Raw genomic sequence first — 72089 nt, forward strand, 5'->3', positions numbered from 1 at the left:
CAGCAAACTGGAAACTCAACTGTCTCTAAAATCAATTTTCTTATTCCGCTCAGGAGAGCAGGATGAACGATGTTGAGTGTCAGCAACCTTTCGGTCTCCGCTCCTGGCAGTAGAAACCTTATTTGCACTGTGATGATCGGGTCAGTTCTGACCAGGTCCACTTCCCGGATCCTCCCGGTTCTGTGCCCCCCAGACATCTGCAACGAGGTAGGTCCAGTCGGGAGTAGAGTATCTTCTACTAGGCACTCGCACCCTCCTTGATCTTCTAAGACCCTCCTCGGCTTGATCCTGGATATCTTCTTCTGGATCTGAGTCTTCGGATATAGGAGTAAGCGTTTCTTCCTGGGCCGACCTCAAACTTAGCCTTCTTCTCCTTGTTGGCCAAGTGGCAGCTCCAAGCCTTATTCTCCTATTCCTTGTCCTCTCACTTGGTCCTTGGTCGCTCTGATACGGATCTGAGTCTGAGTCGTATTCACTTCTGCTCTCTCCTTCAGTTGCGTCTTCCGTCTCACTGCCGTCCTGCCTTCGCTCTTCTTCTGAATCCGATGCGTTCCCAACTTCTTCCGACACCCCCTCAGCTGCTTCAATCCCTTCTTGCGACTCTTCTTCCACTTCCGGGCTTTCGTCTGGGATAGGAGCTGTTTCTTCTAGAGGTGCTGGAACTCTTCGAGTATGGGATGCATGGATCCAATTTGGCAGCCCCCCGCACTTCACCGCGGTGTTCGTGATCAGGATTACCTGAAAGGGCCCACGCCAGCGAACATCTAGGCAGTTCTTCCGGACGTGTTTGTTAACCAACACCCAGTCCCCTGGGTTCAGGTCATGACACAGGTTCCTCGATGCTGGAACTTCAGCCGCATGCACCTGAAGGGACACAGAATGGATGGCGTCAGACAATCCTTTACAATAATCCAAGATCAGATCATCTGTAATATTCAATAGGGCAGCAGTTGGAACTGTGGGAAGTCTCATGGCCCTCCCCATCAGAATCTCGTGTGGAGAGAGACCTGTCCTCCTGTCAGGGGTGCTGCGCATGCTCATGAGCACTAAAGGAAGAGCATCTGGCCAACTCAAAGATGTGGATGCCACTACTTTAGCCAATCTATTCTTCAAAGTGCCATTCACTTGTTCCACAATTCCTGAAGCTTCTGGTCGATAACTACAATGCAGCTTTTGATCGATATTCAGTGTGGAGCACAACATCTTCACTATTTCGCTGTTAAAATGTTTTCCTCTGTCCGATTCCAGAGAGGCAGGCACCCCGAAGCGCGGTATCAACTCCCTGAGCAACAATTTAGCCACTGTGAGTGTATCGCACCTACGTGTAGGGTACGCTTCAACCCATCTGGAAAATACGCATACAATCACCAACACATACCGAAGGCGATTAACTCTTGGCATTTCGATGAAATCTAGTTGCATCCTATTGAAAGGCCCCCCCGACCTCCCAATGTGACTCAGGGTGACTGGTGTTCGTTTGCCTACGTTCAGTTGTTGGCAGGTAACACATCGCTTGCATACTGATTCTGCTGCTATTCTAAATTTAGGGCAATACCAAGTTTGCCTAAACACTCTCATCATAGCATCCCTTCCTAGATGTACTGGACCATGTATTTCTCTCGCCATGGGATTAGCTAATTCTTCAGGTAACACAGCCCTCCCATCTGCTGAAACCCAAAAATCCATTTCACTTCGCACGCAACCTGCTATTTCCCATGCCTTTTTCTCTGTTTCAGGTGCGTTCTCCTGCATCATTCTTAAATCCTCCCAAGTGTCTACAGTTTCTAACATCATGCTTAATTCAGTCTTTTCTTCAGCACCATCTATTTCCACTTTTGAAAAAGAATAATCTTGTTCCGCACAATAACGTGCGACCTCATCAGCGTATCTGTTGCCTTGTGACACAAAATCTGTATTCTTAGTATGAGCTACACACTTTACTATTGCGATGTCAACTGGACCTTGTAATGCTTCTAACAACAGTCTCACAAATTCTCCATTTCGAATGGGCGAACCAGAGGAGGTCATGTAACCTCTCTGAGACCACAACTGCCCGAAATCATGAACTACACCGAAACCATATTGGCTGTCAGTGTATATGGTGACTCTCTTTCCATTTCCTGCTACGCAGGCACGAGTTAGGGCAATAATTTCTGCTACCTGTGCGGAATGTACTCCTTCCAGGCAAGCGGCTTCCACAACTCCAGTAATGGTACAAACAGCATAAGCTGCTCTCAACCGACCAGTATCGTCTCTTAAACATGAGCCATCAACAAAATAAATTTCATCGGGGTCAGACAACGGCTCATCCACAATATCTGGTCTGGGTTTTGTGCATAGTTCAGTCACATCAAGGCAATCGTGGTCTTCACATCCTTCGCCTTCTATTACAGTAGGTAATGGCATCAAAGTAGCAGGATTCAAGACAGAGCATCTCCTGAGGGTCACGTTCTCTGCGGCAAGAATAACTTGCTCGTAGCGCGTGAGCCTACTATTGGTCAGATGCTGCGTCTTCGTCCTGGTCATTAGCAATTCCACTGAATGTGGTACATACACCACCACTGGATGTCCCATCACAATACTCTCGCTCCTTTCAATGCTGACACCCGTTGCAGCAACGGATTTGAGACATCCGGGCAACGCTGCGGCTACTGGATCTAATGTAGCCGAAAAATATGCAACTGGTCTACGGGCATTTCCGTGGGTCTGTGCCAAGACTGACAAAGCACATCCCTCTCTCTCACAGCAATAGAGTGAAAATGACTTCTCGTAATCGGGCATTCCCAGAGCCGGAGCACGACACAAATCGTCTCTCAGCTGCAAGAACGCCACCAAACATTCTTCATCCCATGGTACCGGATCACTCACCTCCTTGTGCGTCAGTTTCTGTAAGGGCTTTGCTTTCAGTGAAAAGTTAACTATCCACTGTCGGCAGTAACCCACCATTCCTAGGAACATTCTAACTTCTCTCTGTGTTGTAGGCGCATTCATTTTCATTATCGCCTCAATCCTCTCCGGGGACACCTTACGTTTCCCTTTTTCTAACCTGTGCCCTAGATACTGTACTTCTGTCAAACAATACTGCAACTTGCTTGGAGATACCTTATGTCCATTTTCGGCTAAATGGTTCAGTAAGGCAATTGAATCTGCTTTACCGGCTTCCTCTGTCTCTGACGCAACAAGTAGGTCATCTATGTACTGGACCAGAACCGAGTTCTGCGGCAGTACTAGATTTTCGAGATTCTTCTTCAACAACTGATTGAAGATGGATGGGCTGTCTGTGAATCCTTGTGGGATTCGACACCATGTTAAAACGCGATCTTCCATTTTAAAAGCAAAAAGATACCTGCTCTCTTCATCCAATGGGATTGAAAAGAAAGCCTGGCAAAGATCTATCACTGTAAACCATTCTGCTTGACATGGTATTTGAAACAATATCACTGAAGGATTCGGTACCACGGGACAACATGAAACGACTATGTTGTTAATTTTTCGTAAATCCTGCACTATCCTGAATTTCCCGCTAGGTTTCTGCAAACCCATAATCGGGGAGTTACAAGGACTACCCACGATTTCTTTCAGTATTCCCTGTTGTATCATTGACTCGATCACAGGTTTTATTCCCGCAATCGTTTCCTGGGACAATTTGTATTGAGGCGTTCTTGGAAACTCAACATTTGGTTTTACCAGAATTTTTACCGGTTCTACCCCTTTAATCAATCCTATATCTTCTCCTGTGAAATCCCACACCTCTGACGCCACTGCATCTCTTAAATCTTGGGGAAGATCTTCTACAGTCAGAGTAGGATATAGTTCTACACAGAATTTTGAATTGGCCACCTTAAAGGTAGCATCATCGTCGGTAGTCTGTACCTCCACTCCTTGTGGGGTGCAGTATATGGTGCAATTCAATTTGCATAACAAATCCCTTCCCAACAGACATACCGGACTCGAGTCACAAACCACAAACTGATGTTCGTTCATGTGGTTTCCAATTTTCACAGACACTGGTTCTGTCAAGGGACTAGTCATTCTTTTATTTGCGACTCCTACCACCTGAATTGTTTCCCCTGACATCGGCAAGTCTGGAACCACCGCTGATCTCAGAGTCGAACGAGTAGCCCCAGTATCCACTAAGAACGTAGTGGGACACCCTGCCACTTCTGCCTCAACAAATGGCCCTCTTTGATCCACTTCTAGGACTGCCCCGAGGGTACAGTCCTCTTCACTGCTCACACGTTGTCCTGTCAATGGATCAATGTAGTAACACTTTTCTTCCTCGATGAAGAGAGGCATCTGCTTAAAGACCTTACTCCCTGTCGCTACCTTCGGTGGCTGTGGGAACTGGGCCCGTGGAGCCGAAGTCCCCCCTTTGGCCACCTTACTGCTTGGAACTGTCACCTTTTGCGTTGGGACTTCTTGGACCTGCTCTTCTACTTCTAGCTCTCCATTTTCAGGGTTAAAGGGACACTCGCGTCGCCAATGCCCCACCTGGTGACACTGATGACACTTTGTCGTTTTCTTTAAAGTGGCAAAGTCTATCCTAGGTCTCTGCCCTTCTTCATTATCTTTGTTCTGACCGTTTGGTTTTCGTCCCATCCCCTGCTTCTGCTGGCCACCCTTCCCAGCGGACTGCATTTGCACCACCATCAATTTCTCCTTTAGATTCTTGGCTTTAGAATCTATCTCGTCACTGCAGTACCTCGCATAACGTAAAATCTCATCTAGTGGTTTGTTCTGCCAACAGATTAAATGTTGCTGTATCATCAAACAAATATCAGGTCTCAACCCCAGGACAAACTTTGACACAAACTGCCCTATGTCTTTGGGATCCATTACATCTAGTCCACTGTATTGCTTGAATGTTTTCAATAATCTTTCATAAAACTCGTGAACTGTCTCCTTGGGTTCCTGCCTCGTTCGGTCTATTTTCACCCAATCTATGTCCTGTGGTGGTACCTTATCTTTCAGCCATGCTATTACCCTTTCATACTTTCGCATGACAATCTCGGACGGTCCATTAGTCCGAGCATCCCTCACTGGTTCAGTATTTGGCCATTCAACACTAGTCTTGCACGGGGTCCATAAATCAGATGGGACCACGATGTCAAACAACGTGTTCAAATCTATCCACAGTACTTTCGAGATTTTGACAAACCTCTCTACCTGTTTATACCATTCTACTGGATTGTCCCTCAACTTCGGAAATGAGTTGGTAAATGCAGCTAAATCTCCTCTACTCCAGGGTACATGTACATAATTTCCGTTTGATATTTCTCGCAAAGGGAATGCCTCCATATGCATTACCCTTCCCTCGGGGGTCATCACATTTGCACTTCGTCTAACTGTGCCCTTTTTTGACCACCTTTCTTCCCATTTGTCCAATTCTCTCCACACTCTTATCCCTGATACCAGCTCTCTTATGTGTGTTTTTAATCCAGTAGTTCTCTTTTCATCTAGATCCTGGTCTGCGTACTGTAATCTGTGGTTACTCTGTAATGCCCTTGTCCTAGATAAATCCACGGCATACCTGTCTGCCAAATCAGTCAGTTTCTCATGAAACGCTCTAGCTTTCCTAGTAATATCCTTTGCCATGAACAATAACTCATCCTGTTCATACAATTCTATCCTTTCCAAAGGCAATGTTCCATCTATTATCTCATCAACATCTGATTTTAAACTAGTAACATCGAGCCTTTTTGCCTTAATTTCAGCTTTCAAGACACTCAATTTAGCTCCTCCATCCGCATCTCTCCCATCCCAGCTCCGAGATCTACGTTTAGGTATTGGTGAGTTATAGGGAGTCCTCCCTTGTTCCCATCTCTCTAGGTCCCATGCCTTTCCATCTTCTCGGGGTGGGTGGTGAAACACTCCTTCATGCCTCCTAGCCTCTCTCTCCCCATCCTGGCTAGTTTCACGGGATGCAGGGCAAGATGTTCCATTACTCCCTCTTTCTTCCTCATGCATCTGTGACCTCCGATCACTCGATGTATGACGTGACCTTTCACTGTTCCCTCTGTGCCAGTGCTGTACATTTTCCCCAGGTGCGTGTGAGTGATGAGTGCACCTAAACCTATCTCTGTACTCTTGCGTTCTTTGGTCTCCCTCTGTTTGCGTGAGGCGAGACACTTCCTCACACTCCATACTCCTCGTATTCTGTTCCTGCTGTTCTCTCTGATTTGTAGGACATGCATCCCCTCTATTCTCGGGACTTCGGCCTTCCCGACCCTGACTGCTTTCGCTGGCCCCACAGTGAGATACAGTCCCGTTACCCCTGCTTTCCCACTCTGGTTCCGTTCTTGTCCTGTTACTCAGGGATACTGTGGACCCGTCCCATTCCCTCAAATCAGCTCTTAATTCTGAATAGGGTCTTGGCCGCGGTCCCCTTAAATCCATTGGTCCTCTCGGACCTCCCTGTTCTGAATTGGGACCGACAGTTGTGTCTAATGGGGTATTCCATGTTACCGATCCTGGCAATTGCTTCCATGCATTTGTCACGTTATTCCTCCTTTCCATCTCGATCCTTTCTCTATCTAATTGCCTCTGTTCTTCCTCTCTATCTCTCTCTGGGTTATAGATCGATACTATAGGTCCTATGGTAACAGGCACTTGAAGAGCATCTGGCAATCCAAAGGACTCAACCCTTTCGGTGGCTGGCGTTTTCTGCACCACAAACCTTCCCACTACACTCTGTGCTGTACTAGGTAGAGGTGTCTCCCCACCTTTGATAGGTGTCCATTCCGATATAGGGAGTGGTGTATACCCCTCTATGGCATTCCCATCTTCCCTTGCAAGCCCTCTATCTTCAATTTCCTCAACTCTCGGAGGCGGTCTATCCATTAACAATCTATTTATCAGATTGTCTTCCGACTCGCTTTCCTCGTCTTCTTCCATGAGGTTTCCTCCTCCTGCCACCTCCCTCATCGGATACATTTTTTCCACCTCAATAACCTGTACCCTCCACCGCTTTGCTTCCTCATCCCATTTAGAATCTCGTACTGCCCTTACCGATCGCGTCAGCCTTTGTTGACGCCTGTTCAAATTTCGGTCGTGTGCAGCCTTAATCCATGCATTAAGGGCCTCAAACTGTGTTGGTCTGGGCGAGGGTTTCAATGAGGACATGGTTGCTTTTAGCCGATGTAACACCTCTAACTTAAACGTCCCGTACCTCGGGAACTGCATTTCCTCATTCCCTTCCGTAAACTTATTCCAAGCCCCAATCCATAATATCGTATGCAGCCCCACATTCGTTGCCATATAATGAGCTGGCGTACCCTCTGGCGGAGCCTCTTCCCCGTAATAATGTTCACTTCGTTTACGTTTAAAAATCTCTTTCAAACACTTAAAACACTTCATGATTTCTCTTTTCTCTGCGTTTGTTTACTTCCTGATGACACTCCACCAATCTCAGCGCCGTTCTCACTAACTGGCCTATCCGTACGCGACTTTCCTCCGACGTCACTCTAGCCGCCCAACCAGAGCGCGGCTCTAGCTAACGTCACATGTCCCCCTTCGCAGCAGTTCCCCTCCTTTCTCAGCTCGTCTCCTCGGTCATGCACACATCCCATTCATACTCTGAAAAATGATTACTTCCGTCCAAGCGATCACCTTTCTTGACTGTACGCCCACAGTCTTTCTGTAGTTGTCACCTTAACTTGGCGAAATGTCTTTCCGTTTACTTCCAGACAATCGCCCTCTCCGATAGGTTACTCACACACAGTAACTTTCGACCAGCGTCCGTTACTCATACATCCACTCTTACACTCCCCCTATCTTGGATCCACGGCGGTCAATGGTACCTCGTGACCTCCGTACTATGGTCGACAACTACCCTGGATGTTCGATACACCCAAAACCACTTAAGCTCTGGCCTGAACTTAAGATTTCACCAGTTCACCCGTTTACCAGGTAACCAGCTTACCAGGTTGCGCGCGCTCACAACCTTCTCTCATTCACACTACAGGCATTCAACTCCGCAAGACATTACAATACAAATACAACACAAAACACCGCAATCTGTTCACGCATGACCCTTTTTATACTCACTCTCCTCCGATACTGCTGCTTTTCTCGCACCGTCTGCACCTTTCGGCACACGATTCTTCCGCTGCTCGTCTCTCGACGTCTAGGGGCCTTGGGGTAAACTAACCTCTCTAGATTACCTTCCTCAAGAAGATAACCATCCTCACTCTGCTACCAACTGTTAACGCGGGATTACTGGTTACTAGTTACCTTACCAAATCCCAAACTATGTCGACTGAATCGTTGGTACCTGTCATTGAGTAAAAGGTAATCTTTCAATAGATCAATCAATTTAAGAACTTACACCACTCTAAATGACCACTGACCAAATTTTAAGTTTCAAAGATTTAATATAAAGTCAAAGATAACTGAAGATACAAACTTCTCAAAATGAGATTAAGAAGATAAATCGGTATCACTATGAACATGAACTTTTTGAATAGTCTGAGTCTGAAAAACAAAATAATAAGTACAAGCTCGAAAACCATAAGGGTTGCCAAAATGGATACAAGTTGCAACCTCAAAGTCATTACAGAAAAGAAAATTAAGGTTAGTCTGTCCCTACACTATCCTAAGTGACATCCCTACTTAACAAGATCTTTACCCCTCTAGGTGTCAGCCGTGGTGACTTCCTAAGAAGATCACGCACTTCTCTTTGTCTCTTCTCTGATAATGGGTCTCTCCTGATCAGCCTATCTGCCTACCCATCCGCTTCCTTAGGCTCCCAAAATCATCTGCTCTGCTCTCCTCCCGGGTCGCTTTCCCTAATACCAAATCACATTTCCAATAGAAACGCCCCTTGGGACGCCCCTCACGTGGTACATCTTTGCGCGGCAAACTCCATGATGGTACTCTTGAAGACCCTCGTTAAAGTTGACCTTGGTTCCCAGGCTTCTTCTCCAGTGCGCTGATACCCCCTGAAATTCCTGGAAACTCCTACAGGCCTGCGCCAAACGCCACAGAACAAATCCTCTTTCATTCTAGCTGATTAAGACCCTCGCACCTGCATACAGTCCGTCCTGCAGTGGGCCTCAAATTCCAAATTCCACCATATCTATAGGTCATAAAATATAAGCGAAGCTCTGTACTTGGCACCTCTCGACTTCTCCTCTAACGAGCACATGGCACATCAAAGGAGATGACATTATCAGTTCAGGCCTACTTGATTTACATGAAGCAGGTCCCTGCACTCTTAAAACATTAACTTGATTTAAACAACATTCTTAACTAGCATACGTTTCTAAAACAACACATCTATAAAGCATATATTTCAAACTTAGTTCGATAATACATTTGGAAGAACCACGTCAACCCCATCTCACATTATTTTAGCAGCACGTTTAGATTTGCTGTGAATTGCCATGAGGCCTACACATTATACTGGATTTTCAGAGTTCTATTCAACTCTAACATGATTCCTTTAACAAGAGAACATGAGGTTTTCATATTCATCCCAAATATTTCTACATTAGTCTCACACAGTTATGATTATTGTTACTCTACTTAAACATTCTATGCATTTCACCACTGAATATAAGACACTCGGTGTATTTCACTTCTAAATATAAACACTCTGGTGCAAAGTACATGTTAACTAACTACGTGCTTGTAAATATGGTACACTTATACATTTTTTTCCAAACTTGTGCTCTCTCATAATCATGTCTTGACTTGTGATCCATATTTTAAGTTGATGAAAAATCTCATGGCTGTCGGCCAAGATTTGGAGTTTAATGTAGGACAATTTGATTGGCAGTGATGTTTTACTTCTGACCTGCTTCCTGACTATTAATTGTACAGCAAATACACCCACATGCATCATTGTTGGTATTGGCGATTCCTAAAATGCGAAAATTAAGGAATCGCAATTTAGAAATCGCAAATACCTATGCATCAACAATTCGCAAATATTTTTGCAATTTCTTAATTTTCCTTAATTGCGATTCACATTTTGCTAATCGCAATTAAGGAAAACCTTCCCATTGATTCCTATGGGCCAAAAGGCCCATAGGAATCAATGGGAAGGCATTAACATTTTGCGATTTTAGTTTTGCGAATCGCAATTTGTTAATGCATTTCAAGGGTGCTGAGGGGGGTCCAAAGAACCCCCCCTGCACCCTTGAAATGTTTTTTTAGGTGCAAGTTTCACACACACATGTCCAAAGTACATGTGTGTGTGTGTAACATGACACTTTCAAAAATGCTTTTTTGAGCATTTTTGAAAGATTTCGCAAATTAACACGAGGGTCAACCTCGTGTTAATTTGCTCCTCCTACTTGCGAATTCGCATTTTTAAAATCATTCATGCATTGCATTTAAGGAATCGCAAAAATGCGATTCCTTAAATGCAATCGCATTTTTAGAAATGGCAAAAAATTGTGATTTTTAAAAAATTGTTTAATGCATCCCAAAAAGTGATTTTGGAATCGCAAACGGCCGAATTTTACGATTCGCACCGTTTGCGACTCCAAAATCGCTTGATGCATGTGGGCAATAGTCCTAGAATCGTATGTTCATCTCTTCTGCAAAGGCTTTGCTTAGGAATTAGATGGTAAAAATGGTTATGCAATTAGAAGGAACTTTTGGAACTCTAAGATACTTTTGGCAGAACGTGGCTCCGCTGGCCATTGGGCGCTCAAGCCGTGCGACCTCCATCTCTCCCATGGGGTGTGGACAAGTTAGAGGTGACTCTGGGAGGTGAAGGGATACTTTTGTGCAGAGATGTTTGTGGTATGTTTCTTATGGACTCCCGTAACTGATTTTTGACTTGGCATATGTCTGTATTGTCACGCAGTGTTGTTGAAAGTGCAAAGAAAGTTTATGAAGGCGTCTGGCTTGGTCATTTAATAGAAGATATTGACTATTTCTACCCACTGGTCTGATACCTCAGTGATGTGATTTGTGTAAAAGTATAATTTGCAGACTTCAAATGCTTTTTAGTACTTTTGTTTGTGTTTTTTTCCCAACAAGGTTTCCCTTCCTCTGTGTTTGCGTGGCCGTACTCATTTCTGTACGAATATTTTAAGGCCAGTGAACTCAACAATTATTTCGATAGTTTCCAGAATGTTGTAACACGTCAAGAGCAAAACTCATATTGAAATAAACATTATCTAGCATCTTAAATTGTCTGTTACCTTAACTAGAGAAATTGTCCCCCAGAATGACAGGTCATTTGCCTGCTAATCCATGTCCTGTGAGTACTTGTTCAAAGAGTTTCTCGTTATATAGTCCTAACCCATTAAGTACCGAAAAAATGACCGATCCGTCACAGATATTCAACATCACAAGCACGGAGTAAGTAACACAGGGTCTGCTCCTCAGAGCCGCAACCACTGGGCCAGGCTATCATGAGCTGAAATTTCCATCCCCTTCCTCTGGGTTTTGTGTTCTTAATCAGCATTCACATGCTCAACACGCCAGCTGTCAATTTTCTCTTGTCTTCCTTTTAATTTTTCTAACTAAATGACACTGTTTTGCATGTAGAGACATACCTGCCGCCCGACCCACACATAACCTCATGTCAGAGGCGACAAACGCTACTTAAAGTGCTGAAAGTAAATATAAAAAAAATAACTTAGACGACAAATAAGCATGAGTAGCGGTTTGTGAGTTTAGAAAGATAATCACTCGTAAGGTCCTCCAGACGACCACATTTCTTGTTGTTTAGTCTGGTTTTAAGAGGTCTGACTCTCCAAGCACTGCTGATCCGAGACACTGTGCACAAGCAGAGACGTGAATTTACTGTACTTAAATATACGTTACCACCTGATGTCCTGAGGCAAGCTAGCTCGTTGTTATTCTGTCTTTAAAGCGAGACCATATACTCTTTTCCGGGCACATATGAAATCTCTGGGTCCGAGGGCAGGACCCTCTTCGAACGCACAGATGAAAACAGACATGTTTAATGAGCAGCTAGATTCGCGTTTCAAGCAGCACACAACAGAAATACAACTAGGTGTAACACGTTTTGTAACCATTCACATTTAACTTACCTGTTTTATTGTATTTTTACGTTAGCCTTTACCTTCTGGAGGGAACTAAGCACATAATGCCTATTCTTTTTTAAAATTATATTATGAATATTAGTTTTGGAACTCCGGAATACCTGACTGGATTCGGATTTCACAGATCAGGGAATACCTAACCTGTACCTTTTAATCTCCTCATACTCCCCTTTTCTCTGCGCCCCCTACCCTCACCCCACCCCACAGCGCCTCGAGACCCACTTAGATGAGTAGCTGCGCTTAACAAACCTATGATTGATTGATTGTTTTCAGGAAAGTATTTGGCGTCTTCACCTCCCAAGGGAATTCAGGACAGTTTTAGATGTGTTTTTGTAGTGTTATGTATGCAGCTCAAGTTTCGCCCCAGGACATTGGAGCGCCTTACACAAGACCCACGTTACCTTCCTCACTTTTAGGCACGGGCAGATCAAGTGATTTGCCCAGAATCACATGATGTTGAGCTGAGGCCCAGACTTGAACCCGATTTCCCAGTTCGAAAGTCAGTAGAAATTACTATTTTATCTTTTTGTTTTGATGCACTTAAATAACGTTTTTATACAGCATCTGATCATAAATGCCATTGGCGCAATCGTCTCTTTATTGTGCCAGATTATCAGTTTGAGCCCGTTACTGTCAGCACATTGTTTTCCTTTCATATCTCCATCTCATTCCCGTGGTGTCGGCAGCGCATGCGCCGGCCTGCATCACTAGCCTGGCGCTGAGCCTCTGTTGTTCCCTGGAATCACTTGCTAGGCGTTTCTCCACTACCACAGGCGAAGTCGTGACTCATAATATCATTCCATTACTTGTTACTCATCATAAACGCCATTAATTACATCCTGTCATTAGTTCTTTAGTGTTTATCACTATCATCAGCACATTGATAAATTCAACACTGTGAGCTAAATGATTAATGCCAGATCTAATTGAATGCTTCAGTTTCATCCTTGATTATCTGCTTTAATACCAGCAGAATATTATTTCCTCCAAATTCCTGAGAGTAGCGCCCCCCCCTCCCCGCCACCACATCGATTGTCCCAAAAATCGCCAGCTCACTGATTGATTCAGTGTGATAAGTTCATCTATCAGTAGCTTATTCACTGCAAAATACCATCCTTCATTAATTGCCTTCAGGCTATGCAGTTAATTATTGTCAGCTAATTAGATGCAGAACAACAGCAGCGAAATCTGCCTCCAGGACATTCGTTCATTAATCAGCGGTGCATTAGCCAACTAATGGAGTCAGATCGGCCTCTATGCAATCATCTTTTTATTAATTAGCAGGTCATTAAAAAAACAATATTCTCAAGCCATTTATTTACTACTCCATGTCACCACTTAATTAATTACCAGCACTCTCAATTACTTCCGTGTGACCAGTTTCTTTATGAACTGTTCAATAATTACTCAGTATCTTGAAGTACATTAGTTGCAAGCTCACTCGAGGCTCCATTACAAGCTGTGCAGAGCAGGATTTCCTTTTGGGACTTGGCTGTGCAGTTGCAGTGGGCAGGAATTCTTGGACCTGGATTTTCTGGTTACTGAGGCACAGGACTCTTGACCCTTACTCTTACCCTTATGCGTATAAGCATGTCTTGAACCATGTTCATGTTTGGCCTGCTTATAAGGGTGACTTATTATGCCCTTTCAACTCATTTACTTTGCTTTTACATTTGGTTTTAGTGACTCATTTGCAATTTACCTTGTTGTGTCCTGAGGAGACATTAAAGACGTAGGACGAAACGCGCTGATCTTGTTTACTAAGGACCATGGCGCCAGACTTTTACTATTACAATTCACCCAAACTGGCTGAATTCCATGATCATTACTGATATTTTTGAAAACTGGCTGTAGTTGCATGTACTTTCAAAAATGTAAGAGTGGATTTGTGTAGATTATGTGTAACTATGTGTAAATATGTGGTGCCAAAGAATATTGCTTTTCCAATAACAATGAACTGTATTACTGTTGAATGAATGTTTTTTGTAAATTTTTCCCTGCTGGGAACCCATATTTTTGTATGACATATGGAGTATCATTAGCTTCCGTGGCTTCTGTGCTCAATCACCTACAATGTGCAAAGGGTTAGAATCCTTCCATACAGCCCCAATCTCAATAACCACAGAGAATATAGCTGCATATGATAAATGTTATAGCATTGCTAAGTGCACAGTTACAGATTAGATAGAAATGCATGAAGAAACGAAAACCTTATCAAAGGGACCTACAGAGAATATACTTTTTTTAAAGCTTGAAACATCCGTCAAACTCCATGATTTAGAATTGAAAGTTTGGTTTCGCAGCAATGTTTATTCATAAGGAAATGCTTGCCTAGATCAATACCATGTGAAGAGAGCCCATCAAATTTTGCTAAATTTTAGGGGTTTGCCTTGCACTCCTCATTGCCGGCCTATTAAAGGATGATTCCAGTTCTAATCCCTAAAGAGGCAATTGTTCTACATGTATACTTTATTTAAAGTTCATCACTGCATTGCCTGCTTGTAAAGGGGACTCCATCCCCCACCCAAATACGCAGCAGGAGCCACTCCCCGTTCGAATGCGCCAGGAGGCACTTTAAAAATTGCTCAGGGCTCCCGCGGTGCGGGAGTCCATCACCACATTGCCTGCTTGTCACGGGACTCCATCCCCCAGCCAACCACGCGGCAGGAGCTGTGCCCGCATTCTGACGTGCCAGGAGGCACTTCAAAAGTTGCTCAGGGCTCTCGCAGTGCAGGATCCCATCACTGCATTGCCTGCTTGTCATGGGGAGTCCCATCCCCCAGCCAACCACGCGGCAGGAACCGCACCCGCATTCTGACATGCCAGGAGGCACTTTAGTAGTTGCCCAGGGCTCCCACGGCGTGGGATGCACGCGTGGCTGGGCCAAGAGCGGGCCAGTCCACGCCCGTCGGAGCCCAGAGGTGGCTGGGCTGGGCCAACCCTCTTGGTTTTTACTTGTACTTGCCTTTTTCTACTTCCTGGATATAGGACTACCTAGCACTTGAGTCAGTCCAACAAAGCCTCCCAGAGATCTGCCAAGTAAGTTTGTCTGGACAACAATTATTGACCCAGGTTCTATCTAGTGTGAGGGTCTCTTCCCCTCCCAGGTGGCGAAACGGAAGCAAATGGAAGAGAGGGAGAGTGCTTCTAAAACCCTCCAGAACTCTACCCTAGACTGCTTTCTATTACAAGCGGCTAGAGCCTTAGACAAAGAAATCTTAGTAACAGAACGTCGTCTATCTGTGGAGGGGCGATCTGTTATAGCTGTAAATTCAGTCACAACTCTAAATGGGCAGTTAAGGGTTATGGAACGTGGGAGTGCTATTACTGATCAACCCACATTGGAACCATCTTTCCCTGTGATGTCTCCGCCACAACCCCTTGTATCCTAGATGTCTGGCCCTCCGGTTAAAAGGAAGAAGAAACTGAAACATTATGAACCCTCACCGGTAGTAAACACCAAATCTAAGAAAAAATCTCGGGATATACTTATTGAGGTGCCCAACATCATTAAGCAAGCACCCCCAATTGAGTCACACCCTCACACTATGTTACCCGTTTCCACAGGTTTATCCTCCAAAGACATTAAGACCTTAATGAATTGTTTCTAAAAAACAACAGCAAATAATCTCTCAAAGAGTTAATGCTGCAAACACAAATTTAAAGTTCTCCAGGTGCAGGTTGCCAGGAACATGGTTCAAAAGGTTCAAAATAAGCTTTATTCGATATTCAGAAAGAAATATCATATAAGCATACATAGTTATAACTGTTATAAAAATAGACATAAAATTTCGGTTTAAAATCATCAATTACACAGTTAAAAAGTTTAAAATTCAGAAGTAAGAGAGGACAAAAGGCAATATTAAAAAAACAGCATCAATATCACACAGACCATTCTAAAGATCTCCTAAACTTAATCAATAGTTTTAGAAACTGTTCCATTTTATGATGGAACATAAACTGTTCTGGGGTAAAAGTCACTTAAAGACCAAACTGATATGGGACCATCCCCTATTTGTGGCTGCCGGGATTGGAGGTATGGTACGACATAATTATGTTTAAACTTCACAAGTACCAAATCGCCCGCAATGTTCTTTGTGAGAGGACCCAACCAGCCCACCCTTCGGACACTTAATATGGTCCCATCTAAATAGGAGGGCAGGGGTCTATTTTTGGTGAGCCAATACACAACCTTATTCCTTAGGTCCTGCTGTCTCTCAAGTTTTCCCCTCGGAAGTTCAGGTATTCCTGAGAGAACACTCACAATCGGTACTGCGTCAGGTGGCAAGTCTAAGTGGTTAGTTTTGTGGGGAAAAGTGTCTTGGTTAGACTTGTGTTTACTCCGCCCTGCCCTAAGGTGCAAAGATTGAGATGGCCTAACGGCTTTAGCAGCATTTGGGATATTTATGTCTTTAGAGATTGGCATATCTCTAGGGACTGGATGCTGAGATCGTACAGGTCCTGCCATAGATTTAGTAACTGGAGAGTTGGTAACAAATAAATTGACTTTTGTAGCTTTTATAGCTTCCTCCACACCCCTAAGCCTGTCCTCTAGACTAGTTATTTTATCAGTCAACGGAGTTATGATTGATTTCATCATTGTTTCAAGCTCCAACAATGTGAAGGCCTGTGTAGGTATTCTCACATTAGAAGTTGAGGAAGTTGGAGCTTTTTCTGGAACCAGAGGAATATAAGAGGTATTACATAATAGATTAAGATCATCCAGTAGTGATATTACCGGGGCTATGTTAGTTGACTGAGGCGGAGAACCCAAAGCAAAAGAGCTATCTAGAAGCGGGGATCGTTCTATTCTGTCTATGTCTTTTGCAATGGGCGGTATAACGCGCTTAAAGTACGTGTCCAGTGTTCCCATAAGCAGATCACCCTGGGGGGTGAGATTTATAAGGTCCGCTTTGCCAGGCATATCGTTGGGGAGGAAGTATTGTACAATATCAAAAACCCAGGGAGGAGCTTCTTAATGTGTCCAGAAAAAGTCAATGGGTAACAGTACCTTAGAATCTAGAACTGAAGGGGGGGTGACCCGACCCGGCCTCCGACGGCCGCAGACGGCCCCGCCCTTGTCCCGGGCTTAGCCCGGCGCGTCCTCGCGGGACGAGAGGCGTTCCGCTGTTTAGTAGCGCCCCCGGGCGCAGGCTGTGGTGTCACCGGTGCGCCGGTGAACTCCGGGGCACCTGGGAAATGAAGTCCCTGGCCGTTGCCCTCACGGCGCTGCTGGGAGAGCTGGTGTCGGTGAGTGTCTTTAGCCGTTCCCCTCACGGCGCGGTCTGTAGCCTCTGCTGTCGGGCTTGCCTTGCCAGGAACATGAAATGAAGGTAGAAAGGGTTGCAGAGTCTATCTGGGCACTATCCATATTTGATGTGTTGAGAGCTACACAGCAAAACAAAACAGGAACTCCAATAATGTAAATGAAGCGGCTTACTTTCCTTGAATGCGCAGTTTTTGTCGAAATGTGCAATGAACAGAGTACAGCACGCGTGGGCTGGGACTGTCCGCTGTAATGGACTCTGGTGAGGCTGCAAGGCGTGCTGGTCCGTTTTCCTTTGTTTACTTTGTGGCTTCTTTTGTTCCTGTATTGCCTCCTCTGATTCAGACTTTGTTTGAATTTCTCCTTAGTTTGTCTGATCTTGTACATCTTGAAGCGTTGTCATCTCCAGGTGGCCTCAGGCCAACTTAACACGTGGGAAGGTCTCTAACTCATCGCCAAAATAAATGTAGTAATGTAGTCCACACTGGTAGATTTAGTTTAAGTAGGTTTATTCAAGATGATAACAAGGAGCTTAGATCTTGTATAGCAGCCCCACCAGGAGCAGCCTTCTAGCTGCTAAGCCCTTCCACCAACTGTCACCACTCATATCCAGTCACTCAAGCATTCCACTCATGGCCCACACACCAACATCTCACAAAGTACATTCACACTTGCTGAGCAGCTAGGAACAAGATAACACAGTACATAATAACACAATGTGGGAACATTACAGATAGGCTTGACAAACTTGAGACAATTGTGGGGAAAATAAAAAAAATCCATTACTTGCTCAACGATGGGTGTGGGCAATCACGGGCCAGTACTATCGGAATGCCCTGATCCAGGGGGAGTATCGAATTCTGAAAGGTACAACATCATGGTGGGAAGCCACCATTGCAACCCAACAAACCCCTTACCTGTGCCCACCTCCCTAAAAAAGGCTATGATACGCGAGAAGTCCCATTTAAATCTAGAGCAATAACGCATATCATCCATTCAGCTGAGGAGGGGCAATTTGGTAATATCTCTGGGTCTAATACGTGTAATCCCTCACTCAAAGGAGAAGGAATTGAATCCACTAGGCAGGTCACCTCTCAAACAGATAATCTCACTGCTAGGGATGACCCCCAAAATGAGGTGATACTACATCTTCCCCCAGAGTACTGTCCATATGTGGTGATTGTAACTAATGTCCCTATGCTCCAGGTCAATACCAAGGAAAGCACTGGCCAACTGAAAAACAAAGTCTGCTATTGGCTATCACAAAATTCAGATTTTTCAAACTCTAGCTATCATGATATTGTGTTCGTCTGCAGAGTGAGCTGGGTTGGTCCATTACAGAAGTCAATAAAAGGAGATTGCATAGTGATTAACTGTAGGTCCCCAGATCTTGCAGGGCAATTGATCAAAAGTAGGAGGTCACCATCTGGGTGGGTTTTCGCACATGGGATTGATACTGTGCCACTTGTTTTTTTTATAAACATTGTAAACCTACTGGGCCAATTGCCCCAATGAAAGCCTGCACCACCCTGAATCTATTGAAGAGAAAGGAGAAATTTCCCCTTGACATTAATAACAGAAATAAAGCACTCACTGATCTGGATTGCCCAGATTGACTAATCACAGGGAATGCTAAATCAATGTTGGATTATGCCCTAGTCACAACCCCTCAATCTAAGGGGGACACTAGCACTAGCAACAACATCCTAAATGGCACAGCAAATCATACCTCGCTTATTCTGCCCATTTCTCACACACCCCCACTCGAGGCCAAATGTCTGCAAAATTCATATCTAGTCACCAGCAACAGGGTTGCACAAATGTTGTCCAGCAACTGCAGATTAGCTCATGGAATATTGTGGGAATAAGATTTAAACGAAACAATCTAGAGTGGGCATGTTAGTGGACAGCTGTCAAATATGTCTATTCCAGGAAACCTGGGCAACGAAGCAAGTGCCTAGGGTGGGGTTTACCACGTTTAGTATTGAGGCCAGGTGCTCAGCAGCTGGCCGACCGGCTGGTGGGTTACTAATTTGGGTCAAGACCACCTTGGTTTGTAAAATTAACCACCTGAGGTAGGATCCGAGGAGATCCTTGGTTTAGATCTGATATCACTTAAAGTGACCATTTGTGTCAGATTAATTAATATATATAATAGGTTTAGCAGTCATCACAAGCCCTCAGAAACCATGGTAACACTTTCTAATTTCCCTGATATCTCCAGGGAAGAGTACTATCTTATTGTAGCTGACGACCTTAACACAACTTATGAGCCAGTAGACTTTGTACAGGAATTGATACAGGAGGAAGAGCAAGTTAGGAGTGTAAGCAAGCTCCAGATACCTGCCATAAAAAAATGTACCAAGGTTGGGCAGAAAGTATTGTCTTTTACTTTAGCCTATGGGGTGCACGCGTATAATTGGCAGACACCATCAGATGAGGAAGCAAAGTTTACGTTGAAGAGGGGTATTGTCAGAAGTAGGATCGATTGTGTTATGGTAGACCTCGTTTTTTGGCCTCATGTCAAGGACATGACTGTCCTAAACCGTGAGGACAGCGATCATATTGCTCTCCTATTAAAGTTATTTGGCCTCCCTATCTTGTATAGCCAAACCCATGAAGCAATGGCCCCTGTTGTAACTACTAATAACAACAGGAGAGCTAAATGGTCCCAGGTCAGGGCTGATGGGAAATTGCTCCCCAAGATCTATAAAGAAGTGGCTCAGATCCTCACGGTACTGAGTGATCAGGATAAAAGTGAAGGATTTATTGTGTCTGGTTTCCGGGCAATTAACGGATCGTATACACCCTATTTTAGTGGACAGTGTAACTCTAACATGCCTAAATGGAACATCGCCCCATGGTATAACGAGGAATGTAGACTGGCCAGGATTGACGTTATGGCGGCAGTAAAGCAAGGGATATGAAATTACAATACAATGAGAAGAAGGATGTATAAAAAGTCACAGTATGCGGCAAAAAGGAGCTGGTAGGTTGAGAATTGGCGAACATTAGCCGAGGCTTCAAAATTGAAGGATTGCCAACTTTTCTGGCACTTTCTGTCAAAAGGGTCAACTAAGCAGGTCAGTGAAGATGATTTTCACATACAACCACATGTCTCGGAACAGTACTTTCAGAAACTTTATACTGGTACGGTTTCTGAACCCAAAGGGAATGCAGCAGTAGCATCAAGGGGATTTAATTTAGCACCTGTACAGGAAGGCACTATTGGCTTTTCCTAAGAGGAAACTTTACAAGCAATCAGTTTACTCCAGACTGGGAAAGCCCCAGGGTTAGATAAACTCTCTGGAGATCTGTTTAAAGCAGAGCCCTATATGTGGGGACGTCTGCTTCAAACAATCTTTAATGCCATCCTGTGAGGTGGGGTATCTCTCCGACCTGGAAAGGAGACCCCTCTAATTATAGGCCAATAAGCCTTATAGATGTCTCCCAGAAAATGTTCAGCAAAGTAATCCTGTCACGTCTCCGAAACTGGATAGAGGATAATAACATTCTTTCTCATCTGCATGCAGGCTTTTATGGCCTCCACAAGCTCACTAGACCAGATGTTCCGATTTCTTTTGCTCATTTGGAAAGAAGTGAAGATCAGGAGGGGCCACTTATATGTCGTTTTTGTCGACCTTAAAACGGCATTTGACTCCATAGATCGCAATAATCTTTGGGCTGTTCTTAGGAATCTAGGACTCCCCTATGACCTACTTCAATTATTTGTTCGCTTACACCAAGACAGCTATGTCAAAGTCAGGTGGAATTGTGATGGCAGTGTCACTAATAATTTATCAGTCACCAAGGGGGTGCGCCAGGGCTGTGTGCTTGCCACAACCCTGTTCACCCTGTATATGAATGGGCTTATAAGCTAACTTTATGATTGTGGAGGTGACCTGCCAAGATGAGCTGGTAGAATTTGTGCTAAATAGCTTGGACTCCTAAAATTCAGAAGAGTGTATTGACACTCCAGCACGCAGATTGTGAATTAGCAAAGAGGGTAAAACGCTCAGCTTTCCAGCCAACTTCTACTATCCTTGAAATCCACTGAGCTAAAGGCCTAAGAGCAGCCCTTTATGGGGCAGAACTGTAGGGGCTGGAGTATCTGAAACAGCTAGAGGTTACTGAAAATACATTTCTAAGGGCGATTCTCAACCTCCCATTGAATACACCCCTATTACCCCTACGCCTTGACCTTGGTTTAAAGCCTATCACCCATTTTGCTGTCCTCAAGGTCCTTTTGTTCTGGGTCAGACTCGGGACTAGTTGCACCCAGATTCCTTTAAAGGACGCAGTGGAGAAATTATTAATCCTCCAAAGACACACAGGGCGACTGCTTTGGTTTAACAAGGTTAAGGAGTGTTTTTTTAGATTGGGCTTGGGAATAATGTGGAGGGCTCTGCAGTCCATTACAAAAAATGGTCCCTTTGCTGAAAAAGAGGTATTGGGATTTTGTTGATTCTTCTTACACTGTTGTGAAGCCGCCCAGCACTTTAATTTCCACTTTTTTAAATGTTAAAAGCTGTTTGAAGTTAGATTTGTATATGGATGAATTTGAACCCCCTCAGGCACGAGCACTTTATATACAATTTAGGAATGGGTTGCAATGAAAATCAGTTGGGCAAATGCCACCATATCTCCTTTGTCCCCTTCCTGTCATTCCACCCTAGAGACCATAGAACATTTAATTTTTTTTGTCCCGCTTATGTAAATTTGAAGAAAGCTTGGATTATCCCGGCCTGCCGACTGCTTTCTTTTTCACGTCCCTTTGATGCTTTACGCATATTCAGGTCAGACACGACAAGGTGGCTTGTTTTCACAATATCAAGATATTTGCTTTACGCCTGGTGGCAGAGGCCTAAAGTAGCAAAATAATATTCTGATTTAGGCTTATTGAATAAGTAGGGAAAGCCATCTACAATGTAATTCAATATTACAGTAGGGGAATGATGGGGTTGAATTGTTTCAGTGAAGGTATTTTTAATTGATATCTTGATTTTACGGTAAAATCACATACTACAATTTTGTTTTAAACACTGTATAGGACCGGGAAGTCAACGTTTTTTAAACTATTGGTTTTTAACATTTTATGAATACTGTATGCTAAGTAATTTTATGTTGAGTATGATCATGCTATTGATTATAAAGATCGAAGTTAGCAATGCTCAAAGATATTCAACAAGCTAAAGATTGGTAGACCTGTCAGCCTCAGGGTGATCTTCCCCCAAACATTTTGCCTACTTACCTTCATTTTTGGTGCTGATATTTGATTATGTTGACCATAGGGCTCTGTGCACTTTACCACTGCTAACCAGCTAAAGTGCTTATGCTCACTCCCATAAACATTGTTTGATTGGCTTAAACCCGACTGGCATATTTAATTTTCTTGTAAGTCTCTTGTAGAGTGGTATACCATAGACCGAGGCCCTGTACATTACATGTGACAAATGGGCCTGCAGCATTCTTGGTGCCTTCCACTTAAGTAGCAATTAAAAACATGTCCCAGGCCTGCCATTGCAGCCTGAATGCAAACTGCCAATTCGACTTGGCAATATAACCCCCTTGCCAAGCGTTAAACTCCCCTTTTATTCCAAATAAGTCACCCCTAAGGTGGGCCCTAGATAGCCCATTGGGCAGGATGTGTTGTAATTAAAAGGTTGGACATTCACTTTTAAGTTTTATATGCCCTGGTAGTGAAAAACTCCTAAATTAATTTTTCACTACTGTGAGGCCTACCTGTACCATAGGATAACATTGGGTTGCTTTTGATTGGAGCCAGGTAACCAGTGCATGTTTGGTATCTATGAAATTGTAATAAAAAATCGTTTTTAATGGTAATGTCAGAATTTTAATTACAATTTTGAAAATGCCACTTTTATAAAGTTGGTATTTTCCTGCCCTTAGCCCTTTTGTGCATGCAGCCTGTCTTGGGTCACCTGACTAGGTATAACTGACATACTTTGTGAATTCTTCCCAGACAGTCACACAATGGAGGGATAAGGTGTCCATGAATGGGCCCTCTGTTGGCAGGATGGGGGTGGGGGGAGCTTAGCACAGCCCCACTTGCAACTGAATAGGGTGTGCATTGCCTTCACACAAAGGACCTATCACCTCCACATTGTCACTGTAGCCAGCTTCGCGCCAAGGCAGGAGAGTTAGGAAATTCCAAGCACTTCAAAGAACCTTTCTAAAAGCTTCTTCCTTCTCTAGAAGAAGGGGAACCAGGGTATAAAAATAAGAACTTAAGACTCACTTTTCTGTTTACTCCTGGACCTGAGGACTACCTGCTGCTGCGACCTGCTGTGTACTCTGTAAGACTTCTTTGCTGTACCTGAAAGAACTGCTTTGCTGCTTGGAGCTTGCCTTGAACCCCCAGAGGCCAGCCCTGCTGTTGAGCCTTGTACCTTCACCTGAATCTAGGACTACCAGAGTGACCTTGGAGTCACTATGGCAGTCCTGGGTTCAGGTGAAAGTCCACAGGGACATAAAGGCTCCCTTCATCTTGAACTCGCACCTGGACCCAGCCCAAGTGAGTCCTGCATTCCCAAGTGGTGTCCCACCAAACCTGGTCCCTTGGATGAGATGCTAAAGGTGCCCAGATGGCCAAATCTCAAACCAAAGGACTTGGAAATCTTTTGGCCAGAAAGTGCTCTGTGAACCTGGTAGAGATAGGGACCAACCTGCTCGCCTACCCGTCCGAGGTGCATCGGGTGCATCGGCCGGATTTACTTTGCGGCTTCACCACTATGTTCTTCTCCGCAGCAGCAAATCCTGTTCAGTAGTCCCTCATCAAAGAAGTATCTCATGGAGCTTTCTTTGGCTGCAAATCTCTGCCTCATCCCGCTGGAGATTTTTGACTTCCAAAAACAGACTAAGTCCGAACGTAGAAATCCTCACCCCGGCCTTGACCCTATGCTCCTAGACGACAACGTTCCCTCCTCGGACACCTCCTGCAGCATTGCCGCGCTGAACTTCATCTTCTCACCTTATGTTTCTGAAAATATCTTCTAAGTCTAAGTATTTGAACCACCCCCCATTGTGGTTGGCCATATTTTTTCGACTTTGACCCAGTCTCTTGTGACCAGATGTCCGCAGTTGGTGCTTTGATTGTCTAGGTGCTAGTTTTTACTAAAAAACTAAAAAATTCACAACTCTGTTTTTGTCGTTTTGATGTAAAGGGCCCACTATTGGTGGAAACAGAGGACGAGGCGGGGGTCAGGCACTTTACACAGGAGAAGAGCAACAAAGTCTTCACCAGCTACTATGCACAACTGTACAGGAGGTCGAGGAAGGGGTACCACGTAGATGCAAGGGAATACCTTGCAGGCCTGCAGATGAAACGACTGAATCCTGAGGAGGCAAAAGAGCTAGGAGCAGACATAACGCAGCAGGAGATACGAGCTGCCATCAAGGGCACGGCAAGAAACAAAACCCCGGGCAAAAACGGCCTACCGGCCGAGTTCTATGCAGCGTACGTGGAGGAGCTGGCCCCCAGGCTGGTCACCATGAATCAGGAGGTCCTGAGAGCGGAAATAATGCCGGAGAGTACTAGAGAGGCCCTTATTGTCCAAGGACCAAGTCTGGGAAGAAACCCCGCGATTACAAAATCCTGAGCAAAATTCTAGCGACGCCTGATACCACAACCCTAGCAGAGATCTTCCTACTACACCATGGAAACCAGGGTGATGAAACGATGCTGGGCTGGATGTATGACGTTACCACGCATCCTTTTACAACGCCTACCTTTACCACGCAATTTTTACAACGCAGGATCCATTACAACGAAGTACTATTACAACACATTTTTTTACATCGCATATACCTTTACAACGCATCCCATTACAACGTAAGTATTGGTAAGTATATAATATATTTTTTAAAATGTAATTAATTAAAAATAATATAATTTATTTTATTTTAATTTTAATTTTAATTTATTTTTACCCTGTACCCCTTAATTAAAAATATTAAAATTTATTTTAATGTCATTTTAATTTATTTTTACCCTGTACCCCTGTACCCCAAAACCCAAACCTAGCCCTGAAACCTTAAAAATACCCTTTTACCCAAAAACCCAAAAACCCAAACCTAGCCCTAAACCCTAAAAATACCCCTTTACCCAAAAACCCAAACCTAGCCCTGAATCCTAAAAATACCCCTTTACCCAAAAACCCAAACCTAGCCCTGAACCCTAAAAATACCCCTTTACCCAAACACCCAAACTTAGCCCTGAACCCTTAAAATACCCCTTTACCCAAAAACCCAAACCTAGCCCTGAACCCTAAAAATACCCCTTTACTCAAAAACCCAAACCTAGCCCTGAACCCTAAAAATACCCCTGTACCCAACAACCCAAACCTAACCCTGAACCCTAAAAATACCCCTGTACCCAAAAACCCAAACCTAACCCTGAACCCTAAAAATACCCCTTTACCCAAAAACCCAAACCTAGCCCTGAACCCTAAAAATACCCCTTTACTCAAAAACCCAAACCTAGTCCTGAACCCTAAAAATACCCTTTTACCCAAAAACCCAAACCTAGCCCTGAACCCTAAAAATACCCCTTTACCCAAAAACCCAAACCTAGCCCTGAACCCTAAAAATACCCTTTTACCCAAAAACCCAAACCTAACCCCGAACCCTAAAAATACCCCTTTACCCAAAAACCCAAACCTAGCCCTGAACCCTAAAAATACCCCTTTACCCAAAAACCCAAACCTAGCCCCAAACCCTAAAAATACCCCTTTACCCAAAAACCCAAACCTAGCCCTGAACCCTAAAAATACCCCTTTACCCAAAAACCCAAACCTAGCCCTGAACCCTAAAAATACCCCTTTACCCAAAAACCCAAACCTAGCCCTTAAAACTTAAAATACCCCTGTACCCAAAAACCCAAACCAGGCCCTTAAAACTTAAAATACCCCTGTACCCAAAAAATGCGTTGTAAAGTACATGCGTTGTAAAAGTTCTTGCGTTGTAATAGTATCCGTTGTAAAAGTATGCTTTGTAAAAGTTTTTGCGTTGTAAAAAAGTCTGTGGTAATGGTATTGCGTTGTAAAAAATGCGTGGTAAAGGTTACATACCTGCTGGGCTAGATACTTAAGAAGGGTGGATGTCAGGATCCCCTACTCCACAGACGTACTGATCACAATGCTGCGATGGTTGCCACAGGGGGCCCACAGGGCGGAGTTAGAGGACTGGGAAGTGGCAGGACTGACAACAATGGGGGACCTTTACCAGGACTCCAAACTGCTCCTGTTTGAAGAACTGCAGGCAGCATGCGATTTGGCGGGAGGCCACTTTCTTAGGCATAGGGCCCTACCAGAAAGATTAGGCAACAGTCGGGTGGGGGAGGCACGGTACCGCGGGCACTAGCAGGATGTAGGTATGTAGCACTATCAGCGGGGAGAATGAAGACAGTTTCTTGCCATTACAAGGCAATGAGACAAGATATGCAGAAGCCACTAGAGCGCCTGCGATTACAGTGGGAAGAAGATTTGGGTAAACAGATCCCAGAGGCAGAGTGGGATAGGATCTTAGAGCGGACCCCGAAGGCATCTAGGAATGCGCGATTCAAATTGATTAATTTCTACATATTGCACAGAGCAAATCTAACCCCGTCCCGCATTAGAAGATACTTTGGAATAGATACAGCAGCGTGCCTGAGGTGTGGAGACAGAGAGGTGCATATAATCCACATGTTCTGGAGTTGCCCCACGCTACAAACCTTCTGGGAAGAGATCAGACAAGTTATGTTATGTTATGTTAATAACTTTTATTCAGCGCACAGCTGCCCCAGCGAAGGGGCGTCCTGGCGCCTGATCAGGTACAGTAACATAACAGGTCAGAGCTGAAAAGGGAAAGAATCAAATAACCGAAGCGATAGGAGATCTCGTAGACAAGGAACTTCCGCATACCCCAGAGCATTTCCTGCTAGGGTGGTTCCCCTACACGGCCAAAAATAAAACAACAGGGAAGTTACAAGATCTGGCCTATGTCCTGGCCAAAAGAGAGATAGCCAGGAACTGGAAGGCATCGAGAGGGCCTAGGATTGTTTCCTGGAAGAAGGAGCTAGGGAAATGGGCGGGCGGAAGGCATACTGCTGCTTAGGGAGGCTAGCAGAGGGATAGGAAAGATAGACAGGGCAAGAGCCTGGGAAAGTTTGGTAAGCGAATTGACAGCGGATAGGCAAGACAATAGTGGGGCAGGTTCCCCACCTCCAGTGGCTCGAGAACAAGAGAATGACGGGCAGGGACACCTGGATCAGGGACAGTAGGTGCCGCAGTATGATAGAAGTGACGCTTGACACACAGGAACCCAACAGTATTTGGAGATTAGATTATATCCACCTAAGCACAACTCAAGGGGGCGAGGGGGGATAGTTCTGTTGGGGGAGAGTTTCAGTCAAATGCACCAGGAAATGTTAACAGTGTGTACTATGTACTAGACTGAAGATGCACAACACCTATGGTTGTACATGATGTCTTTGAAAACCAATAAAATCTGGCTGTAAAAAAAAAAAAATCATGTATTCAAATTTACTGTTTTTTAGGTCGAGCAGACCTGCATTCAATACGAAGCATTGATTGCTGTTGTCTGCTTCTAGACCTATTGTCAGCCGTATTTGGGAATGTGGACAAGAGATGGGCACAAGCACAGATTGCACCTGGTGGGCGCGCACAGCGCCGTGCCCATCTCCTGCCTCAGAAGCTCCAACACGCATGCGCATACCCAGAGACACACACACACGAGCACCCATGCACGCACCCATACATACAGAGAACGCACCCCCGCCGTCGCATACACACACGCGCACACACACACACACACTGCATACACACACGCTCCCCCCTTACCTCACCAGAGACACACACACGAGCGCACATACACACACGCACGCATACAGAGACACCCCCGCCGTCGCACACATACACACACACACACACACGCGCACACATACACACACGCGCCCCCGCCGCTCCCGAATACAGTCCCACTTACCGCCAATCCGGTGTTCTGTAGCCTCTGCGGGGCTCTCCCTCGGGCATGGGAGCCCCGTGTCACCACTGCTACTCGGGCCAGGAACTCCGTGGGCGCTGATTCGCGCACAAGACGGAAGTCCCGCCCCCACGCTAGGTTTCGTTTTCATGAGTGCGCGCGCACATCTTGTTAGCATTGTAGTCCATAAGACCTTGCAAACAGGAATTCAGAAGGAAGTATTCTGACTTGTCATTCTATATTAGAGTAAATTAGACTTTTGAAAGCCCATTAGACTTGCTCCACAATTCTATTTGCAAATTGATGCCTCGAAACACTCTGACTGCTCAGTCGGACTTCTAGCAATGAATGTCAAAAAATATTCTGACTATTAAGAATTTCAAATTTGGATTTTCTCATGCATAACTATTGCAATCAGCAGAATCCCCGAATTACTTTTCACCCTCAACGAAAGTGTTTTCCAGAAGGTTCCATGGATTACGGCTGGTTAGAATAGTTTGTCACAATGTCAGTAAGTTGAAAGGCTATTAGTTTTCCGATGCAGCTGACATTTCAGAGCTCAAGTGCAGAAACCTGATTTCAGAAAGCCTGACGTCGGCTCTTTCAGCCATGTTCTTCTGACAGGAGTAAAGGGTTCTGAAGACTTGAGGATTCACCCCAGCGAATGAGGACATAGCATCGCCTCACGTTTCCCACGTATTGGCTCCTGCAGAGAATCATAAAGCAGCATTTGAGGTATGAGCATGCACTCAAGGAATTTGGGAAAGTTGTTGACACCTTTATTTCAATAGGGGCCAGATGCATGAATTGTTTGAGCGTCCGCAGACCATACACCCTGGTAAATCAGAGAGTTTGCAAAAGCTGAAATCTTTTCCTTATGAACTAAACACATGAAGTGATTCAGAAAAGCTTTTCCAAATCACTCAATGTGTTTAAAAATGGATATCAAATCGGTTTTCCTAAGGGATGTATTTTAGGCGTCTGTTCCAGATACCAATTCCGTACCCTGTGTATCAATGTTTTGGGACTGTAATACGGTCACAAAACATAAACAAGCATTTGCAATGCAATAGGTCTCGGGTTAATTAAGTTTGAGCTATTGGCATTGCTAAATATTGCAACACCAACTGCAACAAAAGCTATTGGTGTTGTATTATTTAGCAATGCCAATAGCTCAAACTTTAATAATGCGAGACCTATTGCATTGCAAATGCTTGTCTTAATTAGAGTGGGATTGTTCTTGTGTTGTGTTTTCACTATATTCCTGTTTGTGTGCTGCATAAATACTTTATTCATTGCCAAGCTACCCAGGGTTAAGCGCAGATTAATTTGGTGACTTTTTGTGGTTCACCCTACAAGGGATTGTGGCTGTTGCTTGAGCAGGGCTCAAACCTCAGTCAACCAAAAACCCAATTTCTCACAATGATCAATGCAAGACGCAAGTATGCAAGGCAGCATAGTGGCAAACTTATTTGCTGAAATAATTTTTAAAGCTGTGTTGTTCGAAAGAAAATTCAGTAAGTCTTTGGAAATTAAAGCATATTTATATTGAAAATAATGCAATAGGAAAAAATGAAGCATGGATGGTTCCTTAATAGTTTGACTGGAAAGGCATGAGCAAATCATCTTCAGACAAGGAGTGAAGACACAGGAGTTCAGAGTAGTGATGTTCTCATCGTCCTCGATGTCCACTAAAGGCCAAAAGCCTTGCAAGGCTATTGACCTCAGGTGGCATCACCTACTTCCATGCCTTTTAGATTCTGTCATGTTTGGGTTTGACAAAGAGAGAGAAGAAAAGGAAATGTTACTACAGCTCATCGGTAAGGGAAGAGTGCTAAAAATGGAAGCCGACTCGCATCCCAACACCGTTCTCTTATTTGCAGCTCTAAGACCCTCCCCACTCGATTTAACAGTATTGGACTGAGGATATTGAACACTACATGAATGCTTGGGGAGTCCAGCAGCGGTGCCAAAGAAAGAGTAGAATGCCAGAACCTCCTATGTTTACTTATAATTGGTTTATCTGAGATCTCTGGATTACGCATTCATTCTTGACTGTTGGTAAACCAACACTTGCTAAAGGAACAGCTATTGGCACCCTCCCCAGAAAAGTTATAAAAACTCTTGTCTTTAGACAGCCAAAAATCATGAAATTGGCATAAAATGATCTTTAGTATTTCCTGTCCTGATTTGGATTGAAACATTATTAACAATCACTTAAGAATTTGACAAATACTGTGTAGTGAGTGCTAAACCTCTATAGCTTTAACACCTATGAACTGGCAATATTGAGTACTACAAGAACCAGAATGATTGGAGAAGCCAACAGCTTGCCAAAGAAGGAACACGTGCTATGCGGAGAAGTGTAGCCAGAAACCCTCTTAATCTGCATGCTTTCTTCAAAGAAGAGTCTCTAAATCTACAGGCCCCATAGAGGTCATCCTCTGGGAGAGAGGCAAGTAATGCCCTAGAATGGCAAATACACTCATAGGGGCAGATAGTGGGGGCCAAAGAGAGCAATGGTTCACCCAGGCACTGACCAGCAAACTAGAATTCCCCTTGAGGTTTCATTAATCCTTATAAAACATTACTATATTGAGCACTGTCTGAGTCTGCTAATCGTTCAACGTGTGGCACTCAATACCAGCCCCTTTCTCTTGTTTCCTGACTACTGAATCAGATGTTTATTTTATTTTTGTAATGTGATAAACACTACCACAATCATTGATCTCGGGAAGAAACTGAGCCCACGCTGCTCATCATGACCTCTACATGCGACAACATGGGGTGTGCTAATCTGCAAGAAGCCACACAAGGGTTAATTCTCTCTGGCCTTGCATTTTATCATTGTCTGGTGTCTTACCGGAGTGGGGTAACTTTCTGCTCTTCCTTTTCTTCGAGGATTTATTTCAACTGTAGTAGTGCAGCATCCTTTCTGCAAGCCGTACCACTATTGGAGTACAAAGGAATACATTGCATTTGGCTGAACATGCACAGTTTAAGAAAGTAGAACAGAGCCCATGTCTGAGTTTGAACTCGTATTCGACTCACCTGAGCCAGGTGTTAATCAGAACCAAGCTTTAACTTGTTATGTGAAATTGAATGGGTCGCACAGGTGGCCAGTGGTTGTGTTTGCATTTCACATGAGTCACTTTGGCTAGTCGCCTATCACTCTACATTTCATGGCCCTTTCTGAATAAAAAAAAAGGTGTGCTCATGTACCGGTGATTCATTATCATGGCTATAGGTTGCTAAAAGCAATTGTACATATCTTAATAGCATGACCCGTCCTCCTCCTCATTAATTTGATTGAGAAACAATAGCAGGATTTTAAAGATATAAAACTATTATCCGCAGGCACAAGGTAATCTTAAAGGTAAGGACAGGATATTCCAGGCTAGGAAAGATTGCCAAAATATTACAATGCAGAACATGCTTACTCAGCTAGCTGAAAGTATTGTAGCCATTGCTGTAAGTGTTGGCTCAATAAACAGCTCAAAATGACTGGGCCATTATCTCTTATTTGAAGGGGCACTGCTGCTAATGCTAACATCAAAATGATTTTTTCTGAACCCAAACTTTGGATGCTGCCTCATGTGCTCTGATGTGGGTGTTTGAGCATGAATGTTTCTGTGCGGATCCAGTAAAATGACACTCAATTAAAGGTTATTACTTGCACTTGCAAGAAATAATGGCTGTAAAATTCCTAAACCTGTAATTTTGGGGGTTATTATCAGATAAAGGGAAAAAGGCTTTTAACAACTCCCCTCCTTGCTAAAACAAGATCCAATACTGCAGAGCTAGACGACACAAGCATTGGCAATGTCAATAGGTCACCCCATGTGAGGTATTGGATTAGTCATTGTTTTAGCCATGTTTTACAGCAGCATGGCTGGGAGGGGGCAAGCACCATGGGAAACAATGCTGGGGGGTGGGGGGGTTTAGGCAGCACAGAGGGAGGGGGCGGTAGCACGAAGGGAGGGGCAGGCAGCACGGAGGGAGGGGCAGGCAACACGGAGGGAGGGGCAGGCAACACGGAGGGATGGGGAGGCAACACATAGGGAGGGTGGGGAGACAAAGGGCTAAGACACGGCCAGGGGTGAACGCTTCATAGCGCTTATTTTTGTTATACAAATAGAGAGAAGTGGTTACTAGTGGGATAATCAATTTTTTCACATATTTCCACAACTAATCAGCACTAGAATTAACTGTCTGAGATAAAAAGAGCTGAACCCATTCATACAATCTGAAATGTGTAGTTTAGATATCTAAAAGAATCTCAAACAAAAGCTCTGTGCTCATGTGAACAGTTGTGCTATATAAACTCCTGACCCTGAGAATTGTTCAGGCATCTAAAACTGTTTCTTTTGTTCTATTGCCTTTTATATTACATATGCGTCTTCACTGGCTTGGCATTACTCATTGGGTGATCGCATGAGCATAGAGCTTATATTAACTGAATCTGATTAGGAAATTATCCACTATTCGCCCTGTGGAAGCATTGAAAATTGTAGCTATGATCACTGCTGTGTCACGTTTGGACTATGCTAACTCTATCTACAAAGGCTTCCCTAATAATGCTGTCCATAGGCTTCAAGAGGCCCAAAATGAGGCGGCGCACATCATTTATAGACTACCCAGGAACTCTAATGTAGCCCCCTTGCTTAAACACTTCCATTTGCTTTCAGTCAAGGAGAGGTTACATTTTAAGATCTGCAGTGCTACCTTTAAAGTAACAAAGGGCAGAGCTCCCTCATTTTTAACCGAGAATATTATGAATACACCCCTTAAGATATTCGAGTCCCAGTTTTCTAAGGGTTCCTAGATACTCAAAGAAATGTGTGGAGAGGGTGGGTTGGAGTTTCTCTATTTAGGCACCCACTCTGTGGAATTCTCTTCCAGATTATTTTAGATGAGATACAGAGTTCTAAACCTAAAAACTCGGCTGTTTGGACATACCTACTGTTTTTAGACAGGTCTACTCAGCTGATTCTCTCTTCTCCCCTTAGTTTTATAGTGCCAAGAAACCGGTGGTGAACGTGCGCTCAACCAAGTATTATTACCTTAACAAAACAGAAGTCTCTTTCTTCTCATGCTGCGAAAGAATTACTCATCTACAATGACCTCCAAATTTGCTTTGCTCTATATCTACGTATTGTGTAAAATTGCGAATGGTTGTACGTGTAATACTTCTGTTTCACCCACTTATCTCCAATCACACCTACACATCACTAATGACTAACAAAGTTCACTGATGCTGCCAGGAACACGTTTGGTGCTACAGAATCAAGATTTGTTTTCTTTCGAGTAATGTCCAGAATTTCTGAAAAACATAAAGCTTAGGAAGAAAGGTTGTTTGCCATAAGTCAGCAAAAGACCCTGTGCCATATGTTTTCGACAGCAATAATAACAGAAATGTCTGGAGGCTGTGTTTTCACTGCTGCTTTTCTCCAGGTTTTAGATCGCACCTCACTACACTTTTGCGGTGTGCTACAGAATGGGGCTTTTTACACACTGGGCAGGCTCAATTCAAACAGCAACCATGACATCCAATGGTAAGCAGTGTAGGATAAAGGCGCCCTCTCATTGTCCCACCTTTACAATGTACATAATCCATATTATTATATAAAGGTAAAAATGCCACTCCCTGCATCACCAAAGCTTTTAGTTAGGCACCTTTATGTATCCATGAGTATTTCCCCAAAATGTCCATCCACATATTGAAGCTCTGTTTGCAGAAGCTTTGTACTTGGGGGGGAAAACATGACCTTTCAGATATCTGGAGCCCCAGCAGAATGCTGGATTGCTTTTTTCCAAATTCCTTTTATTGCAAGGTTGGAGAAAAAAGCCATTCCTAATATTCCTACTGTAACAGGTGCGCTTTCTGCTTCAAACCCCTGGTGCTGACATAAACAAAAACAAGAATTGCTAAAACAGTAGATCTCACCTACAAGAGCAGTTGGCTTTCTCAATGTTTTTTAGTCATATTGAACAGCAGGGCAGCTACTGAGCAGAATGGTTGCAAGTTTAAAAAAATGTGTTTTGACATGGCCAGCGTTGGTCTCATCATAGCACTTTAAAAACAATTGTTAGCAGAAGGTTGTGAGTAAGGGCATTATGACACGGCCAGCACTGGCCATGTCATATAACTTTTTTATTGGGTTGGGAGAGGGGTGAAGGGCCACACAGACAATGGAAGGAGGGGCTGGAAGCAAGCAGAAGCAGATAGACAATGGAGAAATGGAGGGAGGGGCTGAGTGCAAGCAGATGGACAATGGAAAGTGAGAGGGAGGTGCTGGAGAGGGAAAGATGGGGGCAAGCAGATGGATGCTGGATGGTGGGATGGAGAAGGTGGGAGCAAGCAGGCAGACAATGGCGGGAGGAAGAGGCTGGGGGCAAGCAGATAGAAGGGGAAGAACACGAGGAAGACAGCTGGAAAGCAAACATTCTTATAGAGTGCTTAAACACAAAGAAAAAGTAGGGTCCAAAAAAAGAGTGGAAGGTCACAAGCAGGACATCGATGCGCAAATGGATGGACAAAAACATAAGGAGGAAGGAAGCGTAAGGCAGCTGACCAATAAGAATTAAGCAAATGAACCGGACATGCAAGGGTAAGCAATGGGTGGGCTCTAAGCCCATGCTTAGGAAGCAAAAGGTCTTGAAGGGACAGCATGTGCACTGTCTAGATGAGAACCAAAATACTTATTCGTTTTCATAATTTTAGGATTTCTTTCACAGAAACCTTCTGTCCTATGCATTTTGTACTAGAGATAGCAACATTGTTGTATATATCAGAGTAAAAGAAATACCAGACTACAGATCAGTTATAGCATTACTTAATTTGTTTAAGTATTATAAACAGGGTGACCATTTCCTAAAAGTTAGTCTCCACAGTGTATTTGTGAATTTGTAAGATCCTCATTGGCTTGACCCATAGGTACATACCTTCTTTACTCTTCAGAGTCTGTGTATTCATATTTCCAATAATTGACAAGAACCCACTCTTGAACAGACGTGTGTCAAAGGTCTTGTGTGGTTTATTATTGATTTAGTGATGTTCTTCCTTATCTTAATGATTCTGAGAGACAATGCTCCTTGTGAGGGCATCGTTTCCCAATGGATCTATAATAGTTTGGCAACTCCCGTGGCAAGACATCTTGAATATAAATCTATGAACGTGACATTTGTCTCAAACTTATTTTCTTTACTTAGGGCCTGATAACCAATTTGGCTGTGTGGGGTTGACCGCCATGCTGGCGGCCAACTCCCCATTTCCAAACCCGTGTGCCCACCGCCCCAGACTAACTTCCTCATGTCGGGCGGCTTTCTTTGGTGGTCCCACTACGGTGCCTTGGAAAATAAGGACCACAATGGGAACGCCCCAAAAAGTTCCTGAACGGCATGGACTGTGAAGTCCATGCCGTCCAGGAACTGGGTTGCATGCACAAAGAGGGGCGCATGTTGTGCCCCCTGCATGCATTCTCATGCAAATGAACAACAGAGGCCCTGTAGGCCTCCCTTTGTTTCAACTCGAAATATGCATGGTTGTACCACAGAGGCCCCACCAGCATACTACTGAGGCCCTCATCGCCACACCACTGCCAGAGAATGGCGGTCCAACTGCCAAAGTTGTCAGATGGCGGTTAGACAGCCTGTGCGGCAGTGGCTGTACCTCCAGTGCCGCACCCCCCACAAATCTGGCGGGCACCTTCCAACTGTAGATGAAAAAGAAATAGCAACTTCCAGAACTCAGATCAAAACAGTTGTAGCGTCAAGAACCATTTGGAACCATAGAGAGAATGGCATGAATGACTGCACAAAGAATACTTGTGCCTATTTGAGCTCAGAACAAAGAGCACATTCCAAACACAAAGCATAAATTCAGCGATTGAGCAGATCAAACAAAAGTATATTTCTGATAGTGGATGATGCACAGCAGGCAAATACATACCAGAATACCAAGTAAATTGCAATACCTTTTAAAAACACAGTTGCTGGAACTACAATGACTTTATTTTGAAATTAATATACAAAAATATACTTTAATTTGCAATTAATGAAAAATATTATAACTTCTATCTAATAGAATATTTAACCTAAAAACCATAAATCAATTAAAAAAATTAAAACAATCTTGATAAAGTTACATTTTCCTGGAACAAAAGTTACAAATAAATATCTTTTCTAATGCATTTGTTTTTAGCTGTTAACAATTTAAATGAATAGCATGTAAATCTGAAAGAATATAATACCATTATTAAATATACATAAATGTTAAAATTCTAACATATTTGGTGGGGAGAGTTATATTTCCTACTCCCACTGAAAGCTAAACAACATTGAGGAATGCATTGGGCTCTGCGTGGTCAGATGGATAATTAAGACTCCAAACTAAGCAACAGTAAAGAAAGGGAAGTTCTCCAAATGTGGTCATGGTGGGGCAGGGGGAAGGGGCAGATTTGCTATTTCCATCTCAAGCAAAGCCACACTTGGGAATGTTTGACTCTGAACGAGGGAAGATTTACTATTCCTACTAAAACATTGGACAATGGAGGGTGAAATTTTCTTCACCAATTTCAAACCAAGCAACATTGGGGAAAAGATTAGACTTTAGGAGGTAAGATTTATTGTTCACACTCTCTAAACGAATCAACATGAAGCAAAAAAAGGATAACATTCACATAAATAAAAAAAATATATATCAGATAATATTATTTAAAAAACTAACAACTAAAAAAGTAATATAGATTTAAAATATTTAATGGAGGTAATAATATCTAACATATACATTTAAATAACACCATAATTTAATTAAAAAAATTAATATTTAATTTGAAACAATTGAAAAGGTATTTTCATTAAGTTAAAAAAATAAATAGAAATCAGGAACAAATATCTTAAACAAAAAGGATTTTTAGTTACATCAATGGAAATAATTTTGATACCTTTTGTAACAAACAAATGTAAAAAGATATTGAAATTCAAAAACACAAAATTGTTAATTTTAAAACACTATCTACCCAAACCGCTAAAAAAGCTAACAACTACAAACACATAATTACTTATTTAAATAAAATAAAAAATATTACACTAAAAATAATTTAAAACACCCCAATGAAATTAAGTTAAAAAAAATAAAACAATCATTAAAAAATAATAAAATACATTTCACATAATTAACAAAAAAATAAAATCAATATTAAAAATCTACAATAAGGCAAAATACCAGATATATAATACTTCAGTAGTATTTTAAAAAAAGGAATACAACATACTTATTATTGATATTCAGAACTTTTGAACATTGATAATCTGTTATTGATATTAAGGATCCACATCTCAGAATATTATTACACATAGGTCACAAGAGGTACAAGTATTGGCGTTGCCAATAATAAAAAGCAGGAGGGCTGTGCTGGCTTTTCTTAAAAGCATCACAGCCCCTCTGCCTGCTGTGTTTATATTTGGACTTTGGGTATGCTAACAAAATATTAAGTTTTAAATATTGTACTACAAAAACAACAAACCGGAAAATTGATAGCGAAGGTATGAATAGACAGGTAATTATTGATTAATTATGTTTAGCTCCTATATCTATCTATGAATCAAAATAAAAATATGGCTTTAAAATACATAGATACAGGGTGCATGGTCTAGACGCCAAACAAGATGGCTGTGTAGTTGCAGAGCTCTGCACCAACGGTATCTTAACAAACTCTTCACAGAAGTAGAGTTGAATTTCTGCAACAAGGAATCACAGGATATCGCTTTGAGATTCTCATGGTGAGCAGCTGGGACTCTTTCCTTACCATTTCTTTGCAATTTTTGAGTCATTTTGCTCATCATACTCTCTTATCACCTAACAGCCGCCATCTATTTTTTCAGTGTGAAAATGAACTCCTAAAAATGTATATTCCACCTTCAAACTCTTCCACGTCAACATGCATCTCAAGCTTTCCTTCATCGCCAAAGCCATTACTGGGGCTTATTATATGGAGTTTGACTGGAATTGGACATCTATCCACATCTGCATTATTTGTGACTGCAATTTTAATTCTCCTGAGCATGGAACTAACGTTTTCGCATCAGTTGCCTTGTGAGGTACTTTATGTTATATAACATAGATTCTTCCTCACATCACAGTATACAATTTGTGTCACTACATTCATTATTACCTATGTCGTGATAACATATATTGCTTTATGTTAGAGAATTTGTTCCATATCTTCTCTCCTCTCATCATTTTACTTATTTGAGGATCACTTTTTCAAGTACTCTTGGATATCCATAACTTTATAGGGAGAATATGTAAATGGAAACTGCAACATGTCACTACCTCTACGTCCTCACGTGGTTGTAACCTCTTCTCAATTTCCAATAATAAATCTACAGTACCCATGGCGAAGAGACTGGTCCTACAAGTGGAACCATCTCCTTCAGTTATTTCTAAGGTGCAATTGTCAGCCAAATCCTTGCCTTTATCATCACATAAATGTCCAAAGAAAGATCCTTCCTCTTCACTAAAGCCTTCTCCCATATCTATGAATCTGATACTACAGATAAAATGAGCATTGAAGCCCTTTATGAAAGATACAAGAAATACACTCCACAGTCTTGAAGACAAATGGTCAAACATGGACAAATGTGTTTCTGAATTAAATCAACGAGATGGGGACATCAAGACTCTACAACAAAATACTTTTTTATGGGTCAGATGGGGATTTAACGACCAGGCTCTGACATGCCCCAAATATATACACTTAACAACAAAGAATATCAGAGGGTCTACAAATATCCAAAGGAGTGAACGCCTAAGAAAACCAACAGGAAACTACAACCCCATGTCTAGTGTAGAATCTAAATAAGGTCACCCCTAAAACCAACCCTCAGAGTGGTTAGGTAAGGATGCCCATCAGTCACCACACGGAACCGCCCTTCATCATTTGGGTTTCCTTTTCAGACCACCATTAAGGGTGCCACTTGTCATTCACAGGGAAGGTATAGATGGTAAGAACCTTCACCTGATCGGACAGATCTCCCGTGGTCTTACTTCTCAATTGAGAAGCTGTTAGAGAAATTTGAGGGGACTGATGTCGCAGTGCAGAAAAAAGTGTAAAGAATAAGAAAAATGTGAGCTAAAATTGGATGAGGGGGTGCTGATAATAATTTTATTCTGGCGCTACCCACTCTGCCAAGATTAAAAAGCAGTTAATGACAATCACAATGTTCTTGAATTGTCGAGATGTACTACGAGGTTTGGATATTTGTAGACCCTCTGATATTCTTTGTTGTTAAGGACATCAAGACTCTGCCATTACTATTCACAAGATGCAAATGAAAATTGATGACTGAAAGAGGCACACTGTAGGAATGATTTGAGAATTTATGGCTTACCTGAAAATGTAGAAGGCACTGACCCCCTCAAATTCTGCAAAGAAGTTATTCTGAAAGTTCTAGATCGTCCTCCTTCTACTTGTCTCAACATCCAGTGTACCCATGGAGTGGGTCCTAGAAATACTTCTAAACCTGGAATTCATCATCTTTTTTGGGAGCATACTGATCTCATCATTGTATTTAACACAGCAAAACTGAAGAAGCAAACAATATGATCTGTGCACAAGCTTTATTTTTCTAAAGATGTAACAAAGATTACAGCTGATAGACGCAAACAATTTCTAGACCTTTGACCGCAGCTGAGAGCTATTAATGCTAGATTTGGCCTTCATTCGCCCTTGTTACTTCAGACATTTCTTCACCAATATAGAGAATATTTAAGAATAGCTGATATTATAAGTGCTATTCTTAACCTTTATTCAGTAATGTTTATAATTTGTTCTCATGCTTGCCTATCCTGGTTAATACTATGTTTTCTTCACAGCATCTCTCCATACTTTGATGTATTAACCTGATGTTTTGACCGTCTGGAGTTTCCCCATGTCCGTCTAGTCTCTTCTGGTTTTCCCGCACCCTGTGCTCATGGATACCCTTCCCTTAGATATGCCTTCAGTTAAATGACCTGGACTGTATTTTTCTTCATGTTTATCATCTTTTTTGTCTACCCTTCTTTCTTTTCTTCTATTTCTCTAGGCACTTTTTCTTTCTCTATTTACAATTTCTCTTTTTCTCTTTCTTCTTTTCAAATTCTCCATTCTATTCACCAATTTAATGCTCATATCATTGTAAGCACTGTTGTATTCTAGCATTTTCTTACCGTCATCATTCAGAGAAATCTCGTGGAATGTTAAAGGTCTAAATAATTCAATTAAATGACAAAGAGTTCTCTCACACTTATCCAAACTGCATGCTGACATTGCCCTCCTTCAAGAAACACGCATAAGTGATATTAAAGCTATACAAATGAAGAATTGGGTAGGTCATGTATTTTCTCCTCTTGCTCTTCAGAAGAAACATGCCACTATAATTCTCATTCACAAAAAATTGAATGAGACAACTTTATCACAAACCACTGACAAGGAGGGTAAATGGTTTACAGTTGATCTATTAATAAATTAAAATCCTCTTTCAATCTTTGATGTATATGGACCTCCAACAGTAAATAATTGCTTTTGGTCTGCTATAACTAAGCACATTTTGAACATTATTAGTGAATATTTTATTATGGGAGGCAACTGCAATCAGACTGCTAATTCAATTTCAGACAGACGTTCTAAAGTCAAATTTATCTCCTCTAAAATGCATAAATCTTTCTGTTAAACCATTGCACAAAAATCACTGATGGACATGTGGAGAATTGTTAATCTCACTGCAAGAGAATATACTTTGTTCTCCCCAGTGCTAGGAACCCGAATCTGAATTGATTATATCTTCACTTCCCAATCTTTAATTCACAAACCTTCTCCATGAAGAAATTGGTCCGATACAAATTTCTGATCATGCTCACACTATTGCTGATTTTGAACTTTTACCAATTCGATCTCATTCAAAGAGATGGAGGTTCAATATCTCCCTCCATTTGGACCCTCCTTTAACGCACAATTCACAAATTTCATCAAGGAATTCTTTACATTGAATACTCCTCAGGACACTTCACTACACATTTTATGTGATGTATCTGATCTACACGATGTCCGTCCAAATTCTACAACAGTTCTTTAAAAGAATAGACTCTGTTCTTGTCCACTCTTTATAGAATAATAAACAGACTTGCATGTTTCTCTCACGGCTGAAACTTGTTAAGCTGCATGGTGGTGTGAATATTTTCAATGTTCAAAAGTTTCATGAATTTTTTTGCCATAAACAATCCACTCACTGGCTCAACAATAATATTGATTTGCCAAAACCGTTATGTTTTTTTATTAAATATTCACTTATTGGTCCATTTTCTTTAGATGATTTTTTATCTCTTCATTCAAAACGAGTTTTCTCTCTCACCCATCAATTTCATATATACACTCCTGAAACCACTTCTTTCCCCAAAACAATTATGTTACACTCATTTTAAAAGCTCCTGGCATAATAAAAATTTCAAATGAACAATAGAACTCTATTTTGGAAAACATGGAAGGATAAAGGCATTCATTTGATTAACCAACTAATTGCTAATGATACCCATTTCCCTTTTTCTACAGCCCACACTCTTTTCCACCTACCACAAACTTTCAGTCATAAATATACACAACTAACCCAAAACGTCCAACATTCTATGATGTTATTACACAATTATAAAATACCATGTACATATGAAAATAATGCAATTACTTTGCAAAAACATAACTTCAAACCTTCCCTCATTTATAAATACCTTGTCTTTTCCTCTACTGTTAGAACAAAATCTAACCTTAACTTGTAATTAGAAAATGATTTACAAAAAGAATGGTCTACTCAATGATGGGCTACGATTTGGACTAAATTACATAAAGGTTCTAGAGCTGCAAATGTTATGTAAACAATTTTTTTATATACAACTTATCAGCCCTATGTTGTTATTTAAAATGAAAGTTGCTTCATAGGATTACTGCTGGTTTTGTCATGCATCTCACTGTGATCTGTTGCACATGTTGTTCCTGTGTCCTCATATTCATGTTTTTTGGTTGTAAGTTTGGAATCAAGCTACTAGAGTTTTTGATGTTAGCATTCCATATACTAAACATAATATATTCTTAGGAAGCCTCACCCCTGTTTGGGCTCGCCTCCCATACTCACCTTGCTTATTGGACATTTTACTTGCTGTGGCTTTTCAACAGATAAATTCAAATTGGAAAAATAGCATATGTGTTTCCTATGAGGCATGGTGGTACACAGTTTGTTTTAGTCATAAATTGGATAGAGCCTATGTACATCCTATTACATTAGCTCTTAAAGACAAAACTATATGACCATCTTTAACATTAATCCTTGAAACTTCACGTTATCAAAGTAAGTCAATAGATATTGTTGCTGAAGAAGTTTCAAAACCTCCCTGAAATGTATTTCTGTTACTCTTATAATTATATGACGGTTTAAGGCTTGTAATGCTTATCTTTAGTGCTCACAAATTTCAACATTATACATTTTTTCTTCTTTTTGGACAGCAATATATTATTAATCTCTTTTTCCTTCTCGTTCTTTTTCTTACATCAATGTAATGTTTTATCGAAATATTAGCCTATCTACACTTCTTTTTGTTTATTCCTTATTGTTATTATATACACTTGAATGTGTATGTGATCATTTCTATTGATGCAATACTTTTCCCTTGATACTCAGCATCCTATTACTTTGTTATTCATCCAATAAACATGTTTAAACTATTAAAAAAGTACATAGATGATTAGTTAAGTTAAGCATAGTAAATCTATGTTTATTAATGTATACTTACCTTCAAGATATTTTGATAGTCAATATTCTGGCTATTATATTTTAGCAGCACAATATGTGTGTGCTTCATATCATGACCTATTTTTCTATGATTTTATTTCTGGTGGCACAGACTGGGCATAGGACGGTCTTCAAGTTTACTTATGTAAAGATTTATAACAACCATCAACTTTATGGAATTAATCAACCACAGACCTTGAACATTGACAACCTTGTTTTCAGAAAAAATCTAAGTAGTGTAATTTTCATAGACAATTTGAATGGCTAAATGTTGACATAGCAAAGGGGGTGTAATATCAATTTGCAAATCGTACCTACCCTTCAGATCATTGCTTGTGTGAAGTTTGAGCAGAGCTCATGTAATATTGTGCCCTGATATGCTTGTTAAAAATGCAAAGAGACTTGAAGTGGATACTGGAAACTTTTAAGAAATTGAATGGTTACACTCGGTGGTAGAGAGGTCTAAGGGCCTGACTTAGACAGATTAAGTAATGTTGCCATGGTGGCGTACTTGTCTGTCAGACCAATGGACAACTTTTGCATTTTTCGGAATCATTGTTGCAGCGATTCCTGTTAATGCTTTGAAAGTTTGATTGACAGGTCCTTCAACATGATGGAGCTACATGTCAAACATTTAACCTTTATTTTAATTTTCAAAAACGAAATCTCAAAGCTGGATATTGTTTTTGAAAATAAACAAAAAAGCGATTATTCCTTCACAATGGGAGTTTTGTCCTACGACATGGGGTCACATTGTAGTTTTTACTAGCCCTTAACACCAAGTTTTACTTGGCAGTGATGGACTGTGAAAACTTGCTATTCGTCCACCAACTCAAAATAGGGCGGGCAGGACAAACAGCAAAGCCTCCTATAGCCATCACTCTGTTGTGCTGCTGGAGGTCTATGTCGGCAGTGGATACAGAGTAGTCCCGACACCAAATGAGGTGGGCGAACCTACAGTTTGGCGGAGAGGGTACTCAGTCTCCATTGTGATGGAGTACTCTCTGCGTCAAACTGTAAGTCGGCCCTCAGTCTTGAAGTAAATTTTGATGGGCATTCCGACCTGAAATGATAAACTGGTTTCTTTGGAAAATCCATGACCACTGTAAGCAGCTGGGCTATAGCACCAAGCCTTTCCCCAGAGAAATCCCTGTGAATCCTGTGTAAAAACCAATATAAATCAACACAAAAAGTAAAAGAATATAAAAGATTTAAACTACATTGACCAAAGAAAGACGACTATAATAAGTGCAATGCCAAATAATGAAAGAAATAAAATATAAGGATGAAAGTTCGATCAAAATTGAATTGTGGTTCAAGTTCCTTCACACCTACTCCTTTCTCATTCTACAATAATTCATATATCATTGTTTATAGGACCGTTCGAGTACATTTTTCTATCCTACTCCTCGAGTTCCATGGAATTATATACTTTCTGTTGAATGCGTGTAATGTTTTGTAACAGGTTATTGTGAAGTTGCCATGCTTCTTCTCAAGTATTCTAAGTTTTTAAATAAAATGGCCACCAGTGAATGTATTTATGACACTACAAGAAAGCAATACACTGATCAGCTTATTTAGGAGAGAATACATGTATTTAGAAATGTTTTGCTTTTTAGGTTTCGGCTGCACAGCTCACGTGTTGTGCTTAAGAAATCCTTGTACATAATAAAGAAATCTTAACAGGGGCTTGGAACCAACCTAATACTTACCTGAACTTATCATTTGTTCATTTGAACGTGGCTCTAATTTCTATGCTTCTGAGTGGTCAACACGTTGTTACTTCTCATTTCCTGCTCTGCTTGCCTGTCCATGCCATGGAGCTTGGCCCATGTACAGCTTCCGGTCACTAGCAACTGGCCAGTGTCCTAACACTGGCTACACACACAAAAGGTTGTTTTTTTAATCATTTCTTTTATCAACACTCCATATGAGTGCATCTGCAAGCCATCTTCTCTCCTCCCAGCTTGTTGTCGCCCTCCTCCCTCAAATGCCATGTGCCTACAGAGGTTTATGTTTAATTAAATTGCATCGTATGAAATGCCTCATTCTGGACGTAGACTCAACATCTTGAAATGACAGACAAATCACTTAATCTCTCTGTGCCTGCCCGCATTTGTTGTTGGTTGCTCATCCTCCCTCCACCACCTCCCGCTTGTCGCTGCTTGCCCCCACTAAACTCCCATTGCAATCCACAGATCCACTCCTGCCCCGACCTTGTCTGTCCCATTTTTCTTTATTGCAGTTCTATATAGTGCAAACAACACCCGAAGATATTGGAGCACTTCACATTAGCACCAGTTAGTTTACACAAGGACACATTCATTTTTGTAGGCACAGGGAGATTACGTGATTTGCCCAGAATCACAGGATGTTGAGCCGACGCTGAATATCGAACCTGGGTTCCAAGCTCCCTAGTCGGAAGCTCTCCCCAATAGGATGTCACATCCTCTCCCTAGCATCGACCTCAGTTCAATATCTTGTGATTACGTGCCAATTACTTATCCTCCCCGTGCCTAAACATAACAAGCAATGGAAAAGCCAATAGGTTTCACCTTTGCGAAATCTATTGGTTTTTGCAATTTTTTACAACGTGTCACGTGGACTGCTTTGACTGTGTCACAGTCCTTATTTTTTAACTTTAAAAGATGCTGCACAGCAGCAAGCCCTGCAGTGTAACATGTCGAAAAAACATGACCAAAACCAATAGATTTCACAGAGGCTTTGCCAAAACTTGTCTAAACAACTGTGCCTACTTGTAGCAGAAAAAATGATGTAAAGTGTCAAAATCGTTATGACTGGTTTATCAGCAGACACCATGTTACGATTTTCTCAGGTGTCAGGGCCACAGCAAAATATTCCATAACCAACAGTAAGAAATTCTGACCATAAGTGTTCTGCATCCAAGTGCTGTAAATAAAAAGGATCTTCTATGGAAATTGCAAATCCTTGAAGACATGGCTCTTTAACAATTAACCGGCTACCATGACTCCATCCACACACTGGATCTGCGGTTTGTGCCGGGAAACCCATTTTGGGTAGCTGCTGCGCATTATAAATTCAAATAATAATAATAATAATCAAGTTATCGACATAAAATAGGTGGCCCGCCAGCATTTGATCTTGTGACCTGGACAGCATAGCAGAGAGTAACTTACTACACATCCTTATTGCTAGAGCAGCTACAGCAGCACATTCATACACCCTGTTTAACCATCAAAGCTTACACTGAACATTGTCATATTCAGCGGGTAGGGTATCCTTTAAAATCTTACATTAATAAATCTTAAAGAACAACGTTTAAAAACCCTAACTGTTCAACCACCAACACTTGCTGATCACATTCCATCTGGACACACATATATTACGGCCTCTGCTCCCTCAGCAAGTCAGAGCTCAGGGCTCCTCTGTTAAGGCAAAGTAAAAAATAAGTTTACAGAAACAGGGCCCTGAAGCCCTGCTATATTCCCTACAAACCAATATCATCAATACTATTGCACCGTTTTTAAATCTTACAATAATACTCACTTTGCCAATTGCAAAGTATATTAGAATGTACCACTGATGATGTTCAGTGATATCAAAGAGCACATTATCTTGTTTACACAGTTATAAAAACATAAAACAGCCGTCCTCATAACTCCCCATTCTAAGTTTAAACCCTTTAATACAGGGTCCTGTCTGCCTGGAAATTCAGCGGTATACAACCTTTACAACGAAACTGTTACAACGAACTACCATTACAACGAAACTTTTACAACGCAAACTATTACAACGCATTGCTCTGGGGGGCGCTCTAGGATAGGGAATAGGTTAATTTACTATCCAATAACCTTCCCTACTATCCACGGGGACTGGAGTTGGAATAGTAAATTAAACTATTCACTATCCAGCACCCCAAAGCGCTATGCGTTGTAATGGTATGCGTTGTAAAAACCGCGTTGTAAAGGTAGGTGTTGTAAAAGTATGCGTTGTAACGTCATACATCCAATTCAGCACCACATGAGCAACTGATTCCAATGAACCTTTTTATAGGTATAAGGCCATTCCCCTTAAACTCCTGAATTTCTGTTAAGAAATAGTACTTGCTGCACTTACAGAGGAGAAGTTGTCCCTTTCATCCATTGCAAAAAACTAATTTGCTTAGCATCATTAAAAGCAGACACGTGATAAAAGGTATTTAGGTGGCAATCTCCAATATATACCTGACCGTTATCTAGCAATCGGCTCTCAGCACAGCCTTTATGTGTGATTTGGAACCTGAACAAAATCTTTGTCCTGGTTTTTGTTCACAAATCAGCTAGCATATAATTCTGAATAGGCTCGCTGATAATGTGTCCCACTCCGTGATCAACTTATAGCAAGCAGGTTCTGTTTTGATAACAGTTTATGCTAGAATTACAACACCCTGAAATGTCCAATTTTGTTTGCAGAATCAAATTTAATTCCCTGTGAACCTCAAATTCCAATATTAGACACTGCAGTTCAACAGAAGTATGAAGAGCAAGCAGTACCCCTAAAAGTAGTCTTACTTGGGTTTGATTCTTCAATCCCTATAGAACCACAATGTGGGTGTGGCATGCTTCGGTTGTGGTATCTGTGTTGAACTAGAATCTTATAACTATCACACACCAGGTCAGCATTACAAAGGAGTGATAACCCGCACATTTGGACAAATAGGAAAAAAAGTGTGTCTAGTCTTTTAAATGAAAAATGTTGCTGAGTGTTTATGCCTGGAGCAAATTCGTGTATAGTCCTGCAAAGGCATGCACATTACCTGTGGTGAGTTATATGCTACTCAAAATTGGTTCTGAATGTAGAATTTCCTTTCATTTACTTTAAAAGAACACTAATGCCCTAGTCCCAAAACAGTATCCTTTCTAATGAAGGAAGCATAGAAAACAAAGGAGAATTTAGAAATGAAACTGACGTACTTAAAAGATTACATGTTGTTCCTAACATTTGCTAGCACATACTGTTCTATGGCAGCAGAATTCAATGTTCGTATTTGGGTTTTATATGTCTAAACTCTATTTCTTTTGAGATTTCCAAACTGCAGAGGGCATAGTCCTCTTTCTATTTCTATACTCCGCACCACAACGTGCATGTGCAGGCTTCCCTGTGACGCTCTAAAAAGCACAACAGAGAACAGAGCATTTCTTGTTCGCTCTGCATGCAGCAAGTTCCATTCTATTTGTGTGGTGGCCATAGACTTCCTCCCCTTCTGCCCTGACTGCTAAAAATAGCGCAGTGCTGTTAAAATGGACGCAGGCTTGGCCTAGAGTGTTTCCAGGCTGCTCCCTCAACATTTTATTTGAAGCTCTGTTTTTGCCTGGCTGGGCTCAATACTTCCACCTCTCTCTTGAATTGCCAATTGACCAACAAAGATATCAAGAGAATGGCACAGTGGGAACCTTATGAGGCTGATGTGGAGGTGTTCCCTGATGATACCGATGACCCGTTGGAGCTGGTCTTAGTGGATGCATCAGTGGCGTAACGAAACATGAGGGGGCCCCCCTGCAAACTACATGGAGGGGGCCCCCCTCTCATTCTCCGTGCCAGTCTAGAGCTCTCAGGCCAGTGACCCGCCATACTGCAGGGGATGCAGGGTTATTGTTACGCCACTGTCCCCAATACAGCCGTAAGTAAGTAACACTGGATGGTGGAGTCAAAGGTTGGGTTTAGTCTGCCCGCAGGCTATCATAGGTGGTGGTCCATTCATTACAGGGTCCCTGCCATCGGTACGCCGGGGAAGTTTGCCCAATTTTAGGTGGGTTTCCTGATGCAGACTCCTGTCATGATATACAACATCGGGCTCACTCGTTCAGTTTTGACAAAAGTGCATCCACTGCTCCTTCTCGTTTCCGTTTTAAAACATTAGACAAAGCGACAATGCAGTATTTCAATAGCAGATGTAACTACAAAGAGCACATTTTGATAATAAATTTTTATTAGACAATAGCAATCTTAAGAGGCATTGCATAGCTTCATACACACTTTGACCCCAATTCCATCACAGTCTCTCTCTCTCTCTCTGTCAGTCAGTATCTCTCTTTCAGTCAGTCAGTCTATCTCTGTCTGTCATTCAGTCTCTCTTAGTCAGTCACTCTCTCTGTCAGTCAGTCAGTCTCTCTCTCTCTCTCTCTGTCAGTCAGTCAGTCTCTCTCTGTCAGCCAGTCTCTCTCTCTGTCAGTCAGTCTATCACTCTCTGTCATTCAGTCTCTCTCTCTGTCAGTCAGTCTATCACTCTCTGTCATTCAGTCTCTCTCAGCCAGTCTCTCTTAGTCAGTCAGTCTCTTGCTCTCTCTCTGTCAGTCAGTCTCTCTCTGTCAGTCTCTCTCAGTCAGTCTCTCTCAGTCAGTCTCTCTCAGTCAGTCTCTCAGTCAGTCTCTCTCTCTGTCAGTCAGTCTCTCTCTCTCTGTCAGAGTCTCAGTCTCTCTCTCTTTCAGTCAGTCTCTCCGATGCATTTGACTGCAGTGTGCAGCAATCAGTTAATAAAGCTCTAGTTAGGGCCATGGGTCCCTCTACTCATCATTTGCGTGACTATGAGCGTCAGCAGGGCTGGAAGCCCTTGATCTTTGCTGCAAAACGTAATGGCTAACCTTCACAAAAGATCAAGGTCAAAGCTAAGAACCTGGTTGAGGTGCATGTGGAAGCATTGAAGAGACTGCAATGTAAAAGGAACACTGAGCATGAATATAGCTACTGCCCTCTGGGAAAGACCGCACACAGCTCCTCATTTGCTGAACCCCGTAAGTTTGAATCTGCTTCCTCTCACTTGGAGGACAGCGAAGAGGAAGATGCACCTGGGCCTAGCAAGAAGAAACACGCTTCTTCCTCCAAGAACCTTTGAGTACTTACCTTTGATCCCAGAGAGATTATCAGAGAGCTTCAAATTGAGCTCCGCCGCAGGAGGTCTTGGATTATGTCCAATCACACCACTGCCAGGACTTCGATAAGGATGTCTATGGTCGTCTTCGAGTAAAATGCCCTCGTCCAGACATGATAGGTAAGGTTGCAGATGCCCTGGAGGTTGACCCTACCATGATCACATTTATGATTAAGAATGCAAAGGACCCTAAGAAGGACCTAAATCGAGCATGGCATAATTGCAAGGGCACGCTCCTGGACATGTCTACCCCACTGACAAAGGTAGTTGAGTTGGCTGTCCATGCCAAATAATCTAACTCCCCAGTGGGTCCGGTTGTCGTAGAGGGTTGACCACAGAGGGCCTATTGCCAACTGGGAAACACCAGCTTTGTTATTTCCACAAACGACAGAGATCTATTCTCATGCAAATAGAGCCAAAGCTTAATGATTTGGCCACCGCTAAAGCTGGTCCAGTGATCGAGGGACAGTTTTTTGGGGGTCAATTTGTTAAAGAACTCACCATATTTTGCTCCACATATCCCACACTGAATATGGCCCAAATGCCACTTATAAATTGTTTAAAAGAAGCCTTTTGGGCAGGGCCGGGCACTTTGAAGGGTGTGCGTCAGGCCAGGGATCCTTTCAAGGCTCTCAACAAGGATTCTATCTCTGAGGCAGGGGAGGATGGTATGGGGAACCAGCAAACCCCACATCTATCCCACTGTACCCAAAGAGGTTGCCACCGCTTCCACTGTGGCAATCGCAGAGGGGCACAAGGAGTAATTCAAGACGCTGGGTATAACAGTAAGAATGATCCCTTTTTCAGAGGTAATATTGGGGGGCAGAGTGGCATTGTTCTCAAACAATTGGAGGCAGATTACCCAGGATCAGTGGGTCCTAGAGCAAATTCTAGGCTTCAAACTAGAATTCTAAGACACGCCAGTCCAATCACGTCCTCCAAAACAAATGTATTTGTGAGATGCCAGACCCCTTTGATCCTCCCTTTAAATGCAGCCTGCCAAGCTGACCTCGTTGTGAACCACCATTGATGGTTGGAATCCTGTCAAAAGAAGAAAGAAAGAGTTAAAACATTGAACTCAGATTCAGTGGGTGCATTTAAAGAAACATGTTTGTTTAAACAGGCAGGTGGGCCAAAGCATGGAGGGACCAATCAGACAGAAATCTGCAGGGTGAAAAAGAGGCTTCCAATCCATAAGAACGAGCAAGTAGGAAGGAAGAGAACACGGGGGGTGAGAGAGTGGATCAGACCACATGGGGAGAAGTTCCATCCCGGACATTTTGTAGCAAAGTAAGGAATCAGCAGAGCAGTATGCAGTGGGAGGATACTTTCCTTATGAAGAAGGCACTGGATGGAGAAGCAGAAGCCGACCTGCCCCGTAACACGAGAAAGAGGAGGTGAGTCCCGAGAACTTATTGAGGAGTGGTGGTCTGCCCCAGAGGATGCTGGAGAGTGGCTGCAGCTCAGGAGAGTTGCGGCGCAGCGGGTGAGTCCGGGGGGGCACAAGAGTCAGAGGTTGTTGTGGGGTAGGGGTGGGGGGATTTGTATGGGTATTTAAGAAGTTTGATTATTTCAGGGCTTTGCAGAATACTTGTCTCTCATATGGTATTTGGATTTGCACTACAAATCCTAGAAGTCACTGTTTCACAGGAATAAAAAAAGAGTGAATCTCATGAAATCATTCTCAGGTTAATGACCTGAAATTCATTGTTTTTGAGAGAGCGCGGGGAAGACAATACAGCTATACCCGTTGAAGACAGAAATCAATGGTACAGCATCCCACCCCTGGAGAAGTACAGTCTGTGGGAAGAGGTGGAGAGATTATCTGTCCTTCCTCTTATTTTCTTTTGTTTCTCTTTGCACATCCCTTCCCCATCTTGAGCACAACTGGATATGGTGACAGGTTGTCATTATCGTGTATACATACTTACTGCTGTTTTATTTCTCCGAGATCCTGGGTTCCACACCACTCCCAAACGACTTATGGAAGAGGAAAACAATAATATTAACCGTAATCAGCCCCTGGAGAAGCAATATCCAAAGCATTTATTTTCTATATGTCAAGATTGAAATAAAAGACACCATTGCTAAGAAAACCCAGTCTCCTCATTTATACATTCAACCTAGTCTCTTTCAGTATTTATCCCAGAAAGAGCAGTCTTTTATAGACTCAGAAATTTAAACATTGTTGGACTAAGGGGCAGTATCCTTTTCAGTAACTCACCCCAAGCGGTTCATAAGTCCCATTTTCCTGGTCGTAAAGAAGGGAGGTAGCTACCATTTAGTTCTAAATCCGAAAGATTTCCACATCTGGATTTTATACAGACATTTCAAATGGAGGGTATTAATTTGGTACAAGATATCCTTCAGGAAGGCATTTAGATAGTTTGACTGGATCTGAAGGATTCCTACCTTTCGATTCCCATCTGCCCGCCTCACGGGAGATTTCTACAATTCCTGTGGTGGGGTCAATGCCTGGAATTCAAGTCGTTTCCTTTCTGAAACTCGTCAGCCCCCTGGTACTTCACCAAACTGATGAGACTGGTGGTGGAGTCTCTGAGAGCTTGTGGAGTCCGTCTGATCGTGTAGCTAGGCGACCTTCTCTTGACACACGATACTCATATGCTCAGTAATCATCTTTCAGAGACCCATTCAGCTTCTGCAGAGTTTGGGTTTCATAGTCAACTTGCATAAGTCACTGATGTTCCCTGCACAACAGATGGAATTTTTGGGATTCAGCTACATTTGAACCGGACAGAATTGATCCTGCCCTCCCAGAAGATTTGCAACATCATAAGATTTTGAGGGCGGCATTGCGCAGACAGACTGTATCATTAAGGTTGAATGCCGGGATTGTGAGTCCGCTATCCTCCTCTATCCAGGCCATTTTTCTGGGCCCCCTCCACTACAGAGCCCTTCAGAGATAAAAAATTCAACATTTGAGAAAAGGTCTTACTTATTTAGAACAGGTTCCTTTTTCGGAGAAAGCCATGATAGAGATAACAGGGTGGTTGGAACACGTGGAATTCTGGAATAGCAAGGCTATTTTCAGTACCTCCCCAGAAGTGGTGATAGAATTGGATGTCAGTCATTGGGGTTGGGTAGCAAGGTGCTGATCCCTCTCAAAAAGGGGTTGTTGGTCAGAAGTGGAGCTGAGTCCCCATATAAATTGCCTGGAACCCCTGGCAGGGTTCTACACCATCAGGAGTCTCTCTCCCTCAAAGGCAGATTGTTGCATTTTGCTTAGGATGGAGAACATCTCAGCTGTTCAATACATCGACAAACTGGAGGGAGAAAGTCCTGTCTACTAGCAGTGAATTTCAGCGACTGGAACCTGCATCCAACTCTATTCAAGGGCCTTCGCAACTTGTGGGGTCCATGCAGGGTAAACTTGTTTGCATCTCCACGTAATCGCCAGTTACCGAAATTCTTCAGTTGGTGCCTGGATCTGGAACTCCAGACTATGGATGCCTTTCTCCAGGACTGGTCTCAGTTTCCCCATTTACTCATGATACCCAGAGTCCCGGCACAAGTCATAGGTCAGAGATTAGAGATCATTCTCTTGACTCCATTCTGGAGGGCTCAACCTTGGGTCCCAGTAGCCCTAGGTCTAGCATGCACCCCTCCAGTTCAACTCCCTTACGATCCAGATCAGCTATTGGAACCAGAGGGTCATCCTCATTCCTTAGCATAGCATAGCCATCATTTGTTTGCATAGCACTTTTCGCCCTATTTGGGATGTGGGATGGCCAAACGTGGGCCCTTGCTCACTGTGCCACTGGATTCAAGCTAGCCTGGCTGAAAAAGGGTGACATATTCTGAAACCGGTCCCAGGATACTTCAGGGAGGACCTGGCTTGGCAGTTCGGTCTGGACTGTTCCCATGAGGCACAGGGTCAAGACTGATTTGCATATGTCTGGGTCTAAACTGGTGTGGCATGGTGGGCAAAAGAACACTGGATTTAACTCAGATCTCTTGACTGGGAGAGAATGTATGATTTATTCAGCATTCTGTCCATCATTTGTTTGCGTAGCACTTTTCGCCCTATGTGGGATGGGTATGCCCAGACACGGGTCCTTTGCTCACTGCCCCACTGTGCCACTGGATTCAAGCTAGCCTGGCTGAATAAGGGTGACGTACCCGGAAACCGGTTCCAGGATGCTTGTTTCCGGTCCAGGGAGGACCTGGCTTGGCAGTTCGGTCTGGACTGTTCCCATGAGGCACAGGGTCAAGACTGATTTGCATGTGGCTGGGTCTAAACTGGGGTGGCATGGTGAGCAAAAAAAAAATGCATTTAACTCAGATCTCTTGACTGGGGGTGAATGTATGATTCATTCAGCATTCTTCCATCATTTTTTTGCGTAGCAGTTTTCATCAGGAAGGCGTGGACAGACAGGACAGCACTCACAAATGTTATGCCTCAGCTTGAAGGGGATGGTGTGCTTGGTGCAACGAGCAAGTTGTTGATCCCGTGGGGGTAGAGTGCTGCATGGTAATACATTTCCTTTCCAACCTGGCATCTTCTGGTTTTGGCATACAGACTGTGAATAACTGCTATTTCTGCTGTATATGTACCTTTTAAAGGTAAACTGGTTCGTGAACACCCCTCGATCTGCAAACTAATGAGGGACATTCGTATGTTCAATCCTCCGATGCCTAAGTACTCATCTCTATGAGATGTGAATATTATTCTCAGGTTCCTGGAGCAATGGCCGGTGAGCAGATATTTCTTGTGCAAGCAACTTTTGGCTAAACTAGATATTTCTTGTGCAAGCAACTTTTGGCTAAACTCACTAGCTGTTAAGCCTAATTTCATGTAAAAGTGTACATCTTCGAGCACTGGATTTGGCAGGTAGGGTATTTTCCCCAGAGGGAGTTACTTTCAATATCACCCATCGTACAAGAACAAATTTCAGGTTGGTATCCTACCCGGCCTTTCCAGGTAAATCTCAGTTGTGTGTTGTTCAATGTTTGAAACAATATGAGGTGTTTACTTGTGAAGTGAGACAGGAGTCTGGTTGCTTTACAAAAGCTTTTTAGACCGGTGTTTTTGGCTACGTTAGCCAGGTGAATGAGATGGTTGCTGGCGGAAGCGGGTATTGGCATCTCCGCTTTTGGAGTGCATTTGGCTATGGGAGCGATGGCATCAAAATCGAATGCTTTAGGTTCCTACACAGATATTATGAGGGCAGCAGCTTGGTTAACTAAATCTACGTTTCAAACGTTTACTATAAGCCTATTGTGAATGTTGTGTTTCTTGTGGTAATGCAGCTTTGAACAAGTATATTTGGAGCCTTCAGTCCTGCCATAGAATGAAAAATTTTCTAGGTTACACGGTTCAAGAATTTTCAATACTATTAAGGACACGGAACCGAGGATTATGTTATGTTATGTTATGTTAATAACTTTTATTGGGCGCACAGCTGCCCCAGCGAAGGGGCGTCCTGGCGCCTGATCAAGTACCACAACACAACAAGTCGATGCTGAGAAAAAAGAGAATCAGTCAGCGGAGGCAAACAGGTGGGTTTTTATAGCGCGTCTAAAGAGAGTCAGGCTATTTAGGGCACGAATGTGGACAGGGAGGGAGTTCCATAGTCCAGCTGCCAAAACACAAAAGGAGTGACCTCCCATCCTGCTCAGTCTGAACCTAGGTTTAATTGCCAGAAAAAGAGATTCCGACCTGAGAGACCGCGTGGGGACATAGAAAGAGACAAGGCCCACAAGGGCAGGAGGCGAACAGAGTTTCAGAATCTTAAATGTCAGACAGAGAGCCTTAAATTTGATTCTCTGTCTGACTGGCAGCCAATGAAGAGATGTCAGGACTGCAGAGACAGACCAACGTCTCGGGAGACCAACAATGGCCCGCGCAGCGGTATTTTGCACCCTCTGTAGCCTAGTAGCCTCAGCCTGATTTACTCCAAGCAGCAGAGCACTCCCGTAATCCAGCCGAGAGAGGATGAAAGCCTGGACCACCAGTTGCCGAGTAGGAGGGTCGAAGAATTTGAGGACTGGACGCAGTCCTCGCAGAATACCATAACAGGTGGCTGCGATCTTCTTTGTATGGCTGGTAAAAGAGAGGTTAGAATCCAGCCAGACCCCCAAGTTCTTAACTTCGGCCGCTGGAACGGGGGAAACCCCCAGCTCTGGAGGCCACCACTGATCTCCCCAAAGTTCCGCATGCTTCCCTAGGATCAGGACCTCGGTTTTCTTGGCATTTAGCTGTAAGCAGTTACTACACATCCAGTTTGCCACAGCTATAAGTCCTGTACGGAATCTGGGCGCCGTCACCTCAGGGTCCCCACTGAGTGTCACCGCCAGCTGCATGTCGTCGGCATACGATGTCATGGTTAAGCCACATTGTCTGACGACAGCAGCCAGCGGTTTCACATACAGGTTGAACAAAGTGGGGCTCAACGCAGAGCCCTGAGGGACTCCCAGTCCCAAAGGATGGAAAGAGGACTGACCAGGTGGAATAGCCACTTTGAAAAACCGGTCCGAGAGGAAAGAGCGGAACCATTGAAGAGCCTTCCCCTCAATACCCACTTCCTCTAAGCGCCGCAACAGAATGTCATGAGACACCGTGTCGAACGCGGCGCTCAGATCTAACAAGAGGAGCGCCGCTGTCTGCCCCGCATCCAGCACTGAACGCAAATGCTCGGTCATAAAGAGCAGAGCAGTTTCAGTGCTGTGTTGTGCGCGAAAACCATTCTGGCTCTCGTCAAGAATATTATTACGAGAGAGGTGGGCAGACAAGATGGAATTCACGTGTGCCTCAGTAACCTTGGCGGTCCAGGGCAAGAGAGAGATGGGCCGATAATTCTCAGGAAGCAGGGGGTCAAGGTTGGGCTTCTTCAAGATGGGGCTGACCACTGCCTGCTTCCAGGGGGAAGGAACCACACCCTCGCTGAGCGAAAGATTAATCAAGTCCAATATGGGCTCGTGGCAGAGGGGCGAGAGAAGAGCAATAAGCTCCGGCTTCAGCGGATCTAGGGGAGAGCCAGATTTAACTTTGAGGCTCAGAGTGTCAAAAACCTCAACCGACATGACAGGCAAGGAGGATAGAGTTTCGGAAACTGAAACCTTCACATCACTAGATTCATCCCTGAGTACAGATGGTATAAATCCTCGATAGATTGCCTGCACCTTCTCCACGAAAAAGGATGCCAAACTTTCGCAGTGGGAGTCCGTGCAGATTTCCAGCAAGGTTGCCCGTTTCCCCATCAAATCTTTAAGCACCTTAAAGATTAGTTTAGATGGGTTAGGGCTGTTAGAAAACTCCCACCCAACATATGCTATTATTGTATTCATTCATATTTCATTTAATACATTTTTCCGAACAAAGTTTTAAAATTGTGGTGATTTCTTCTACCACCCTGTTATTTTTGAAGCATTTTGTATTGCCAATATCCACTTACAAGTTTTACAGTTGCTATTTTGCATTTCAGGAAATGAACGAAGAATGGTTGAGAATGTGATTCCGGCCTAATTGCTGTTCACTCATGAGAAGGCGTTGAGTATGGCTTGTTGCCTTCTACACTCCTGGGGTCCATGTCCAGTTTCGGTTGCTCAAAGTCCTGTTGGATCCTCTGGAAGCTGTTGGATCCGTTTGAATTTATTTTGACTTTTGGTGACTATTATTATGTTTGCACATTGGAGACTTCTGTACTTATGACGTTATCTTACAAAGAAAGAGGGCAGAAAATTGAGTCCTCAGTACTTATATGGGTTGCCAATAGTGATTAGGGCATGTGGTTTGTGGCATATATGTGTTACATGGGTAATGTCGTTTTTAGGTCTCGCGTGGTGTACTGCGCACATGCGCAGTCGAGTTCGCGAGATTTTATGTCTTAAAGTGAGTTTCAATAGCGAGGGTTAAGCCCCGCCCCTCTTCTCCATTGGCTGGCCTCCTAAACGGTGGCCAGCCATTGGAGAAGAGGTTGCCATGACGTATTTATTTCTCTTTAAGCCCTGTCCTTTTCAGTCTGGCTGACTTGACTTCCTGCTGGCGTAAAAGCTTTCTTATCTTCTTTATGGGGCCAACAGATGGCCCCATAAAGAAGATAAGAAAGCTTTTACGCCAGCAGGAAGTCAAGAGAGAAAAGTGTGCATCATGGCGTCTACGATACTTGTTTTTCCTGGCATTGATTTTTTGTTCTTTCTTTGCCTTTTGCTTTCTGTATTTCCTTTTATTTGTTCGTCTTCCGTTTTCTTCCCCCACTTTTTTCATTCAAGATTTTTTCCTTTCGTTTCTCCCCTACTATAATTTCTTATTCCCCTTTTTGGATCAACATTATGTATTTTCTGTCTTTCTCTTGTAGCTTATTTACTTTCTTTTTCTAGTCTTGTTTTCTCTCAGTTTTATCTTTCTATTGTTTTCTGTTTCCTGGTTACTTGTCCGGGCTGGATTTGCATTTTCGTCTAGTTGGCGTGATCCTTTGAGAGCGCTGCAAAGGTTGTCGGTGCTTTCAGTCTACTCGGCGCTTGGCTGGTCTTCATGCCGAGGATGGAAGGCAGGTCGGAGGGCTCCCTGAAGAGCGCGGACCGCAAGGTGAAGAGGAAGGAAGGCTCGGCGCTGGAGAGAGCCCGGAACAGCCTGTTCCATCAGATACTGAGCAAGAGAACTTTCCTGATGGCCGAGGAGGACACGGTCAGTGCTGGCCCCCTTGTAGAAACTCTGAGAGGCCGTGCTAAGACTCCTAAAGCGCTGCTTGCTTTGTCGACACTGACCCCTTAGTCGTCTGTGCCCTTTCATGAGCATAGAAGGGGCACATCAACTTTGTTAGCCTGGGAATCTGCCCGAGCTCGGCCAGCTCATCCCCCTTTGTTCTTACTGAAAGTCCTTCCTTCTCTCTTTGGCGGTGCTTGTCTGCACCCTCTTTGAGCGTTGTTGCCATACATTGTCACAATATTATATTCCACAGTTGCATAGTGTTTAAGTTGTGTGCAGCTCCGAGCTCATGTTGCTGCATTTTAAGTGACAACAGTTCACCCCGTCAAGTTGTTTACCATACTTCTCTGCTGCTGGTGCAGGTTGTACACTACAAGTACCAGCAGACCTTGGGGCAGGATGATAGCTTGACATATCTTCTTATTGTGTTTCTTACCCAGCGCACGTTGACCTAGCTGATGTGAGCCAGGGAGGCTACGTTGTTTGAAGAACTCGAATTCATGTGCTTATTTCCTGTGTTCAGGTCTCTGTTTCCAGTGCTAGAGATTATTTTTAGAAGGCATCATCTTTACTGTGCTAGTCCACTTGACGCTATTATGAACTGAAATTCCCAGAATGCACTTACTTTTAAATGAAGGGTAGTACTGAAATCATGACTGCTGATCTTTCATTTGTTCAGCAGAAGATCGATCAGAAAAGGTGGACAACTATTGGAACATTTTCTGTAACTTTTGGCTATTTTCAGTCGAACTGATTTGCACATTGTAAATGGTAAATGTCGTGGGAAACTGCTTTTCAGAATATAGCAATGCAACAGACTGCGATGGTAAAGTAGTTCTGCATTTACTAGTTGATCAAATATTGCATTTTAAAATAGCTTACGGGGATAAAACACCAGTTGCTGAAATATTCATTGGTAATCAACAAATCAAAGGGTAAAGCAATGGTAAGGTAAATCAGGATGTCAATGCACTTGCTGGAGATGTGTGTGGCTCTGTCTGTGTGTGTGGCTCTGTGTGTGTGTGGCTCTGTGTGTGTTTTTGTGTGTGGCTCTGTGGCTCTGTGTGTGTGGGTGGCTCTGTGTGTGTCTGTGTGGCTCTGTGTGTGTGTGTGTGTGGCTCTGTGTGTGTGTGTGGGGGGCTCTGTGTGTGTGTGGCTCTGTGTGTGTGTGTAGGGCTCTGTGTGTGTGGGGGGGGCTCTGTGTGGGGCTCTGTGTGTTTGTGTGTGGCATTAGCAAGAGATTAAGCTATTGGCATTGTAAATGACAATGCCATTTATTTATCTGTTTTCAAAACCAACGCATAAATGAAAATGTTGTCATTTACAATGCCAATTGCTCTAACTTTTGCAAAGGCGAGACCGTTGCACTGTAAATGCTTGATTGTTTATTTAATTTTGATTGGCTGCTAAACTTTTATAGTAAAGAAAAGAGATGCATAATCCTCACCTCCGTGTCCTTAATTCTTGGCGTGTAAGCTAGTAAATGTTTCATCCTACTAACAGGTCAACAAGTCAACAAGCTGGAGGAAAACATGGAAAGCGTTTGCCTACTACAGTCCAAATGAGAACAAGGGAACCACCCCACCTCCCTCCAGGGGCATATTTAGGGGGGGAGGTGGGGAGGGGGTCTGCCCCAGGCGGCACCATTCTCGAGACGGCAGCTCGGCACTGGAGGCCCGTTTTGCAGCCACGGCGGCCTTTATAATTTATTTGGAAGTGGGCAGTGGCCGGCCGATTTCACAGAGTGTCGCCCAAATCAAAAATAAATTATTAAGGTGGCCGCCGCCGCAACACGGGGCTTCCAGTGCTGCACCCGTGCCCCGCGGGCCTCGGCCCAGTGGCCTAAGTCCCGCCGCCACATTAGTAACACACTGGTCCTGCCTCGCTCCGACCATTGTTGGCACCACGCCCCCCCACGGCTCAGAGAAGTGACGTCCTCCAGGTCAGGGCCATCAATCAGTTGTAGCGTGCCGTGCGCGGTCTGCACGAGTGCTACCAATGACGGCCCTGTATGGAGATTTGGGCCAGTCGTCGCCGAGTCACGAGCAAAAGAACATAGCAGTGATGACGCATTACGCGCTCATTGCTACGCTCTCGTTGTGGTCGTGTGACTCGTGTGTCCGTTTAATTAATTCTGGCCTGGGGGCGCTAGCGGGCACTGGGCAGTGCTTTATTAGGCAGAGAGTGGCATTGCCAGCTAGAGACAGACGACTGAAGAGGTGAGTAAGAGTCAGACATCTAGAGATCATTTTCGTTCATCGTCAATGGCATTGGTTGCATTTCAAGCTTGGATCGGACGCATTGCTTGCTCTTGAGTGACCTTACAGGTGCATATGTTAAATATTCCCGCATGACATGACTGTACGGCCCCACCAGTCCTTCTCACTCGAGAAGCTTCTACACAGTGCTTAACATGTAAAAAACGAAGTACCAGGGCCCTAGTCAGGTGACCATAGCAGCCAGCATTGCCCATTACCCTTGCCATCTGTACTGTGGGCCTATTTGAGTGCTGGTATTTCATGTAGATGGACAAGCTAAGATAGGCACGACACGAGACTGGCACGAGACTTTGAGTATGGAGATTTTGGCCAGCCCTCGCCGAGTCACGGGCAGAAGAACGTTTAATTAATTCTGGCCTGGGGGTGCCGGCGGGCACTGGGCAGTGCTTTATTCAGGCAGAGCAGAGAGTGGCATTGGCAGCTAGAGACAGACTAGACTAATTGAAGAGGTGAGTGAGAGGCTAGAGATCATTTTCCTTCATCGGCATTGGCTGCATTGATTTCAAGCTTGCATTGCTCTTGAGCGACCTTGGGGTGCACATTTATGTTGGTGTGATCCATCTGTGGGCCTATTTGAGTGCTGGTATTTCATGTTGATGGGCAAGCTAAGGTAGGCACGAGACTGGCACGAGACTTTGAGTAGTGCTGGGATATTGATAGTGATAATAAATAAAATATGATTCCATGTGTGAAGTCTTCCTTGACCTTGCTCAAACACTTTCAGTTCCCAAATCAGCGTATACCTCACTTTTGGGACGCATCGTAACAATGTTTTGACTGCTGTTTCCCATATTCGGCCCACCTTTCGTATTATAAAGTGCATCCTTTTTCTAATATTAAAGCAGGGCCTTCAGTGGTCATATCACTGAAAATACAAGATTACAAAAAATATTATAGTCTACGGGTGCTCATGGAAGACAATTTCTATGGAATGGAATCTAGAGAATGCTAAAGATATTCTGGTATTTTTCTGACCTCTGCAGGTCGTTTTCTATCAAGACATTTAAATAGAGGCAGCAATTTCTTACATATACACAAGATCTAATGACAAGCAGTACCTCCTGTCTCCCATTTTTTTCATGGCGAGCGTGGTCCAAGTGCACATCACATAGGCACTGTGAGGACAAAACTGGCATAGCTTGGTGGTCAAAAACAGATATGCACCCAAAAAAAAACACATAACATATCAGCATCCCTGTGGTGTATCAACTGTGTCAGGGGCCCTTGTGCAAACTAAGAAACGTGTCTCTTTGACAGGGGATTGGGTAGTAAACTACAGCAACAATCAGAATTCAGTGGAACCCTCAAGCCCCTGTTCCCCGGTGCCACTGCCCCTGCTGCACCATTGATAGTGTCACTGAAGAAACTGAAATAATTCAGTTCTTCCAGAATGAAATCCTTGAAGCGTGAAACAAACTGGAAGAAAATGAGTGCAGAAGCCTAAAGGCAGGGAGGGTGGCTGCTGCCATCACAGGGGTAATTTGAGTGTTAATTGTGAACAGGTGGGGGCGAATAAAACATTCAAGTTCCGCAGTTGCTTTTAAAAATGCAGTACAACAATCTTGGCAGTCAGGCTCTTCAAAGAGCCTACAAAGAAAATTCAGTTTTTCTCTTTAATCATGAAGGTAGAGCACGTAGTATGCGTTGTGACTTACATCCACCGCCTGGTTGTAACTAATTCTCGCCTGGATCATCTCGGGGGTGTCTTTAATGCTGGTGAACTTCAAAGAGTACGGGTGCTGCTGGTGTTTATTCTGTTCAATGGAGGAACAGGAAGAGATGAAAGCTTACAAGGTAGCGCCCATATTTCATGCCATTTGAAAACACAAAAAAACTCCCTGTTGTTTTCTGACCATTCGAGTGAATTTGTGAACGTAATAATTAAGATGTTTTCATTCCTGTTCCGTACTGTGCGTATGCTGGTTATACGTGTTGTTTGTTTTCAGCGGTCATCTGCAAAATGTAATTAAACATTAATGCATCTTTTCAGGCTTCAAGACTTGTGGAAAGGTAGAAGAAACTCAGCCATCAAAACTGGAAGACTGGATTAAATATAAGGGGCCTTATTTATGAAGGCCCTGCGCCGCCGGTGCGTTACTTTTTCCCATTTTAAAAGTGGCGCACCGGCGTCGCAAGGCCTTCATAAATAAGGCCCAAGATGTCTGTGTACCTCCATCCCCATCTGTAGAGAGCCTTCCCTCCCTTCCGTACTGTGTGTTTGTCCATCAGTTCAAACGGCCTTCCACTAGAATACCACATTTCTGCCTGGTTAGTCACTCCAGCCATCTATTTATTCATCCATTTATCTATCCAGTTATTCATCCATCCATTAGTCCGTCAATCCATCCATGAGCCATCCACCGCTCTATAAGTCCAGCCACCTGTGATCCAGCAATCATCCATTTGGCCATTCATCCATCCATTCAAGTATCCATACGAAGCCTTCCACACAGCTAAAACCAGTCAACCATCCATTGACAGATCTATCCATCCAACAATTCATGATCTCATCTACACATGGCCTCCGTTTTTCCTGCTTTCTTTCTCTTCACCCACCACATTTGCTGTTTTATTGCACCACCTATTTGCTCTTCTGGAGCACAATCCATCTATTCATCTGTCCCTTCGTTCTTTCATCGATCCATCCATCCATTCAGCTATTCACCCGTCCATACTCTACCTGTTTGCCGATCCATATTTCTTTGTTTGCATGGCTGTTTGCCTAGCTGCTTTGAATGTGTGTATATATTTCGGATTGTGTGTTTGTACGGGCAGCATGAAGATGACCTGTCCTGCAGCAGCGAGTCTGAAGAACACTACGGACAGTAGTAATTACAGTTTGAAGGGGAGTCAGAAAAAGAAGACATAGTGAGTAACTAAACCTCCTTCCAACTCCCATAGCAGATATGCACCTCATACGGAGCCTGGTGGTACATTCCTTCCCACCAACAACACACATGCTATAGATGTTCATGACGCATACCTGAAGATGTCTTGGAAGTACGACATTTTGAAACACAAGGAATTGTGAAGGTAGCACTGCTTAACATGCCTCGAATTACAACCAGAAAAAGCAGTGGCTTGCAAAAGGAAACTCACGCAAAGGCAAGCAGACAGACAAAGAAACGTGAATTCTGGAGGTTGGAGGGCCTGCTGTTCTAAGGAGAGCCGAGGCTCAGAGCTGCCGACTTTGGAGCAAGCCCTGATCTTTGGACTGGGTAAGAGTGGTCTGCTTAATTCAGGCACTCTGTTCATCACCACCCCCTTTTCTGAATCATGACTTTGGAGCGGGGGCGTGAAGTTTGAATCTCGGCATGGCTCAACAGCCTGTGAGCCTGGGCAGATTATTTAATCTGCCAGAGCACCGCAAAGAAGGTATTTGTCCAGGGGTGAAGGAGCGGGGGGAGCATTAAAACACTTTTTACAATTTTTAAACCATTTCAGAAACATGCAACTGTTGTTAAATGAAAACATACTTGCTTAGTATGCAGCAAGAAGGGTTATTTTAGGGTGGGGTGGGAAACAAAAAGAAGAGTAACGCCACTTCGCTCCTAGACTTCTGCAGTTGCTGCAAAAACATCAAGCCAAATAAGAAAATTAGCTGGGCGGTAGCAGAAGCAAAGAAAAAGAAAACATTACAACAGAGCCGTCTCGAGTAAAAGGCCTGACCTTACCAAAAGAGCTGAGGTTCTATATAGTGGACATGCAATAGTATTAACAGAACACGGCAGCAATGAAATAGAGCAGCGCTGGGTCTCTGAACACGGCAGCAATGAAATAGAGCAGCGCTGGGTCTCTGAAGCTCGCGCAATAACCACTCCACGCTGTCATTTTAGTGTAAAAGGCCATTTATTAGGACAGGGTTGACAACCAGTTCAACTTAACACAAATAAACAGTTAACAATCCCCAACCTCATCTCTTCCAACCATCATCCCCTCTCGTATTCCAATTACTCAACTTCCAATTCACACCACGACCTCTTCACTTATATCATTCACTTCCACACTTCTCATTCAACCTCCTCCAGCATCTCCGGCCATTGCACTCCTGCCTGCCACACCCCCATCCTGCACCTGTATCCCCTTCCCCAGAAGGGTGATTATGCCCGTCATGAACTCCCCACCCCTCCCAAGTACTGCCAAAAACACCCCTTTCAACCCGTCCTAAACTGGCACGCTTATGATCGAGCTAAACACCCCCTTCCTCACTCCAAAAACTGTAGGGTGGGAGGGTGGTCAAAACTTTCCTGACCTAAACCCTAAGGCGCTGGGAACAGGAAGAGGAAGGACTTCCTCTCCTGTCCCCTTTTAAACTCTAGCCCTAACCCCCACCCCCTAACCCACTCCCTACACTACCTCACACCCTGTCCTCACTATCGCGCGAACACCCCAGGGGAAGACTGGTCTGCTGACCTCACTTCCCCTGGGGTCCGCATCGCGCAATAATCACTCCACGCTGTCATTTTAGCGTAAAAGGCCATTTATTAGGACAGGGTTGACAACCAATTCAACTTAACACAAATAAACAGTTAACAATCCCCAACCATCATCCACTCTCGTACTCCAATTACTCAACTCCCAATTCACACCACGACCTCTTCACTTATATCATTCACTTCCACACTTCTCATTCAACCTCCTCCAGCATCTCCAGCCATCGCACTCCTGCCTGCCACACCCCCATCCTGCACCTGTATCCCCCTCCCCGGAAGGGGGATTATGCCCGTCATGGACTCCCCACCCCTCCCATGTACTGCCAAGCAGGGAACCCCCAGAGGGCGGTTACCTGCCCTACCCCAACCAGTGCACCTTCGTGCTCAATCACGCCGGCACCAGAACGACTCGTTCCACAACATACTGATAGCATCCCGCATTTCCATCAAATAATACGCATTTCCCATGTACGAAAGTTGCACTCCATCATCTCGAAAAAGAAGGGGGTCCTCCAGCCGCAATCCGACGTGAGCAATCACTTTGATCCCATGTTCAGCACAAAAGAGTCTCATCGCCCTATTCAGCTTGCGCCGCGCCCTTTCAATGGCTGCCGGCTTCAATGCTCCCCTCCAAATACGGTGTGGCACAAACTCAGTCCATGATGAAAGTATTCTCTGGTTAGGGGATAACCCTCTGGGCAAAGCTTTGAGTCCGCTGTGTAGCGTTCTATTCTTAAAATAAAGTAATCCAGTAAGATTCACATCTTTAGATTCCTTATTTGTATTTATTTAGAAGAAAATTGCAATCATTAACTTCTTTTAATTTCCATTGGTAACATTATCGATAAGTTTTAGCATTTTTAAATAATAATTTCCAATATGGCATTCCCAATGCATTTCGTGCACATGGTGCACTTCGTCAGGGGAAATCTAAACAAAAGAATAAATGGACTCATATGAGGATACTGTCATATTGAAAATGATTATTCGAAAATGCTAAAACTTATTGATAATGTTACCAATGGAAACTAAAAGAAGTTAATGATTGCAATTTTCTTCTAAATAAATACGAATAAGGAATCTAAAGATGTGAATCTTACTGGATTACTTTATTTTAAGAATAGAACGCTACACAGAGGACTGAAAGCTGTGCCCAGAGGGTTATCCCCTAACCAGAGGATACTTTCATCATTTGTTCACAACACTCTAAGAGGTAGAGAGTGATACCTCTGGAGCAAGCCACAAAAATCAACCTATTTGTACCTCAAGCCTGTGCGCCAACATTATAATTTTATACAAACTCAGTCCAAACAATACAGGCGCCAGCCAGATTGCTTCTTATGGCCTCCAAGTCCTGTTGCATCAAAAGTAAAAGTGCCACTCCAGACTGCTTTACCAAGTCATTTTCCCCCAAATGGATAACGATCATGTCCAGGCAGTCCAGCTGAGCCACCTTCTATGTCAACCAGGGCAGCAGAGCGCCCCATCGCATACCACTCTTACCCCACCACTGGACCTCATGATGGCTGCTCCGCAGTCCCAGGCTACGGCTGTATACCTGTCTGTCCGCATACTTAGAGGCCCAGTGAACAAAGGAATGACCAACAATCCAGGTAACCGTCTTGGCCCCCGGCCCCCGAACGCAACCTACGAAGAGAAAGATATTAACACAACAGCAAAAAAACATAACCGCGTACATAACTGCAGCCCTTTCTACCCCCCTCAGGCAGCCACACCCTCCCAGCATTATTTACGCACATAGCGTTCGCAGCATCGAGACCGCCAGCGCCCGATCCTCCTAATGGCTTCCCAGGACCAACCTAACCTAGCCGCTGCCTTGGCCGCACCTATCCGTAATGAATGCGTCCCGTACTGAGATGGATCCCTGCCCAATCGTCGCAACGCAATTTGCAACACCGCCAACAGCTGGAAGGAAGTCACACGCTTCTGAGAGGCATGCCAGAATATCTCGCCCACCGTCCGCTACGCCCTACCCCAAAAAGCTCTCCACTCACGCACCGGGCACACCTCCGCACAACCACTCTCACTCAGCCATACCCACTTGCCCCGTCCGCCTTAGTCTGTTTTAGAATTACCCAACCAAATACCCAACCGTGACCCATCCAACCGCACTTCCTCAAACATCCGACCAGGCGCACACCTTGTACCAATCAACTTCGACACCCGAAAAGCCCCGAAAAACATCCAGATCATGCACAAATGAAACAACGCCACTTCGTGGTCATCATAACAACAAGGCGGCAACTCCGCCACCAGGCCCTGTAACAGCTCAAATGTAATGGCCTTCCGCGGCGCCTCCCCCTCAAACTCCCCCCTCAAACGTCCCCAACCCTTTAACATCCTGCCCAGTAAAGCACACCTAGCCGGATCAAAACCCAAATATAACATGGTGTAAAAAGAGATCCGAGCCAGTTTGCCCGAAATCGTCGTCTGAGACAATCCCTTATCCATGCAATTCAAAACAAAATGAATCACGCCTTGCTCACAGTCACTTTCGGGCATACGCCATGCACTCCTTGACCAACCTAGAAACGCGACCAAATTCAGACCATGCCAACCTGTAGGAGCACTTCGTGGATTCAGCTATAGATCTTTCAACCAACCCCACTACTCTCAGTCCCCCCAGGCCCAGATACCCTCCGGCACCTTGGTCTTGCAAGCTTCCGCTCCCGGCGTCAGCCTCCTGAAACACTGCCACTGCGAACGAGACAATGCATCCGCAATGTCATTGCTTGCCCCCGGGACATATTGCGCGCGAAACAGCACATTAAAACGCAAACACAGCAGCATAAAGGTTCGCAGCAAGCGCAACACCCGCAGATCCCTCGCCTTCTGGTTCACCAAATCCACCACCGTCCTGTTATCCACATGAAATAGCACCGACCTGTTCTGAAACTCGGGCCCCCAAACCTGTAATGCCACCAACAAGGGGAAGAACTCAAGAAAGGCAATGCTCCGGCCCTGCTGCAACCAATGAGCCGGCCACTGTTCAGCACACCCTCGCCCATCCCAGAAGATTCCAAACCCGGCCGTACCTGCCGCGTCCGAATAAAGCTGCACTTGCCAAACCATCTTGTTGTGTACAAAATCCATGGAGACGCCATTGAAATCCTCCAAAAATGTCAACCACACCCGAAGATTCGACCGGACCCCCAATGTGACTCAGACTCTGTGGTGAGGGAGTACCGCCCCAGACATGGCCATGCCGAGGCACCTGCAAAATGTCCTCCCAGCCCTCACCACCCGGCAAGCAAAATTCAGCAAACCTAGGAGATGCTGCACGGACCTCAGATCCCTTTTCTGGACACCAATCACCTGCAACTGAACAACCCGGATCTCCGACACCTTCTGTACCGGCAAACGCGCCAGCCATGCCACCGAGTCAAGTTCGATACCCCGTCGTCTTCTCTGGCACCAAAGGAACTCCAAAAACTTGAGCCAAACTCTGAAACTGCTTCAACGCCGCTCCGCGCTCCCCAGTCTGCCCTCTCCCAACAAACAAAAAGTCATCCAAATAGTGTGACACCAGCCGGTGCCCACTCCTGTCCACAAAGGCCCACTGCAGAAAAGAACTAAACGTCTCAAAAAGCGCACAGGAAATCGCACAGCCCATCGGCAAGACCCTAAACTACATTCCTAGCAAAGAGAAATCAGCCGGGTGAATGGGAAAGAGGCAAAAGGCCGACGTGATGTCACATGTAGCCAATTCCGCCCCTTACCACAAACCCGCACCAGACCCATGGCATCATCGACCGATGCATACAACACCCTGGAGTCCTCCTTCGCAATGAAATCATTCACTGAACTCCCCTCCGGCCATGACAGATGGTGAATCAGCCTGAACTCCCCTTGCTCCATCTTAGGGACCACACCCAATGGTGAAATAATGAGGTCCGGCACCAGCCACGCGTCGAACGGGCCCACAATCCTGCCTTCCAATATTTCCTTCTCCAATGTGTTCGCCACCACCCCTGGTAGTTCCTTCGCAGACCGCAAGTTCTCTGCCCATTTTCTCTCCCGATGACCCTGATAACCTACCCGAAACCCTTCTGTGAAACCCCAATACAACTTCAACGCTGCCTCTCTATCAGGGTACCGAGAGAGCCATGGACCCATGGCTACCACATCAACCGGTGTAGGGGCCCTTTGGCCCAGCTTGACCTTGGCCTTTTGTAACCCTCCACTGCTCCGAGGGTGTGGCCAGCGTAAAGCATTGCGTAACGGGGTGTCTTCCCCCACACTTGGAACACTCGTGCTTAAATATACAAGGGTGTCGCGTCCAGAAACCTTTATTAAAGTTCCAGCATGCCCCAGTGGTAGCCCCCCCAGGCTTGGTTTGCTGACCAGCGGTTCCCGTGTAAGTACCCTGACTCCCTGATCCTGCGGAAGATCCTTGTCCACCCGCCCCAGACTGGGCAGGACATGACTGAAAAGACCGGTAGGCGACTGGGAGGCCACTGGCCGTGTGTGTAGATGCCGCTGCCTGAGTTGATGACATCCACTGAACCCAAAGCTCCTGATCAATGTCTCCCCAAGCCTTGTCCGGATTAACACTAATCCTGGCCCTAAACTCCTCATCATAGCTGAGCCAGGCAAATCCCCCGAAATGCATCTGTGCCTTTTTTGATTACATTCATATATTTGAAAAGAGCAATCGCCCTGTCCTCATGCTTCTCGCAATAAATATTGGCGTAGATCAAAAACGCTGACGTCCAATTCTCCATCGTAATAGGCAGCCTCGGCCGCCTAGTCAACTCCCATTCTTCCTCCTTAGACCCTTCTTTTGCCTGAATCTCTCTATGCAACAATTTGAACAAGTCTACGTACTCATGCTTCCATATCCTCGCCCTCGTCTTTTCCAACAAATGAGACCCAAGTGGCATCGCCAAACCCATATATGGCAACTTCTTCCGGTGCTTGTCCCCCACGTCTTCCTTCCCCCCTGATCCTCAGTCTTGTCCGTCTGCACGCTGGCAACCACCACCTGTGCTTTCCCATCCACTGCAGCCCCCCCGAACCCCCTTGCGCCCCCGTGTCCCTGACCGACCCTTCCCCAACACCCACCGACCGGCAGGCCTTCTTACGCCCCCCTTTTGGACCATCATACCACGCATCCCACCAAGCGCCTTCACCAGAAAGTTTTGTGGGCACCTCCCGGTCTTTCCGTCTGGCATCCGTCGCCTTCAGTCCCATCTGCACTGTCTCCGCTATAATGCGATGCTGGTCGCGAACCCTCTCTTCCTGCGATATGCACTCCCACCGCGCCGCCCAGGGGTCCTGGCCTGACACTTCAGCAACTTGCCCATCCCCCTGGGTGGGGGCCGGGGGGCCCCCTACCGGGGGCTTCCTGGCCGGAGGTGCATTGATGGTCTTCAAAGGCCCCTTACCTTTGGAACCCCGGGGCTTGACTACCCCCTTTCTCCCATAAGACAGGTCCACAGGCTGTTCCCCTGGGGCCCCTCCTTCCCCCTCCTCTGAGCCCTCATCTGACAGGAGCAGTACAAACTCGTCTCCTGCAGGCTCCTCTGTGGCGCTCTCCCCCTCCCCCCACTGGCCTCACTGGAGTCCTCAGATGCATCCCCGAAACCTCCCCCAGCCAGTACGTCGACCTGTAGGTTCTGATGTGCCGGGCCTACCTCCGGGCCCCCAGGGACCGCCTTAGCACTCCGGGCCGCCCCGTCCCTATCTGCCTTCTCCAGCTGCTCCGACGCAGCCGGCTCATTGTGTTGGTGCACAGGGAGGCTCAGCTGCCTCCCGCCGCGCTTGCTTGCCTCCTGGTGTCTCCCGCCCCGGCGCACTCGATTTAGACGGTGGCGGCTCGTCTATGCACGCCGCCACTGCCGCGGCCACTCCCGCGGAGGCAGAGCGTGGCGTCCGGGTCATCCCGACCCATGCCTGCTCTAACACGCCGGGCTGAAGGAGGTCGACCCTCCCAGCCCAGCCCAGCACCAGAAGCGCGCCCTGAAATCCTGATGCCGCCTACCTGCCGGAGAGGCCCTTCCCCCGCTGACCACTGCCCTGGAAGAAAAAACGCATCACCGGGGCACCGGAGGAACCGCGCCTGCTCCCTCCACTCGAGTCAGGTAGGAGAAAACTTCCAAACCCTGCCACTAAGCCTACGCTACACTCCCTAATATTAAAACTGCATTAACTCTCCTCAAAACTTTACTGACCTAAACCCTAAGGCCAGTGGCGGATGGTGACATTTGAAAGTGGTGAGGCGTAAAATAATTGTTGTACTGCACTGTGGCGAGCAAGCGTAGCGAGTGAGCCTGAACCCCCTACAGAGGTTTGGGGGGGTTCTCCGCCCAAGAAAATTTTGACAAAAGAGTGAACAAATTGTGCATTTTCAAGCAAATTTGAGAAAGCAGGAATGCGTCACTGAGGTCTGATGACCCCGTCCAGTCCCCGTCCCGGCCCCTCCACACCCTGCACCCTGTGGGTCCTACTAAGGTCACCCCTGTGATCTCTATTGCAGTACACAAATCAAACGTGGGGACATGAAGAGACAGGTAATAACTTCTCTGATATAGTCCCTGCAGGGTACACCCCTGCATGTCTGCTCAGAGCGGGCTTTCACCATAAACGGAGGCTTCACTGCCTAGCTTAGCACTGAAATCCCCAGCCAAAATCATGTTCAGCTCACACCGATGTGATTGCAACTCCCCTATAGAGCGGTCAAAAAA

This window comes from Lissotriton helveticus, chromosome 5_1 (genome assembly GCF_964261635.1).
Source record: "Lissotriton helveticus chromosome 5_1, aLisHel1.1, whole genome shotgun sequence".
Taxonomy (NCBI): Eukaryota; Metazoa; Chordata; class Amphibia; order Caudata; family Salamandridae; genus Lissotriton; species Lissotriton helveticus.